The following is a 62139-nucleotide window of genomic DNA, read 5'->3' as shown; positions in this document are numbered from 1 at the left end:
CGGTCGGGACGATCGCTATTCCGGATAACTGATTTTTCCGGTTTTCTGAATCGCTACAAAAAGCCGTTTTTTTAATTGTTAAGCCCAACTAAAAAAAAAAAAAATTGGAAATAATCTTAAAAATATGAAAAAACGATGAAGTAATACACTAATGATTATTTCCAAAATGATGGTAAGGTAAACATCTTTAAAAAAAGAAAGAAAAATCGTAAAATCTTATGAGGAAAAAAAATTTTTTTTTTAAAAAGGGAGAGAAAATGTATTGAATTTCGTTCCGGTTTTCTGATTTCCGGATAACGGGTTCTGTACTGTATATCCATCCATTCCCCACCATTCATGAGATACTACTTCTGCAGTCACTGTATCAATCCTTTTGATGTGCAGAGATGATTGAGATCCGGAAATCCAAGAACCAGAAGTTTCAATAAAATCATCGATCACATTTATGTATGGAAATTCTTGTATATTTTATTTAAAAATATTAGAACTATAATTTATGCTCGGCATCTCTTTCATTCGTAAATATTTCTTCTGGTAGAATAGTAAATGTGATTAGAGATAAAAGTAACTTATACATTATTATTTATTTAAATTATGTTGCATATAATTTATTTAGAATTTCATGTTTTGAAAATATCAATGATTTAAATTTACAAAGACATAAATGTTTTGAAATGCATCCTTTTACTCAAGAAAGTTGAGTTGGGCTCACAATCACCCCTGAATATGCCCTATCTCTCCAGGTTCGCTATCAATTTTCTAAATCATTCTATTTATTGGGTGTATTTTTGTACTTTTAGAATGTTTCATTATATTCATATATGCATTGATATTTCACATGTTCCCTGTAGACTTATTATTATAACACATTGTAAAAGGGTTAAAACCTTGCTATTAAATCCCATCAATCAAAGTAAAATAGCAAAAAGGGGATATAAAGTTTGTCACATTTTATTTGAACAGCAGACAAGTAGATACATTTGTTCTTGTAAACAACATTAAATTTCTTTTTTTTTTCTTCGCAGTAAAATTTTAATAACAAACATGCTGCTCTTTTGATAACCTCTGTCAAAATTAAAAAGTTTACTTTCACCTTATTTTTTGCTTGAGGAAGGGTGCAGCAATTTGAAACGCTTACAAGTTTTTATTTATTTATTTGCTTGCATAAATCAGATACTTAAAACTATTTCTGCAATAATTTTGTTTATACCTTTTCTGTTTTGTATATATCTTTTTTGCCATTTAAATGACAGAATTGTAATTTATCGATTAATTAGAGCAACATAGTTATTGATGCATTCACAAATTATGTTGTGCACGCGCAGCATTCAATGCCATGATCTGCTCTAAACAGTAACATGGCCAATGACAATTGTAAATTATCAATTAATTATCGATAATTAGAGCAACATAATTATTCATGCATTCACAAATTATGTTGTCCACTCTCAGCATTCAATGCCATGATCTGCTCTAAACAGTAACATGGCAAATGACAGAATTGTAAATTATCGATAATTAGAGCAACATTGATGCATTCACAAATTATGTTGTCCACTCTCAGCATTCAATGCAATGATCTGCTCTAAACAGTAACATGGCAAATGACAGAATTGTAAATTATCGATAATTAGAGCAACATTGATGCATTCACAAATTATGTTGTCCACTCTCAGCATTCAATGCCATGATCTGCTCTAAACAGTAACATGGCAAATGACAGAATTGTAAATTATCGATAATTAGAGCAACATTGATGCATTCACAAATTATGTTGTCCACTCTCAGCATTCAATGGCATAATCTGCTCTAAACAGTAACATGACAGAAAGATATAATTAAAGCAAGAGTGTCAAATTTATGCAGCAACTGCTGTCAGTGGCGGATCCAACGGCGGGGGGGCTCATGACACCCCCCCCCCACAAATTGAAAAAGTAATAATAATAATTTTTTTAATAGTTTACAAAAGAAATAAAATATTTTAAAAATTATTTAAGGGAGCATATACACCTAGGTAGGTCGGAAAACTCGATTTTTTTTTCCTCCATCTAATTCTGTTCTTCACTTTCAAGAGTCCCTGGACTCCCCACTCCATTCCTGGACTTAAAAAGGGCCACAACCGCTTTGACTGATACTATTACTATTTTCGAGGATGAAACAAAAAAGGGCCGATACTGTTTTTCAACAAATGTTTTCTGAAGCTCGAGATGTTGCTGAACAATTAAATGTAGAGCTGTGACCAAAACGTTTAGTTTCTCGACAAACACAAAGAAATAATAATCAGCCAAACCAGACCCCCAGAAGAATATTTTCGGAAGGCTATTTATATTCCTTTATTAGATAATATTTTAACAGATTTAAAGGACAGACTTCCCCAGATGTGATGAAACTTTCGAATCTACGAGTTTTTTTACCTCGTCAAACTGTTACAGAAGAAGATCTTATAGCCGTTCGTGAAACTGCCGAGTTTTATAAGAATCTCTTAAATGCTTCTGTAAAAGTTGTCGAAACAGAATTTCGTCACAAAATGGCAGCGTGAACGATCTTTCCAAGATTATTAATGCCTGTGACATCGATTTGTACCCATCAATCAATATGTTGTTGAGAATTTGAATAACTCTGCCAGTTAGTGCAGCAACAGCAGAACGTTCCTTTTCAACTCTTCGACTTCTCGAAACTTGGCTTTAGAGAAGTGCTTCCCAAACTTATGACTTTTGTGTACACTTTCTAAATTTTTCGTAACGCTGTGTAACACTAATAAAAAAATGAATGTATTTTTTACTATAAAAAAATTGCATGTAAGTTAAAAATCTCAACTGGCTGTTGACACCTTTAATTATTAACTGTTAACTCAGCAAAAAATAGCCAATAGAAAAATACGTAATCGTAAATTTTCATGACTAGCTTTGTTTTTAAATAAAATTTTTTGAAATTTTCGTTTGTTGCGCGATATTTTGCATAAGAACGCGTACCACTCTTTGGGAAACACTGACTTAGAGCAACTCAAAATCAAGAATGATTAAATGGACTAGCATTATTAAACATTCATCGAGAAATTGATTTGTATGTTGAAAAAATCATTGACAGATTTGCCAAAGTTTCTAAAAAACGCATTACTTTTATTATTTAAATATTTTGAATACTTGAATTATTTATGTACTTATTGTTCATTATGAAAAAAATAAATGAGAAGACTAGCATTAAAAACCCCAGTTTTTTTTCTTTCAAAAAAAATATTAAAAATTTTTTTTCTTCTTTTTATAAAAAAAGCTGATTGGGGGGGGAGGGGTTAGAGTCTATCACCCTCCCCCTCCCCCCGAGGAAAAATTTCTGAATCCGCCCCTGACTGCTGTATTTTTTGTTACAACTGAAATTCGTATTATGCTACAAAATGGTTTTGATTTTTACACTGTTATAAGCCCTTTCAGGTGTCAAAAAACTCTTTAACATTTTGCTTATGGCTGTTACGACAGGTGAACCAATATGACAGATTTCATATACTAAAAGCTTTAAGCAAAGATTTAGTATTAAGGTCGAACGCCCTACCAAGTAAAATGACACTGTAAATAAAAACAGGATATCTGCGCAAATGGAAAATCATTTAAAGTCATGAATTTCGGTATTGAACAAAATTTGTCATGAAATGTCAAGATTTCAACTATTTTTTTAAAAAAAATCATGGAAAGTCATGGATTTAAGTCGCTGAAAAATTAAATTTTTAAAATGGAATCCCCCCCCCCATATTTCATGGTGTTCCGAATATCTGAATTTGTAACGAAATCCCCCACTCACAGTCATATTTTACTAAAATATAAAATGTTTTTAACCAGTAAAAATTATGGTGTTCTTTCAGAAATGAAAGACAATACATCACTCCTAGAGTGAATTATCTTTTAAACATCTGTGATTTCAGAATTTTTTTTATTATTTTTATTTTATCAATTTAAAATTCTAGCCGAAGCAAGCCAGTCATCGACGAATTTTTTTTATTCCGAAATGAGAACAGAAAAATCAGGAGTATTCCTTTCCGATGAAAAAGAAAAGTATTTTTAGAATATAATTTTGCAGAAAAAAAATTATTTTTTTTTTTTGCTTTTGTATTTTTCTTTTTCAGATATTTTATTGCTTCAACTCTTTCTTTGCTCTGTTTTTTTTTTTTTTTTTTTTTTTTAAAGTTTAAAATCTATAAATATGAAGATGCAGAGTATAACAGTTTTGGTTATGCCCATCATGTCAATAAATGTTATTATGATGCTTTTTTTAATTTATTGCTGTGTTTTTGTTGGAGAAAATAGTAACTTAGTTAAGTCATGAAAAATTCTTGGAATTAGTCATGGAAAGTCATGAATTTCAAAATCTAAACTGTGGCAGATACCCTGTAAAAATTATTATCTAAATAAAATACATTTCATATACAATTAAAACAATGTAAAAATAGAAAGGCTTGTTATCTAATGTGCTCAGTAAAAAAGCAAATATTGATTTATTTAGAGGTTTCTATAAATAAAATAACACTCTGGTGTCCAACTTGGTGATATATTCTAAGGGGCAATCCTCAAAATATAGTCTAGCCCACGAATTGTATAAAAATAGTGAATTGAAATGTCAAATTGTTAATATATAAAGATTTTAACATTTTCATATATCTTTTCTTAATACTGAATCTGTACTAAGCTTTGATTTAGCAGGGTTGCGATCCACGGGAAAACCTGGAAAATATACTGGAAATTTAAAAATCGCCTAAAATAACAGGGAAAATGCAGATAATTTTGTTTCTTATTTTTGTCTTTTAAAAAATGGTGACCACTCAAAGCGGGACATTTAAATATGTTCGGCCGTTCCTTTTTTTTCCCTCTAAGTTTTTCCAGCAATTATAACTAATAAATATAAATATAGCTGACACAAGAGCACAGTAATTGTGTTTCCTCTTGATATATTGTGTATAATATATTTACAGGGAATTTTTTTTCCTTCCAGATATAAATGGCAACCCTGTTTAGATGCAACAATATTTTCCTTTGTATTATGTAACAATTTTAATACCGTTATAATCGTTCTAAAAGATACGTGTATTCAATTTTTAACGAAGGATTAGTGATGCAACCGATGTCAATCAATCGATTTTTTTTTTGGATAGATCAGCTAATACTATTTCATACTTGATTTCCTTTTTTCTTTCTCCAATTCATTGTAGTTTTTTGTTTTGTTTTGTTTTTTTGACAATTTTAATTTTTAGTATGATAACGAAGATGATTACGGTATTTATAGTAAATATTATGGTCAAGTTATAAAAATTAACAGTCTCTTATGAATTTCGATAACAATCTATTTAAAATAAGTTATAAAATTTCGTAATATGCAACCTAATCTGCGAAAGTTTTTCTACTCTTTTTAAACAATTCTAAAAACAAGTAAACACAAAAATAATTCAAAAGAATAAATTAAAAAAAGCTAAAAAACAATTTAAAAATCACATGAAATAACAGATAAAATGCAGATAATTTTTTCTTTCTTTTTTTTACAAACTGGGAAAATACAGAAAATTTTGTTTCTTATTTTCGCCTTCCAAAAAATGGTGACCACTCAAAGCGTAATCTATGGGATATTTAACTATGATATTTCAGCTATACTAAACTATTTCATTTACTATAGCATTATTTAAGTATGTTCCTTTTTTCCTCTAAGTTTTTCCCTCAATTATAACTAGTATAGTTAGCTCAATATAGCTGACACAAGAGCACAGCTATTGTGTTTTCTCTTAATATATTGTGTATAATATATACAGGAAAAACATAGGGAATTTTTTTTCCAGATTTGAGTGGTAACCCTGATTGGTCAAATAGGCTCAATGCAATATGTTGACCAGTTATCCATTGCATCCCAGTTATCCATTTCCTGTTAAAACCGAAAAAAAAATGTGTTTTTAATTCTTGCTCTTCGTGTATAATATGTTATCTAAAGTAAAATCAGAATAGATAAAGCATTCGTATGCAACTAATTAAACAAATTTTTGTTAAGTATAGTCATTAGCAATATGCAGTGTAATCAGTTTTGTTTTCTAATTTCAATGTAATTTAATGAGAGAAAAAACTCTTCCATGGGTTCCTACGGGTCAGGGAGAACAGGGAAAAACCTGGAATTGTCAGGGAATTTTATTTTAACTCCAAAAATCAGGGAAATTGCAATTTTTTTTACAAAAACCTGGAATATTCCTATATTATACCGGGAAAATAACCAGTCTTAAAATTGTCAGTAACAGTAATCAGTTATTGATTCGAGTTAAATAATTCTAACATCCATTACAATTATTTGTTGTAAAAATTTCACATTTTAGTCAAACTGAAAAGTTTCCATCCTCTTTTTATAATACTTTTTTTTTTACACAGAAAATCTAATATTTCACATAACAAATAAAAGAATTAAAGTTTTCTGATGAAAATAGGGTCTCAATTATTATTGAAATTTACCTGGAAAATTCGAGGATTCTTTTTTCTTCTGAAATTTATTGGAAACCCTGAGTTATTTTTATTGTTACCATTACTTAAATTGTCTCTCTAAAAAATTTAGCCAGAAAAAAAACATTTTCTGAATACAACTATCCAAATGAATTTTTTTTCATACTCAATATTTGTTGTTCCAATATATAAAAACTTCATCACGCTTAAAATAGCACATTTTAATTTAAAAAATTTTGTTCGACAAATTCATTAATAATTTATTATGGAACAGTATAATGATTTTTTTTTATGAAATCGTACCTAGGGTACTACTTTAAAATGGGTCTTTTCATTTGATGATTTACTCTTTTTTTTTTCTTTCTTTCTTTCTTTATACTTTGATTGAAGTTAAAAGCAAAGCCAAAGATTGAACATTGATTCTAAGTGCTTCTCAAACTACTCAGTAAAATGTTCATGCACACACTTTTTTTTCCTCAAAGCATTATACTTTTTTAAGCAAAGAAAAATGGCTGAAATCGAAAAGCTGCTGTCATACAATTTTAAAACTGATGGTAGAGTCAGAGTTATTAAAAAGTAGAAAGATGTATCTTTTCTTTGTTCTTAAATCAAGATTCTTAAGTAGGAACATTCCGTTTTCTTCGTTTTTTGAATCGGAGTTCTGTTGTTTTTAAGTATAAAAACATGTCTAATCCTTTTTTTCAATATATATAATAATTGTTCTATAATTCTTCATTGGAAACTTGTGTCTTGTTCTTAATTCAGGGCTCTTTAAACCTAAACCTCGTTCTTGAAACAGGGTTTTTTAGTTGGACATATATGCCTCACCTTATGTCTTAAGTTAGGGTTCTTAAATATGAAAGAACTGTCTGTAAACAAAACAATATCATAATAAAATGTTAACATTGTAATATTGTTATTCAATTAATTGGAATTCCATAATGAAGGGTGGCAACCGTCCTTTTTATAGTGTAATAATTGTTCTATAATTCTTCAGTGGAAACTTGTGTCTTGTTCCTAATTCAGGGCTCTTTAATCCTTGTGTCTCTAAACCTCGTTCTTAAAATAGGGTTTTTAAGTTTGACATCTATTCCTCACCTTATTTCTTAAGTTAGGGTTCCTAAATATAAAAGAACAGTCTGTAAACAAAACAATATTATAATAAAATGTTAACATTGTAATATTGTTATCCAGTTAATTGGAATCCCATATGGAAGGGTGGCAACTGTAAAAAGAAAAAAACTTTTTTTCATATCCTTCATTCAATAAATATTTTTTCTATGATTTTCTTCTATGGTTCTCAATTTTTTCTTCTTCCAAGAATAGCTTTTACTAAAATATATGTTCCATGTTCTGGTAGTTAAAAATTTCTGTAGTAACACTTGATTTTGCTTAAAGTCTTGATTGCAGCACATAAGAGTATTCTTTAAATAAATTTTTTGGCCATCCAGACCTGTTTAATGCACAATTATAGGCAATGAGGTGAAATATATGGTGGAATTTGGATGTCTTCACCGAAAGACTTGTCTTTAATTTCACCAACATTTTGTCGCGGCAAAGCATTTTTCCTATTTTATTTACCTTAATTTTAAGTTAGGGTTTTATACAATTATAGGCAATGCGGTGAAATATCTGGTGGAATTCGAATGCCTTCACCAGAAGACTTGTCTTTAATTTTACCTTTTCACAACAAAGCATTTTCCCAATTTTATTTACCTTAATTTCCCTAATTCTCGTCAGTTGCTCTATGAATTGGACTTCAGTTAGATTTACCTGGATTTTTGAAGTTGCTTTTTGAATTCAGCCTCAGATTACAAAATAATGTGTGGTCAATCAAACAGAGTTATGAAGTTTGAGGAGCACAAACTACATTGTTTTAAGAGAGCAAAGATGTTTATTCATTTTTCTTCTGTTCCGGTTGTTGTCTTGTTAGGGGTTGCTGATCTTCCGGGGTGGGCTGACGATCTCTGAGGTCTTTGTTTGAAAGAGACCTGCGCAGACCGGCTCGACTGGAACCCATGGCCCAGAAAAAGTATGCACAACCCAAAAGAAGAAATGGTGACAGATACATATTAAGATTCTTCTCATCATCCCATCTGTTTTGGTAGAGGCATCTGATGAAATCTAAAAGGGGAAGAAAAAAAAACCCATTAAACTTTTGAAAGAAATAACATTGTACATGGAAATATAATTCCTATTTTTTTCATACAGGTGCACTTTCTCAATCTCCACTGATGAGTGTTAACTACGCTGGCAGATGCAAATGCTTTTGCAAAGTCAAGACTATTCATCCCCTTAACAATCAATGCGCACGCTCAAATAACTAATCTTGGGATCGACAGGAAGACAGCCACCACTCTCATCAGACTAAGAACAAAACATCATAAAGACATGAAAATCTCTGCAGATGGGACTAGAAAATATCAAAACTGTGGCAACTGTCTTAATGTGGAACTCACACCATATCATGTTTGTAACTGCCCTGCAGTCGCTGCAGGCCTTCACCTTTTAAACTACCCTACAGAAGAAGATTTATATTCATTTAATGCCATAGAGATAGTAAAGACTATTCAAGCACACCATGAGATATGATTCAATAGAGGATATGACACCAACCAAACTGATGAGTGCGTTTTTATCTCCCCTTCTTTTTTAAGAATTCGTTTTTTTTACTTGCTCAACCAGGTATGTGCGGTGAGTTGCTATGGGTATAGTTTGTCTAAGCTAAGAACTCCTTCAGCCACAAAGTCTGAGGCCGTTTGGTGGTGCTATAGTGTATTTTAGGGAGGGTAGCTTTACTCTAGGACTAACACAATAGACCGAAGAAATAGATTCACTTTCTCGCGCTGACCCGAGTCGAAGCCACTCCAAAACAGTGACCCCGCACCCCTAATTGAAATATTCATATCTCGTTACCATAGCGACCGGCACAGGTTCAGACGAATCTCTGGGGAAGCTCTTATTTTAGACAAACTATAATTAACTGAATGTAAACAATAACAAACTTCCTAAAACAGGTACTTCCGCTTATGGTATGCGTACGAGTCGATGCGCGAGTATAATAATATTGAATGGCGTGATTTTCCAGACTTAGGCGTAATAATCAATCGGAAGTAGTAACCAGAATGACTTACGATGAATTTTAACCCCTAGCGCATTCCGTGCTGAACTTTACATGGTCAACCATCCATAACAAGTTTTTCCTCACCTCTGTTGACCATATCTGGTTTGGGAAAATGACCTATAGTGCAGCTTTGAGGAGAACTCCTCCAGACTAAAAGTCTGGGGCTGTCTGCTGCTATGGTAACAAGCGAGAGCACATTTCTAATGGGAATGCAATGGAATAAGGAAGATGTCGATTGGTTTAACTGAAGCTGACCCATGCCAAGATCACGACAAAACTATTTATCTCACATCCCTATTCGAAGTGACTGTTTCTCGTAACCATGGTACCCGCCTCGACGCGAGACTGATGTCTGGAGAAGTTCTCCTGAAAGCCGCACTATATCTTTTCATTTAGCTTAGTATTGTCATGACAAGTGCCTGTTTTTCTTTTGTGTCGAAAGGAGTAAATGTTTACAAGCGTCATTTTTAGCAGGAAATAAGAAGTTAATATTATCTAATTATTCATTTATCCTAAATATTCATAATAAATGGGAAAGAAAAGTAAGATTGATAGGGAAAATTGAGCTTTGGGAAGGGGATTATTTAATTGTAAAAAAATAATGAACTGTTTCCATGTTAAGCTTACTGGCTGCGGTCAGCAAGCGGGTGGGTGACCACTTTGATCAGCCTGCGTAGAGACCGAGGGTATGCTGTAACGGTTTTCATTAAAATGTTCTACAGTAAAGTGCTCGACTTCGCGCGCAGGTTGTCGGGCTACCAAAGGAGGGGAGCTATCCCCTTTGCAGAGGATCAAAATTGCGATGGCTTGTCTTTGGATCATCCTCAGGGATGTTTCCCAGACCATCTCCAATAGCCCATTGTGCAGTTCTAGTGCGATATACATAGAGTAACTACCATGTTTAGTTAGTGATATGTTAGTTAGGACTATATACACCGAAGAGCCATTACATTATGACCACCCTCCATCAATAACAATGGGCTCGCCCAGGTTTTCATGGTTTCTCGCCCAGGAACAATGTTTTCATGGGGCACATTAGGACCCATAATCCTCATAGAACAATCACTGACGTCTGTAAGCTACTTGAACATAGTAGCAGACCAGGTTCACCCATTCATGGCAACAGTTTTTCCTGCGGTGGATGGTGTTTACCATCAGGATAATGCACCATGTCATAAGGGTCGAATCGTCGAGGAGCATTCCAGTGACTTTCAAGTCATGTCTTGGCCCCCAAATTCACCTGACCTTAATCCAATAGAGCATTTGTGGTCCTACTTGGAAAACCAAATTCGTACTACCACGCTACCCCCTCGCAATGTGAGGGAATTGCAGGACCAGTTGGTGAGCGCTTGGTACCAGATACCTCAGACTACCTATCAGCACCATGTGGAATCAATGCCACGGCGGGTGCTAGCAGTTTTGAGGGCTAAAGGTGGTCTTACATGTTATTAGCAAGGTGGTCATAATGTAATAGCTCTTCGGTGTATATTAGATATGTTAGTTATACAAATGATATCAGCGCCTAAACAATATAATATGAAAAGACATTGTAGAATGTTGCATGAAAAAAGGTGGAGGAGAATCCTAAAATATTTTAATCGCTGATTTAAAGAAGAAATCGAATTTTCTCATGGTCAGTCATCTGCCTGATTGCTTCAGATGCAGTTTCTCTGACGCTTGCTAAAGCAAAGAAACCATTTACTGATTGCAGTTTAGTAAAAAAATGCGCTTTGAATGGCTTTTGATGAGGAAAGATTGTTTCTTTCTCAGAGGCTCTGCTATGAGAGAGCAGGTAAGAAAATCGCGAATTAATTTAGTTAAAAAAAGAGCATATTTTTCGCTTTGAAGTATATTTACCAGGCAAGTATATTCCCACTTCTTACCTGAAACATATAGTTTGTCTAGGGTAAGAACTCCCCCCCACCACCACAAAGTTTGAGGCCGTCTGCTGCTATGGAAACAAGAATAGCCCATTTCAGGAAGGGTAGCTTCTCTTCACTCTAGAGCTAATACAATAGACCGAAGTAAAAAATTCCCTTTCTCTCGCTGACCAAAACCTCTCCTAAACAATGACCCCACACCCCTACTTGAAATAGTTATATCTCGTTACCATAGTCACCTCCACGGGTCCAGACGAATGGGTAGGGGAGTTCTTACTTTGGACAAACTATACTATGGTTTGTGGGAAGAAAAGTAAGATTTTCCGCAACCATGGTGACAGGAAGGGGAAAATTGTAGAGAGTGGGAAAATCCTAAGAGTATGGCAGGTGAAATTCTCGTTATAAGCAAACACACAGTGTTAAGATAGCAATAATTATATTTTAAAAAAAAATTAAGTACATATATTTACGTCTTTCATTTTAAACAATTACAATTTTGATTTAAAATTGCATATATAGAGCAGAGAGTTCTGTCTATAAATTGTAAACTGAATTATTTAGCTGTGTACTTTATGAAAGATAAATTTCTACAACACAATTTTTTAAACTACACTTTTTCTTATCACATTGACTGTATATCAGGTGAATCGTGCAATTTTATCTATGGTCTATATTGGCTGAGTAACGGCTATAAAATATCGGTACAATCGGACAATTTTAGATAGAGTCTATGTTGGCTATAAAAGAAGACATCGGTTGTGTTCTGACACTTCTATATCGAGCCAACATAGACTGAATAACGGCTATAAAATATCGGGTGAACTTAACAAATCTGTAGAGGGCCGATATTGGATAAATAAGGGCAATAAAATATCGGGTGAATTTAACATTTTTATTTTTTTATAACCGTCGTTGAACAGTCAACCAAATTTTACGAGTTTACGACCACTAATGTTCTACTCCGTAGTCCTGTCATTTTGAACCCAATACAGAAGACAAGGGACCTAGATCGAGTATAGGGAGAAATTTGACTTTCTGATGGAACTGACCCGCATTTGCGTTACATGGAGAGGAAGACAACGAGAATCCCCCACGGTTAGCCTGATGGCAAGGGGACTCTAACCCATGATCCGTCTACCATTGAGGATATTTCACGTCAGCACTGTGGTCGGTGCAAGCCGGATGCGGAATTCGTATCTACTGGGATTCGAACCCGGTTCGCCTCATTGGAAGGCGAACACTCTATCCCCTGAGCCATCGCGGCTCTAACAAATTTTATATAGGATAAACATCTGCTGAATAGTCGTTATAAAATATCCGGTGAATCGAACATTTCTTTATCGGTTTAATATTGGCCAAATAATGGCCCTTTAAAATCTTATTGAGCCAAGATTGGTGAATGTTGGCCCGATGAGTTTCCAAGTTGTTTTGCTGTTAGGGTAGCTTGATAAAAAAATAAGGTGTTATATTTGTAGGAAGTAAACAATATGTTTGTTTTTCACTTTTCTGTTCCATTGCATCACTCTTTGAAACCAATTAAATTTGTTTATTAGTAAAATCTACTCTTTTTATTTATTTGTTAATTTTTCATTGAATGTTTACAAATTCGTTGAAAGGAATTTTATGTTCAATCAGGGGTGTTTTTAAATCTGAACAGTAGCCATGCAACCAATTTTTGGATTGTCCCGTCGACCTGCCAACGCTCGCCAAATCCTTTGGCGCTAGTTTTGACAAAATAATTATTGTAAACACAATAAATTTATCAAAATCATAATAATAATCATATATATATATTATTATATCAATCATTTCCACGGCCAAAAATCCTTGATAGCTTTTAAAGCGCAAACAAACAAGTCCTTGTGCTCTTCTTAGAAGAAATAATTCCTATCTCTTGAAAATATGCCTCTGCACTCTCTTCGGTGCTAAGCAAATCTCAAATTCGAATCATTTTGCAGCAGAGCGGGAAAAAAGCAGTATATAAAAAAGTACAAGACAAAAAGTACAAAAGTATAAAAGTACAAGCTAAAGAAAACTAATTCGGTTAGTCAAGGTCGCATGATGTTGATTAGATACGTCACGATTATAGGCGCAGACGCTACCTTTTGGTGATAATATCGGGTTTGGCGAAAATGGTCGGCGGAATAATCCCAAGGTGTCTCATTCCTCTTTGGGATTATCCCGTCGACCTGCCAACTCTCGCCAAATCCTTCGGGGCTAGTTTTTAGGTTTGGCGAAAATAGACGACGAGATAGTCTCAAAGTGCCCAATTTTTCACTATTTTTTTAAAACTATATTCTTAGAAGGGAAAGCTGTAAAAAGATTTTGATGCCTGGTTTAACAATTAATGATAAAACAATTTAATCATCTTGATTATTTCAAATTAATAAAAACAAAATTACACATTATAACGTTCTTAAGTAAGATGTGTGGAACTTGTTGTCTGTGACCATTTATGCAGAGGGGGTACGATTGTTCTTGTTTTCCAGAGGCGCCATCTATGGTCAAGAGTACGCCTTCTGCCACACCCGTTAATTGAACGGACACATTCATACATCCATTCATTCACAGATCGTAATTTTGATCTGAATCAGAGAACGATCCATCTCCAAGCCAGTACCCCCAGAGGTATTGATTTGTTATGGGAACATGGAGGACTTCGCGACTTGACAGATTTAACGTGCATCAGTCCCTATTTACTACACGGGGAGTCTTCGGCCAGCGGGGTTCGAACCCACGAACTTTTGGACATAGGCCCAGCGCCCTACGAACCTGGCTATCCCGGCTGTGTGGAAATTGTGAATGATAATTATATTAAAGAACCCATCGAAATAGAATAATCTCTTTCCTTGAATATTTTAGTTAAGATATAATATTTTGCCTCTAGATAACAATATGTCATTTGTTAAGGAATCACGAAATGTTTGCCTGTATAGGATTATAAAATCTTTGCTAAGTAAGTTCTAGCACTAAAATGAATAAAGTGATGTATTAATAATATTTTTTTTATATAATCATTATTTTAGGGTGAAGTTGGTTTCTTGTTTATTTATATCCACAGTTTTAAAATATATAAATTTAGAATGAATGAAATGGAACAATCGGGATTGATATGATGTTTTTAGAAAAAGAAGCAAATGCTAAAAGTTCATAAAACACTTGCAATTCCAAAAATTAATTATAATAATAATAATTAATGAACAAAAATTTCTTTGCAACCATAGATAGTAGGGGAGAGTGGGGTCAATTGTAACAGGGTACGATTGTAACAGAGCAAAAATTTCGAGTGTCTGGTTCCAGATTTGGTTCCTAGGTGGCACACAAGGTGTATTTAATAAATCTACATGTACACCCCTGATGGCAACCATTTTTATATACTTTTGAAAGAGTTACATTACAAAAGATATTTTCACGCTACGTAATTACTTTTTTTGGTATTAGAATATTATATTGCAACAAAGTAATTTTGTTTAAACAAATAAAGATTATTAACCGAATATGTAAGTGGACACCTTAATTAACATTTAAAGAAAAAAAGATTAGTTTTGTTAATTAACTAGCACTGTTTTTAACAAATGAAGCTGAAATGGCGTCTTGGGGACGATTGTAACAATAAGTAAAGGGACGATTGTAACAGCTGAAAATAAATAATCTTATGTTTACAAACCATTACTTAACTCTTTAAGAACCACCTATAGTTTCCTATATCATTTATTATTTTATTAGTTTCCTATAGCATTATTTTATTTGTCACCTTTCACAGCATAAATTAAAGTTTTTAACCCCTTAAAGTTAAAAGTTTAACCCTTTAGGTCTCTGCTCATTATTATTTTTATTTCTAAAATATCACTACTATTTTTATTAATAAAAAAATATATCACAACTATGATAATATGTATAATTGACTATGTTTTAGTTGAATTTATGAACTGTTACAATTGACCCCGTAAGTGGGGACAATTGTAACAAGTGCACGACTGTCAAAAATTGTTAATAACTAATATAATAACATTTAAAATAAGGTTTTTTTTTCTAGTAGAGGATAGTCTGCTTTACTCGTCTGTCAATTAATACTAATAATATATTGGATTTTTTGTTAGTTAAATATAGTTAAGTAAAAAATGTTACAATTGACCCCACTCTCCCCTACAGTAAACGACTATATTTTAAGATATTTTCTTTAAAATTCGCGCATTCTTCTATGGAAATAACAACTAAGCACCGAAGGTAGAGAATAATTCAAATCGATCACCAGTAATATTATAATATACTAATATAGTGCCTGATATAATAAATATTCTATATTTATATTATACATCGTCTAATTTAACCCACATTTTTGATACACAAACGTAAACAAGTGCAAACCGGTTTCAGCCACATCAAAACAATAAAGCTGTATAGTATGACCTGATAATTAAGAATTTAAATAGAATATTATAAGTGCGTCTAATAATCTGGTGAGGCACTGTACACGGAGTGTTATAAAAAAAAAGATTACTTACTGTAGAATTGAGCTAACTGTGAGACCACTACAGACAACATGAGGGCTCTGGCGAGAGATTTGTCAGTTGTACCAAGTAATCGCCACAGCAACAGCGAAAAGCCTGCAAAACAGAAATAATGTTTTATTTCGTACTTTCTAAACATACAGAATATTTGATGATTCATACCAACAAGTCATGGTGACGTAATGTACAAGTGTGGAAGTATAGAGGTATAGTTTTCTTTCACCGCCAGAAGTGTTTGTTTAACCTTGGAGAAAACCTTCGTAGGTATTAAATTAATATTATTTCTTTTTCATATGTAAATAGTCATGGTTATTCTTTGCACCCAAGATTATAAAATTCATTTATCCAAAGATAATTCCATGGAAAAAAAATAATTTTTAATAAATATTTTTAAAAAAGGCGGCGTCATTTGACATTATTTTGAAGAATGTAATTCTACATTGCAAATTTGTGCGAAATCATGGCATTGCAATGCGAAATCAATCGTTCCTGAGAATTCTAGTTTAAAAGAAAGTTGTATTTTCGGTTGTATGTAAGTGAAGTTCAATTTATAATTGAATTAGCTGCAGTTTTAATATACGTAGCTGTTACTGTGAATATCTGAAATGGGCGGTTGCTGACCACCGGTGAATGTCGACCATCACAAAGTCACTTTGGTAAATGTCCGAAATATATATAAAGTCAAACCTCGATATCTCGAACTTGAAGGGAGAGGAGAAAAAATTCGAGATACCGAAAATTCGAATTATCGAAAATCGCATGCTATCGATGGTAGAATAAAGAAAAATGCTCTTAACATACCTTATTTGCTATTCCATATTTATTCCAAAAACACTTTTTACACTTAAAAAGATTCAATTGTTGTTTGCTTTAGAGATGTGTAAGAAAGTTTGTCTACAACACTTTCTAAGTGGACTATAGCTCTAAATGTCTCCTCTGACATATTTGGCTGCCTCTCAAATAAATCTCCTTACAGTGTCCACTGCAGAAAGGGCTTGTTTGTTAGTAACATTGGGTGGTAAATCTTCGATTTCCTCATCCTCTTCTTCTGATAGTTCGCAAGAAGCTTTCGTTTGAGCGATGATATCATTGTCATGCCACTGACCATACACTGTTACTGCATCATCTACGTTTACAAAGTTATGAAATTCCAAGTCATCAAGTTTCTTGAGTCCGGTCAATCTGTCCCAATCATTTTCGGTGTAGTTTTCAGCAGAATTAACGATATTGATTGTTTGACTACCTTCGTGATCTTTAATGAATTCAGCCTTCTTGAAGCCATTCATTATAGTAAAGAGAGACACATCATTCCATGACACTGACGTCTTTATGTCCATTTTTTAAAAAAAAAAAGATTATCAATATGAGAATTGGTTTTCTATTCTTAAAATTTTTTTATTTCTTTTGGAATAATTTTTTTATTTTCAGAAAAAAAAAATCTACACTATTTATGGAGAAAAAAATTCAAGTTATCTAGGGATTAGAAAACAAATTCGTGAAATAAAGTTTTTTTTAACATTGAGTGTATAGAAAATTTGTAGGGAATATTTTTTTCTTCGAGATATCGAAAAATTCGTGAAATCGAGGTTCGACTGTAGTTTGTCTAAACTAAGCACTCCTCCCGCCGCAAAGTCTGAGGCCGTCTGGTGCTATGGAAACAAGAATGGCGCATTTTAGGGAGGGTAGCTTCACTCTAGGACTAACACAATAGACCTAAGAGATTCCCTTTCTCTCACAGACCGGAGCCGAAACTACTCCAAAACAGTGATTCCGCATCCCCTATTGAAATAACCATATCTCGTTACCATAGTCACCGCCACAGGTCCAGAAGAATGTCTAGGGGATTTCTCGTTTTAGACAAACTATACTAGGCCTGCCATTGCCCGGTATGCCCTACTCTGATGTTTTCTGAAGGTTCAGTGCCACAGCCCGGTATGCGTTTAACCGGTACTCCGAGCACTGATGTCTCTCCTTTTCTATCCTCAGCAGATATTAAAAAATATCGAATAAATATAATAATATCAACGAATAATTTAATATCAAATCGGATACAACAAATATTTCGGACATTCATCAAAGTGACCATCTGACTGTTGGCATTCACCGGTGAAAGTCGACATTCTCTTGATTTCTATCATTCACGGTAACACCACCACAACGCAAAACCATGACTGAATGGAAATGACTCTATGAAAATAACTTTGCCAAAAATGTTGTAAATATTTTTCGAACGTGATTAGATCTGCATAGTGCGGCTTTGAAGAGAACTCCTCCAGACTAAAATTCTGGGGCTGTCTGCTGCTATGGTAACAAGCGAAAGCATATTTCTAATGGAGGTGAAATGGAGGAAAGAAGGGGTCGATTGGTTTACTCACGACGACCTACGCTAAGAGTGAGATAAAACTATTCACTTTAAACCCCTATTCCAAGTGATCTTTCCTTGTAACCATAGTACCCGCCACGACGCGAGACGGGTGTCTGGAGGAGTTCTCCTGAAAGCCGCACTATACATTAAATTTTGTTTGTTAGATTATTTTCAAAAAGATAAAACTCATTTCTATTGTAAGTTCTTCATGATTAACTGTATGAAATGTGTTATTTTTAACATTTTAATTTCCCTTTTCTTTTACGGTACTAGATGGCCATCTCACTTAGACATTGAGGAGAGACTTGTTAGTTTTATTTTAAACAATTTTTTTCTTTTCATATTTTGCTCTCCATATACCATCGATTTTTGTTCAAAATATATTGAGTACTTGTATAAGAATTTAAAATAGGCACAAACATTTCTTGTTTCCCCCATTCTTAGTATTTTTGTTTCGAGTTGGAAAAAAATACTATTGCTGTCTATACCCTAAACCAGTGTTTCCCAAACTTATGACTTTTGTGTACCCTTTCTAAATTTTTCGTAACGTTGTGTAACACTAATAAAAAAATGAATGTATTTTTTACTACAAAAAAATTGCATGAAAGTTAAAAATCTCAACTGGCTGTTGACACCACTAATTATTAACTGTTAACTCTGCAAAAAATAGCCAATACGTAATCGCAAATTTTTATGGCTAGCTTTGTTTTTAAATAAAAATTTTTGAAATTTTCGTTTGTTGCAAGTTATTTCGCATAAGAATGCGTACCCCCGCTAAATTTTTCCCGCACCCCTGGGGGTACGCATACCGCTCTTTGGGAAACACTGCCCTAAACTAAATGCTAAGAAAAGATATTTAAAAATAAATTATGTGTATTGCTTATGGTGTTTTGAATTCAATGTATAGATTCTAAAAATAAAAAAGTCCTCTTGACCCCTTAAATATTTCTTTCACGCTATGCCGATGCTTAAAATATTTAAGTCATGATTCTCATATTTAACATATTCTTAGTTTCCCGATCTCCTTATTTTTCTGATCTTAATTCCCCAAAACTTAGTTTCCCGATCTCCTTATTTTTCTGATCTCCTCTTAATTCCCCAAAACTTAGTTTCCCGATCTCCTTATTTTTCTGATCTCCTTAATTCCCCAAAACTTAGTTTCCCGATCTCCTTATTTTTCTGATCTCCTTAATTCCCCAAAACTTAGTTTCCCGATCCCCTTATTTTTCCACATTTTTAGTTTCCGAACCCCTCTTTCTCCCCAAACTCTTAAGGTCTGTTTACACGATCCGAGAAATTGGATGATTCGTCGACGCTATCCAAGTTCTTGAATGTCACTGATTGGTCGGAAGAGAAACTTGCGCATGCGCTTTGTTCAAATTCAACATTATAAAATCATAATTACATGAGTTTAAAATTACTAAATAAATTCAAATAAAATCATAATAACCCAAATAGACCGTAACAGAACAATATATTTGAACTAAAATATATGAAAACAGACAACAAAATGACATAATCTGATGCCTGCTTGTTGACGATACGAAATCTAAAGAAGCTGATGGGTTAAGGGAGAAAAAACTTGGATGGAAAGTAGAACATGTTCTACAATCGTCCAAGAACTTGGACCAAGTACTTGGATGATCGTTTACACAATCCAAGCTCAAAGCAAAACAAGTTTCCATCAATATCAATCAATCTTCTTCCAAGAACTTGGATCTTCTAAACAGACCTCTTTAGTTTCCAGATTTTCCTGATCTTTTTTTTTTGTTGATCCTCGCATTTCGTGATTTATATTTCTTGATTTGAATAATGTTTGAAGTTTCTTACCTAATATTATGTGCATCGCTTCTGTTACGTATTCTTTTGAAGAATGTTCCTCGGATTCGATCAAGAACAGAAAACACTTCTGAATAAAAGAAAGAACTGTTAGTGTTTATGTCGAATATTTTTAAAGTTATTCATTACAGAAGGTAAAAGAGTTTTTTTTATGTCATCAATGTATCAATAATAGTTTAATAATAGTGGCTAATTTTTAGAAATATGTGTACAGTGTGACAAAAAGTAGATTCATTAGAATACTAACTGTTGATAATAATTACTCAACAGGGCTAAATATTAATTATTCAGGCACAAAAACGCTCGACAGGGTTAGGATTTTTTCTAAAAGAAAGGAGACAGGGCCGAAAGGAAGAAACTGAAAATGACAAATACAATTGTTTAGTGACAAGTATTATAAGAATAGATACATATTGGGAGTACAAATTAGTTCGGTCCGTTTTCAAAAGATGACTCTGTCTGTTATGAATGTTTCATAGTGACAGCTGGTTTCGGTGGTTTCAGAGAGGTTAGACATCTGTCAATAATATTCAGCTTATATCGCTTTGAGTTTCATACAAAACCCCTGTTTTTTACTTTGTTGAATATGTCAAATTTTGCGGTAATTAAGCAGCATTTGTTTTTATGATTCTGCTTTAATTGGAATAAAAGTGCAGCGCGTCGAATGCTTGTAGAAGTTTATAGTGACAATGCTCCAACTGATAAATCATGTAGGGGATGGTTTCGAGGCTTCAAGAATGGTGAATGGCTGCTATAACCTGGCTATATACTATGAGCTGCTACAACCTGGCAATTCCATTACGGGCGATCGGTATAGGCTACAATTGATTCGTTTGAGCCGTGCATTACGAGAAAAACGGCCGGATTACGAACAAAGACGTGACAAAGTTATTCTGTAGCATGATAACGCTCGGCCTCATGTCGATAAAGGCGTAAAAAATTATTTGGAAACGTTCAAGTGGGATTATTTTACAGCACCCACCGTATTCGCCGAACATTGCCCCTTCTGATTACTAGTTGTTCCGACGGCTGCATCACGATTTGGTAGGTCACCGGTTCACTTCTTTCGCAGAAATCGAAAATTGGCTCCTAATTTGGATCACCTCAAAAGAAGAGACATTTTTTCGAATTGGAGTTCGAAAATTGCTTGAGAGGTGGGAAAAAGTTGTAGCCAGCGATGGACAATACTTTGATGAATCCGTTCGTTCATTTTGTTCTGAAATAAATGCATTTTTCATTAAATAAAACGGACCCAACTAATTTGCACTCCCAATATTATTATTATTATTATTTATTTATTTTTTTAATGGCAGGCGCTGAATTTGAATCTTTGCCTTTACTATGCCAGAATTGTTGCTCATTTCGCGTTACCCATTGGGCACCTGTGAACCAAAGTCACGGAGGCGAGCAACATTGCCCACGCCACACTGCCACAAACCCGTTTATAGGGTTGGCCACATTCACACATCATACACACAACAGAGGACAGCACAAAGAGAGAGAGAGAGAGAAACATCCATGCCCAGAGCGGGATTCGACCCCGCAGCCTATGGCTTCGCAGTCAGGCACGCTAACCGCTCGGCCACCTGGCCGGCGCACTCCCAATATAAAAAGTAAAGTTTTACATTGTATCAGAGAGCCATGGTGGCTCATGGGATGGAGCGTTTGCTTTCCAATGAGGTGAACCGGGTTCGAATCCCAGCAATGGCTGGTCGATACGAATTCCGTATCCGATTAGCACCGACCACACGGCTGAAGTAAAATACTCTCAGTGGTAGACGGATCGTGAGTTAAGAGTCCCCTTGCTCTCAGACTAACCATGGAGGGTTTTCCGTGGTTTTCCCCTCTGTGTAACGCAAATGCAGGATAGCTCCATCAAAAAGTCCTCCACGAAGATAAATTTCTACCAATACTTAATCCAGGAGTTTCCTTGTGTTTTGGATTGGGTTCAAAATTACGAGGCTACGGAGTTGAACATTAGAAGCCGTAAACCCTAAATTGGATCGGCTGATTAACGACGGTTATATAATATAATATCAGAAAGACTTCTTTTTTTCCCCGCCTTCTTATTTTTTCATTAAAAAAACCATTATAATGTTGTTATTTTTTCAGGTTTTAAAATCTATACATCAAATTATATAAGATGATTCATACTTTACAATATTTAATAGCTAAAATTATTAAGGTTGTTTTATAATTGGAAATTTAATATGTAATTAGTTACAGTAAATATATTAAGTAATTTTGTTGATTTAATTGTATCAGTGAAGTTTGATTTTGATATTTAACAATTCTTTACATAATTAGGTTTTGCTATATACTCCCTTACGTAAAGTGCTTGAAAAAAATACAGGTGTTTCAATTACTTCAGAAATTCATTAAATGCATTTTATTTCCAATTAATCTTTATTTTTCATTCATTTAAAATAATGCATTGGAAATTATTTAAACTAGATCATAATTATAAACTGTTAAAAAATTAATTTAGTCTTCCATATTTCATTTTAAAATATTATATTAGTATCATAATATTCATTGATATTTCTTTTTTTTTTAAATTAAAAACATTTATTTATTTATATTTTTTTGAGAAACAAAAATTTAAAAATTACAGCTTACTAACTAACAGACTGATTTCGTTCAATTTTTTTTATTTCGTTACTTAAAATTAGATAGTTTAGAGTGATGTAATAGTTTTTCAGATATTAATATTTTTTGACCATTATTAAGAAATATATATATATATATATATATATATATATATATATATATAGTGGAGCATCGTTTATACGACGATCACTTATACGACGTTTACATTTATACGACGTTTTAGCGTGGTCCCAAATCATTCCTATTCATTTTAATGTAAAAATATATCGTTTATACGACGCGCAGAATCGGTTATACGTCGGTTTTTAGATTTTGTTCACGTTTATTTAATTTTTTATTTTTTCTTGTGTATTTTAAAAAAGGGCGGCATTTGCCTACATGAATGATACAGAAAAGGGTGTCAACAAGAATGCTTGGACGACGACCGTAATTTTTACTAGATGACTGAAAAAACTAGACAATGTTATGAAGAGGCAAAAACGAAAAATTTTGCTATTCATCGACCAATGTCCAGCGCACCCATCGATACTAATTATTTTGAAAAAATGTAAAAGCTCTCTTTTTTCCTGCAAATTGCACAAGTGCGCTTCAGCCATTAGATTTGGCAGTGATTAGAAATTTAAAATTGCATCATAGAAAGCAGTAAGTTCAACTCGCTATTCAAAGCCTTGTAGAGACTAATAGCAAGAAAATATAATTAAAGGTAACATACATTCAAATTGCTCACTGCAATTTTTCTTCTTTGGTTATTTGTTTGTCTTGCTTTGTCTAATTTAGAAATTTATGTAAATCAACACGTTAAACATTAAAATTAACTGAAAACAGAGTTAGTTTCAGTTTTAGAAGTAAAAATCGATTATACGACGTTATCGTTTATACGACGTTTTTCGGTGGTCCCTTCGGCGTCGTATAAACGATGCTCCACTGTATATATATATATAAGAGTTCAAAATGAAGAATAAAACAAAGAAAAATTATAGACATATGAAAAAAGGGGGGTGGGAAATAATAAGTAAAAAAATAACAAACAACATTCTATTAAAAAAAAAAAAAAAAAATGAAATGTTAATTAAAAAACCGGAAAAAAAGAAGATATAATCTTTTCTTCAGCCCACACGATTATATCCGCAAAACAGAGTGCTTTCTGATATTGTATCAATAAAGCCAAAGCAAAATATATTAATACAATAGTGTGAGGAGCACTCAAAAATTTTTTTTATAAAATAACTACAAATAAAATAAATCATAAAAAGTAAAAATAACATGTAAAAACAGATAATAAAATAAAATAAAAAGAAAAAACATTAAAAAGGGGGGACTATGAAGCGAGTAGCAAAATCATAACAACTTACATGGACGGATATTTTTCAAGAATGATTTAAAAATGTTTTTGCAGAAAGATTGCCAGATTATAAAATATGAAAACAAAAGCGCAAATTGAGTGTAACAAGAGGGTTTTAAAGTGTCGTTCTTACTGCACTGCTGAAGTGATTTGTTATTCTGAGTTTTGATTTGTTAGTTACCAAGGATGGGCCCGAAATGGATGTGCGCAAGGTAATATTATACTGGATAATTTTAATAATTGATCATAAATAGTTTTAGAAGATAGATGTTTATTTAAGAAAAAATATAAAATAGAAAAGAGAAACATAAATTGCCTGCTTTGCAAATCCGCGGCTAAAATTATTTGCATTATTAAAATTATCCAGTATAATATTACCTTGCGCACGTCCATTTCAGGCCCATCCTTGGTAACTAACAAATCAAAACTCAGAATAATAAATCACTTCAGCAGTGCAGTAAGAACGACACTTTAAAACCCTCTTGTTACACTCAATTCGCGCTTTTGTTTTCATCTTTTGTTTTCATATTTTGTAATCTGGCAATCTTTCTGCGAAAACATTTTTAAATCATTCTTGAAAAATATCCGTCCATGTAAGTTGTTATGATTTTGCTACTCGCTTTATAGTCCCCCCTTTTTAATGTTTTTTATTTTTATTTCATTTTATTATCTGTTTTTACATGTTATTTTTACTTTTTATGATCTATTTTATTTGTAGTTATTTTATAAAAAATTTTTTTGAGTGCTCCTCACACTATTGTATTAATATATTTTGCTTTGGCTTTATTGATACAATATCAGAAAGCACTCTGTTCTGCGGATATAATCGTGTGGGCTGAAGAAAAGATTATATCTTCTTTTTTTTCCGGATTTTTTTCTGGTTTTTTAATTGACATTACATTTTTTTTTAATAGAATATTGCTTGTTATTTTTTTACTTATTATTTCCCATCCCCCTTTTTTTCATATGTCTATAATTTTTCTTTGTTTTATTCTTCATTTTGAACTTATCTAATGAGTGCTGTTTATTCGCAACTTAAGCGCAATAAATGAAACTTATTGCTTTTCTTAACTTTCTTAGTGTTTTCTTGTATTTATATATATATATATATATATATATATATATATATATATATATATATATATATATATATATATATATATATATATATATATATATATATATATCCTCGTATAGAAACAAAATTCTTATCACGTACAAATAGTTTTAGATTTTCTTAACATGTTCCCGAGATCTGTGAAAAAAGTGAAATTAACTTTAAGGGACCCCCAAAAAACTTTGGATTAAACCATGCAAGTTTCATAAATGATTTTTAAAATAATTAAAGAAAATAACACAACATATTAGAGTTTTGCGAAGTTATAAAAATAAATTAATGACGTGACATGTTGAAAGAATCTTTCTTTAAATTTCGTTAAGTTGTCTAAAACTTAAAACGCTCCAATCGCAATTTTATAAAATATTTTGATTTTTTAACAATTCTTTTTTTAAATTCAACAATTATGTACTTTGGAAATTCATTTTTATTTTTATTTATTTATTATATTTAACCTGGCATTATTTGAATAACTTAGAGAATGAATGTTCGAAATATTATTTAAAATTTTTCGGAATATGGAGCTTCAAGACGCATGCTTAGATTTGATAACAACGAATAAATACTAAGCACTGTTTTACTTCTATGCAATCTTCCAATTGGCTAAATCTAAAAATCACCCACAAATTATTTTCTGTTGTATTGGCGATCGAAATGGGCTACAGTTGGCGTAGAGTAGAACTCTCTGCCTATGGCAATGTTTCGTATGCTTTCACTAGTATCGTGTGGAGAGTCATAGGAGAAGAAAGTACGATAGTTTCTGTCTTGATTTTCAAATAGATTAAAAAATTTTAATTTAGGAAACTATATGGAACTGAAAACTACGTTAAACATAAATCCAAAAGAAAACGTCGTAATATACGAAAACGTCGAGTAAATACGAAAAATAATAAGAAAGGTGAAACTATCGTAGTAGATTCCTATACAACTCAGAAGAGGGTCAAGATATGGAATCGGTTTTCTCCCCAGATGGCGTACTCGAGCGTTGCGATTGCTAAATGTAGGTAGAAAACTCTCAAAGCTGTCGCTTAGTTCCGTCATTCTCTGAGATCAGCGAAATTTAAAGTCTTGGCAAAATAAATTACTGCCGTTTAGTTAATCAGATCTTTCCCCGAGAAGTCACAATTTTTATTGTCCCGCAGTGGACTAATCGTAAAGACACGGTGCCCAGTAGAAAGCCGAAGTCAAGTCACTGTCTGCTGTCAGTAAGCGGTTGGGTGACCACTTTGATCAGCCTGAGTAGGGAAAGAGAGTGAACGGTATGCGTATTGACAAAACATACCGTAGATTGTAAACGTGGCGATTGCAGGTGGAGTTGGCGATGGATTACGCGTAAATGTGGTGGGAGAACGAAATTACATTAACCTAAGCAGTGTAATTCGATATTTTCTTCTTCTCCTCGACTAGCCATTATGAATAAAAATAACTCATTAATTCCTTCTAGTAGAGAAAATAAAAAAGAAAATAACACCTTTTTATTGTCAGGATCACTTTACAAATACACTGTATTCATATTTTATTAAGCGCTATAATTTATATTTTATAAAACGATCTAGTTTTTTGATAAAACAGATTCAATTTTTTAATGTTTTTTACAAGAATTGTGTTTGCGAAGAAATAAAAATAATTTATTAACGAACCAATCACAAAAAATAACGTAACATTTTAATACTATGTTTTATTGAAACGCTATTTTGAGGAATTAATTCTATTTAACTTTTATTGTAAGAAAACATAACCTGTTTTATTTTAGTGATATTTTCTATGAAATCAATATTCTCTATAAAAGAATAATGTAAGCTTTTTTATAAAGATTATTTTTTTAGAAATTAACAAAGACATATTATTTACTAGAAAAAAAATAGAGTATTCAAAAATGCTATCACGCTTTAAAGTAATAGTTTCTTGTAAACGAAATAATCAATATTTTTAAAATAAAGTTTGAAAGCGTTTGTTTCATTACTAGAAGCATTCATTATAAAAAAAAATATATATTAAATTACTTTTTTGCATAATTTTATGAAATAACTTTTTTTTGGAATGAGATGAAATTTTAAATTTTGTGAAAAATTGATTCAATTCCTTAATATATATAAAAGTCGGTAAATACTTCATTCATTATGGAGGTCATAGATAACTTGATACCTTTTCAATATAAGAATAATAAATGCAATTAATAGAAAATGCACAATTTTAAAAATATATTTTATTTACACATATTGCGTACAGGTTATAATGCAACTATCATACGTAACATAAATTTATAGATTCCTAAATACTGTTATATGAGTTTGGTAATTAAAAATATAATTAAAAAATAACATAATTAAAAAAAATTTCAACCTTCAATTAAAAACTTTCTGTTGTCATATATTAATAATAGTTATAATTTTTAGCAACTTTTTTGGGCACAAATTTTTAATTCTCGAACTTAATACCATCCTTCATATGAAAATATCAGAAAATTTATAAAAGAAAAACTATATTTTAAAATTGAGACATTGGCGACAACAGAGGTTAGATCTATGTGCTGAGTTTAAATAAATTATATGTTATAAAACTCACATTTAAGATTTAGATCAATTTATTATCAGGTCATAAGAGTGTTTTTTAATAAATAAATGTAGTGATTGTTTGATTTACAATTGTAAGGTCCTGGGTGTTTAATGTTAAGTTATACATTTCTTTAGAAATAATATTTGAAATATGCAAAGCAGGGCGGCATTCATTTCAACTTAAAAATCATCAACTTAACTTTCAATAACTATAGATAAATAAAAAAACAAAACTTTAAAAGAAAAATTCTTTCTATTCTTTCTAAAAGAAAAATTCTTTCTTTTTAGAAAAATTCTTTCTAAATAATATTTAAATAAAACACAATCACTTTGCCTGAGTGATTCTGTAAGAAATTCTAAACTTTACAATTTTACAAGTTAGGTGAAAAGTAAATATATACAATAGTGGTAGGGAATTAAGGAAATTCTAAATCTAAAGTTTGAGTCCTAGAACGTAAACATCTGATCATTAGATCAAAAGTTAGTTTTAGATTTTTTGTTTAATGCTCACTGTACACTAAAAGGTGATTTTTTTCTTCTTTTGAAATTTTGATTTTAATGCCCTTACTTCAACCTCCTTCGAGTTATGCTTACTTTATAAACTTAATCTCAACTTTATTTTTCTTTTCACTTTTAAACTGTAAAAGACTTTTTCTCCATTTGTAAATTATGAAAAAAGTTATTAATCTGATTGCGTAAACAGCTAATTTATTAAAATTGAACATTCTCAATTAATTCCTTTTAATAGTCATTTATATTATTAATAATAATTATTTGCACAAAATTATAATAGAGGAAAGTTTGATTAGAAATTTAAAAGTTCTTGCTACAATAATTAGGGAATTTCTATTGACAAATTCAAGTAATTTTTTTCCGGAGCAAAATGCATTTTTATTTAAAATGGAACAGTACTGACTTAACATTTATACGATAAAACACTCTCTAATCGCTAACACCGATGACAGGAAAAAAATTTCGTTTTTTTTTTCTTTTCCACAAAAAGTTTAGAACTTAAAATGTTGTTCTTTCATTATAAAGCAATAGCATAATATTCTCGTATCATGTAAAACATTATAACGAAGTTACTTATCTACCGCTTTACAGTTATAAAATGAAATGATTATTGAATTCTACTTACACTTTAAAATGTCAATGTCTCCATCGTTCAATGAATTTTACGATTATTTTTATAAAACTGTGTAAAATGAACATTTCAACTAAAATAATTAGTACAAAATAGCTGCTAATAATTCTCTTAACATTTATAAATATTATACATTTATAAATTTCAGCTTTTCGCATTATTGCTAAATAATCTCTACATCGAAAAATATTTAAGTAATTCCATAATAACTGAAAATTAAATAAAATTAAAAAAAATTGTAAATGGTTATCGAGCAGAACCATTAAGTTTAATTAATGAATATAGAATTAGTAACAAAGTCACTGCTGAACAATAATTTTTTTTAATCTTTTAAGTAAACGAACTTTATTGTAATAATCATTTCATTATTAAGGATTAGAGGTTATTGTGAAATTATTAATTTTAATTAGTGGATGAGTAGGTAAAGAAGTGCACTACTCGAAATACGCGTATACATTTAATGAAAGTTATGAAAATACAGAAGGTAATAATATATAATTAATGGAGGTAATAATATATAATTTTTTTTTATCTTAGTTTTATTACGACCTTCTAAAAAACGCTAATAAACACAATTAAGTTAACAAATACAAACGATTATGTCGGAGCTATAACAAAAAAATACGCTTTATATTTCATTTAATGCAGAAGAATCTAATGAAGATCAGCTTATTTGAAACTCTGAAATGTCACACCCATATGTAACTTGGTGAATGATAGATACGTGATACCGAAAAAAAAAAAAACATAAGCACACAGCTGTTTGGCGATTTGCGAGACGCTCCTTCAACGCCGATAGATATTTTCGCCAACCCCTTTACAATCTACGGTATGTTTTGTCAATTCGCGAACGGTATCGGTCTTCGTTAAACTGTTCTACCGTAAAGTGCTCGACTTCGCCTGCAGGTCGTCGGGCTACCAAAGCAGGGGAGCTATCCCCTCTACAGAGGATCAAAATTGCAATGGCATGTCTTCGGATCATCCTCAGGGATGATTTCCAGATTTTTTTTTAAATAAAAAGTTTCCATTACAAAAAAAAAACTATTATTTCCATTCCACTCAAATACGAACATTTGCCTGACAAATCACTGAGGGACCATTCTCAATGGATGCGATTTCTTCACATATGAATGTGAACCCGATTGGTAGAAGATATAAACCCACGAAAAACTGGCGAATCAGATTTTCTTTCCGAAGAAAAAAAAAATCGCACCTAATGAGATTGGCCCGCAATTCACGCACCTCCGATAGTCATCGCGAGAGAATGAGTTCCTGATTGGTGAAATATATTCACCAGGAAAAAAAAATCACCAATTATATTCATAATCGTATTTCCTAAAAAAAATTAGAGATGAAAAATGGACTTACATGTAAGCCATTGGCGGTGAATATTGCAGCGATGAGGAAATGCCACCACCAGTAGCATCGGGGAAATCGAACGAACAGATGCTCATTGTGTCCAAGAACTTGACTGATCTGTTATGGAAAATATCATTATGTAGATCGTCCAAAAATGATTTATTATTTAAAAAACATATTGTTTACATAGATCACTTCATCAATGTACTTTTTTTACTCCAGGTTCAATAGCTAGATAAATAATAAATTTAGATAATAATGGATGGTTGATCGTGTAAAGCTAAGCTCAGATGGTGCTAGGGCAGTGGTCGGCAAAGTGCGGCTCCAGAGCCGCATGTGGCTCTTTGGCTCCTTAAGTGCGGCTCTGGCACAAATATCCACGGAAGGCGCATTAATATTTCCATTAAAAAAAAAAAACTTAGTAAGAAAAAAATTACATCTTATTTTGATAAATTAAAATTCTTCTATAAATCGAGAACATGTATAATTTTTTGTTTAAGTTAAAAGATAGATAGGTAATTAGAATTTTATATTGTTGTGAAAATACGTAACGAACATCGAGTTTAATTTTTTTAGTTTTCGTAAACGTTAACACAAACCATGTACAAGCTACCGGCTTAAATTGTTCGTATGTTTGCGGCGTACTCCGGTGTGATACAAAGGTACCACAAGCATGAGCGCATACTTTTTCTAAAGTAGTGGGGGTACAAATTGGCCTAAAATTAAAAACAACATACAGACCTGACTTACTCAAACTTTCCAAGGAGATGCAAGCACATTGTTCGCATTAATAAATATTTATTAAGTATGAAATTTAGTTTTATTTAGTGTACTACTTATTTAATGTAATAAAAGTTTATTAAACAAGCAGATTTGGCTCCTAACTTTTTTAAAAATTGTTGTAATGTTCATATTTGGCTCTTTGGCTAATAAGTTTGCCGACCACTGTGCTAGGGGGTTAAAAATCGTCGTAAGACTTCCGGGTTCCGACCGAGTTTTACGCCTTAGCTTGAAAAAACGCACCATTTAATATTAAACTTGTAGTGTTTTCAACAGGATGCGTAGCCAAATTTTTCAACAAAAAATAAGCACCTTTTAAGTACTTTTTAAGCATTTAAAATATATTTTTAATCACTTTCCAAAAAAAAAAAATTATAATTCGGATCTGTGCAGCAATAAAAACTATTTTTTTTATGGTTGAAAGTTCTTAAATTATGAACATAAAATCAATAAAATTCAAAAACATTTTCAAAAATTTTACATAATCGTGACATAAGTAGTTTCTGATAAATATTGCAGAGAAAATTGTGAACCATGCATTTTTTGTAACTTAGAACGATACAAAAAATGCACTAAGAACTAAGTTACACTAAGAACTAAGAACTAAGATATGAACTAAGTTACAAAAAATGCAAAACCATGCATTTTTTGTAACTTAGAACGATAATCGGCAAAAAAAATCTTTTTAAGAGATAGAAAAATAAGCACTTTTTACAAACCCCGAATAAAAAAAATACCCTTAAGAGCTTTTAAAAAAACGTAAATCAAAAATAAGCACCTTTAAGTACTTTTTAAAAACGCTACTCAGCCTGTTCAATATAATGCGTTATTTCTATCTAACTTTTAACGAAACAAACAGCAAATGAATTCGGAAGACTCAGCAAGACTTGCCATTGTTGCTAACCAAAAAATAACAATATTCACTATTTGACACATACATAGCCAAATCAGGGATAACACTCAAAACATGGCTAATCTTACACTTTCTTTATGTTATGATATTAATTTTGTTAAATTTATTTTAGGCTGACGACCTGTTAGAACTTATAAATCTCAGTAAACTCATATGAATGGTAAAATTACGCGTACATTAAAACAAAAATCACAGTAATATTAAGCCTGTTCACACATCGCCTCATAAGCGGAGGGATACACCGAAAATTTTCGATATTTCTTTCAGTTTTAGGAAGACTTATTGTTTACATTTCTTCAACCATTCATTAATAAATTATTTACTTTATTAAAAATTCTCAAAATAAATAATAAACAACGATTAGTATGAAGTCATTGTTTTATAAAAAAAAAAGCCTTTTAAGTACTCGTTTGACTTATATTTTCTAATATTTTGACTAATATTTTCTGATGTTTATACTTCAGGGTAAGGGATGATTTGGTTTTTTCAAAAGGTGAAGAAATTTACCTTAGACCTGTGCACGTCTCCATTGTCCGTTTCTCCTACTCCAAGAATTTTCCTCGTTTTCAGACGACTTTGTAAATCACCACTACTGTGTTTCCTGGAAAATAACAGAATATCTTAACGCTGACATATATTTCAGAAAAATAGACCAAAAATGGAACATGTTTTTGACTGTTCAATTTTGATCTTTATATTATTATGAAAGTTAGAAAACGGTTTTTTATTTCTAAAATAAAATTTTAAATGCAATGACTACTGTATTTATAATTTTTACATACTACACATAAAATAATTAATGGATGACACACACATCTTATTCAATTAGAGCAAATTAAACAAACGATTGTTATTAACGTAGCTCGTATAACGTAGCTCGGGTTTCACAAAATAGAAAAGTTAATTTTGCCCGAAGTCAGTTCTGGCGACACTGGCAAGGGGTTAATATGTGATCTTATAAATGCTAATTCATTAGTGTAAGTGATATTTTAGGTATGAAATTAGACGAAACATAATTTCTCTGAAAGAACATACCTTTCTTTTCGACGAATTTGAACTCTAGAACCTCGACCCCCCCCCCCAAAAAAAGAGGGTCCCAATAGTTTAGGTAGGAGAGCAGTCGAAAGTTTGGTCCCTTAAACGTTAATTTTACTTTTGCTTATTTCGCTATATCTCATCTCGAAAATTTTTTACGCGATTAAAAAATATTTTCACACAAATATAAAATTCAATTTAAAAACAATATCCTAGTAAAAAAAATTTTTATTACTCATTATTTTCTAATAATTTATTTAATACGTTGGAAAAAATTTGATTTTTAAATTCATTTTAAAGAATTTAGGTTCAAATGACAAAAAAATACAAAATTCGAACGAAATCGGTCAAATAGTTCCTGAGTTATCAAATTTTATAAAATATCGTATTACTTAAAATTTGATTTCGGATGAAAAAGATACTATCTCTTTGATTCAATAGACTGATAATAAATATGTTTTTTTTAATATATTTTGAGTTAAAAAATCGGACTCAAGAACATGTTTTCTCTAACTAGACGTACCTTCCCAAGTCAAACTTTCTGATGGTTTTCCATTGATGGACCAACACAATCTTAAAGGTGAACATCAATAATTCCATCATGAACTATTATATTTTTGATGGTAACTAACATAAGTTACCGTAACCCCAAAATAGGAATTCGGACTGATTTATGATGGTAATAGAAACTTGTTATGACGATTTGTTCATGTTGAAATATCAGAAATTTCCATCATAGTTTCTTAGAAATCAAATGTTGCAACGATCATGAACCACCATCATCACAATGTAGGAATTCAGGCTGATTTATGATAGTCCAACATAAAAAAAATAAAAAAAATTTTTTTGGGTGTATATTCCTGAGAACCAACAAGAATTCCTATTAAACCATCATGGAAATGTATAGTTGGAACCATCATTGATTGTTGGTCCATGAGAACCAAACTTCTCTTGATGGTTAACCGTCATAGTAATAAAGTAGCATTTTCCATCATGGAATGATGGAAGTTTGTTGGCATAGCAAAAACCATGAATGCACAATGGAAAATGTTGGATGATGGTGACCATCATGAATCGCACTGAAACCAACAAAAACCATCAAACTGTTTTGATGGGACCATCAAGAATTTTGACTTGGGTTAATTTTCCACGGATTTGGACGGATTTTTCACGGAGCCGTAATACAGAAAATAGGGTTCCAGTAATTTAGTCTGAAAAGCGAGCGAAAGTTAGGGCCCTATAACTGTTACTCTCAATTTTTGAGTATTTTGCCATAGTTCTCGAACTATTCACGAGAATTTAAAATGTTGTGAACACAACTGCACAACTCGTTTATCCAAATATAATTCAATGTAAGAATTTTTTTTAAACTTTTATTTACTACTAGCCGCCTAAGGCGGCCAGCTGTCCGCCACGCTGAAGGTTTTCACAAATAAAGTTTTTTAAAACGTAGCAGGAAATCTGAAGATTAGTGGACAATTAAAGTGTTCCTGTCCTGCAATTTTGTCTTCATATCCAGTTCTGCTGCAGATGTGTTATAGCTCTTGAGGATGTTAGAAATTATATAGCTACAACGCTTAAGAAAAAAAAACTAAAATGCTAAATACATGAAAAGAACACGAAAACGAATAAATTTTTTATGGTATCAATTTCTATTTCTATATAATTTTTTATGGTATCAAATTCTATTTCTATATCTGTTACGTCAAGCACTCAGGTATTATAATTTGATCTAGTTGTGCTTGTATAATTTTGATCTAGTTGCGCTTTCTACGTCATTTTGTTAACATCGTTTGGTTTGTTATTTAACATCGTTTGGTTTGTTATTTCTAAGTTAACTTTCAAAAAATTGGCTGGCATCAGCATTTTTATTCTTTAAGTTGCTTATTTTTTCTTTTGGAATTCGTTCCTTTTTAGCAAAATGTTTTTCAACCTAATCGAATTCTTTGCCGACTGTTCTCTGTATATATAAAGAAAATAAAGTAAATATTTTTAAAGTGTTGTGAAAAGAATTTTTAGTTGTACAAAGTACTACAATATCGCTACAAAAATTATCGTCTTCGCTTAAGAAAAAAAAAAATAGAGCGTGGAAAGAAGAAGAAAAACTTATTATAACAATTATGAACAGCAACAAATATATCAAAGCGAAGCGTTCTATTTACGTATCGAATATGTTGCCACATTTTTAATACAAAAGTTAAACTTTTCTCCACTTTAATAAATGTAAACTAATGCGAACTTTACAATTAAATTATTAATTCCTTCGTATATCATTGGTTTAAGTTGTCGAAAATTAATATTTCAATTGTAAGGTTCGCATTAGCATACATTTATAAGAGTGGGGAAAAGTATATGCATTTTTTAATAGTTTTTTGAATATGGCTCTTTGAAGACGAAAAAGCAGACGAAAAGCATAGACTTACAAAATGACTGATAACTAAATAACTAATCCAAATTTTTAAAAAAGAAAAAAAATACTTCTTCATTATGTCAAAATACAATTATGTGCCGAGTTTCGTGCCTGGGCGAGGCTTCTGGGGTGATATATTGGGATTACAGACACACACACACACACAGCCGCTTTTATTATTATGTATAGATGTATAGATTATTTTATTTAATAATGCTCCGTCATTTTTTTGAATGGGATGCCTGCAAGTGACGTAGTGTGGTTATCTCGATCCTGATTGGTTATGGAAACGCGGCATTCTGTTCTTGCAACTATTCTTTCCATTCTATTTCGAGTAAGCCAAGCCCGCAAAGTATCAACTCTCTTAAGTGACACATTCTAAATTCTTTCACAAAGATTCTTTCTCGAAAATTTTAATTCATTCATTAAATATTTATACAGAGACTTAACACCAAGCAACGTGGAACATAAAACAAATTAATTATGTACTCTAAACAAAAACATATCACGGTTACAATAAAATACATAAACAAATAATAAATCTAAGTTACAGTAAAATAAGTAGACGAGAAAAAATTCTATTTCAACTAATTCGATGTGAGATACGGTTCACTATTTAATTAACTTAGCGTTAATTAACATTCTAACTTATGTAGAGAAACTTATCTCAACTTAAATAAGTCATTTTGATGATAAAGATTAGCTGACGTCATAGGTCAGATGGTCTGACGTCATAGGTCCTCTTCTTAAAGTGCAATTGTCAAATTACATAATATTTAAATGTGTAATTTTAATTGACAAAATATGAACTGAATAGTTCGATATTAAAAACGATTTTTTTTATATTTTATTGCTCGGGAACTATTTTGATTCATTTTTTTCCATCTAAAATTACTTAGCTTGGAATAAAGTAAATATTTGTATACCAAACAATAACCGTAATTAAAAAAAAATTATCTTATTTTTAAAAATTATATTTTGCATAAAATTATTTTTGTATAAACAAATTTTGCCTCAACAACTCTTTTCTCTCTTTCGTGTGCCTGTTTAGGCAGAGGAGTGCGATTGTTCTTGTTTTCCAGTGGCGCCATCTATGGCCAGGAATTCGACTTCTGCCACACCCACACGTCACACCCGTTTAAAGGGCGGACCCTTTCATTCTTCCACAGATGGTAATTTTGACCTGAATTAGAGAACGAGCAATAACTGACGATCAATAACTCTTGATTCTTTTAAATAGTGCCAGAGTAAGTCAAACTATTAAAAAAGGTGAAATTATCATTAATGGGACCCAAACTTTCTATTAGACCTATTACAACCGAATTTTCCATATTGGGGTTGTTCTCCCCTCCCCCAATATATTGAGGACCCATAGAATAGAAGAATAGATTATTTATGAGTATTAATTTATAAATAACTAATAGTTGAACTATATACCAAGAAATCTGTTTCTAAGCTATATTTAATATTTTATAAATGAAATAGATTTTGAATTTTATTTTATAAAATAGTATGAGAAATAAATTTTTAAATGTCAGAGATATTTTTAGAATTGTGAACATTTTTACAATTGTTATCAAAATAACAATAGACTCGCAACTTTTTGTGGAAAAAAAACTGAAGTTGCATTTGTGCATTTTTTTTTCAGTGTACACCAATAAATCTATTTTGGTAAATAAAATCCTATATGTCGATTGTAAAAAAACTCACTACTTTTATAAAAATTAATCTAATTTACTAAATAAATACCCCCAAATATAAAGTATAGATTGGTACCACCCAAGTATGCATTAGGAATAAAAAAATTATCACAGACAGCAATGAAATGCCCATACAAGTTAATGAAAACCGAGATAAATCTAAATTTGAAAATAAAATGTATAACAGGCATAACATTTATTATTTATAAGAATGAATAAAAATGGTGTGATTAAAAAACTAATTAAGAATTTATTTAAAAACCTTGTTTCTTAATTTGCTACTTTAAACAAGCAAGTGTGTGGTCATAAGAGAACTTGCCTAAATAGTATTTGTCATTCAATAGAATGTCTAGGTCTTAAATAGGATGCCTAGACATTCTATTGAATGCCGGCATTTTATACTTTGTCGGTAACATATGCATTGGAAAGGGTGAAAAGAACTAATTATAAAAACCGGAAGTTCGGAATGCGCGTAAGTCAGATAACACATTCTTGTTGCGAGGAATTAAAATGACCTCCAACTAATATAAGCAGACATTTCCAAAAATATATTTCGAGTGTTTAATTCTTAGTTGTAAACTGTGAGGTAAGAAATAAATAAATAAATGAAATCTTAACATATGTATACAGTCCCTGGCAAAATTATAAGATTCTGCGTTAAATCTTAATTAACAGGTGATTAAATTAAAAGAATTTGTATGGGATCTTATAGTGCACCTAATCATTTGGCAAGGGACTATATATATATATATATATATATATATATATATATATATATATATATATATATATATATATATATATATATATATATATATATATACACTGGTTATCATAAATTAAGGAAAAATCACAAAAATAGCGATAACTCTTTCAAAAGTAAGCCAAACCGTGCAAAATTTGCATATGTTGTCCACTAAGAGTAGCTGAGTAAAATTGCAATATGCAAATTAGTGGCGCTGCACTCGGCTTACGTCATCTGCCTGGAGCATAAAAGTCCAAGTTTGAGAGAAAGCACACAAATTTTACTGTGATTGCGACATTGAAAATCTGAGATAGCCAATTCGTAATAATGACCTCTAGGCATCATTTGCCTGAAGAACTACGATGGAGAGCCATCGGGAGACTAGAGGCAGGGCAGAGTCAATCAGAAGTGGCCAGATGGCTAAATGTGAGTCCATCTGTGGTTCATAGACTTTGGAGGCAATTTCAAACCACAGATTCGGCATCTAGGAGGTTCAGTCAAGGACGGCCAACTGTTACGACCAGTGCCGATGACCGATATTTGACATTAAGTGCACGCAGGAATAGAACCGCTACTCCGACACATCTTAGATCCTCTCTTGCTGCAGCCACCGGAAGGTTGGTGTCAACGTCAACTGTGCGCAGAAGGCTCCACGAAGGTGGTCTGTATGCGAGACGACCAGCCATTTGCGTGCCGCTCACATCACGCCATAGGAGAGACCGTTTGCAGTGGGCCCGACAACATGTCCACTGGACGTCAGATCAATGGAGGCCTGTTCTCTTTACGGATGAGTCCAGGTTTAGTCTAGAAAGTGACAGTAGACGTTATTTGATATGGAGAGAACCTGGGACCCGTTATCATCCATCAAACATCCGTGAAAGAGATGCATACGGAAGAGGCAGTGTCTGTGTTTGGGGAGGCATATCCTTAGGAGGGCGCACATACCTCCATGTCTTTCCAAGGGGAACCGTGAATGCTCAGGTTTATCGAGACAACATCCTTGATGCTTATGTGCGCCCATATGCCGGGGCAATTGGTGATTGCTTCCTGTTACAGGACGATAATGCAAGACCACACAGAGCTCGCATTGTTGATGATTATCTTCAACAGGAAACAATTACTCGCATGGAGTGGCCAGCTCGATCCCCGGACTTGAATCCTATCGAGCACGTTTGGGATGCTCTAGGGAGGCGTGTATCTGCCATCAATCCGCCCCCTCAGACCCTTGCCACGCTTGCAACTGCTTTACAAGAGCAATGGCTCTCACTTCCTATTGAACTGATAGACCGCATAATTGAAAGCATCACACATCGCTGTTTGTGCTGTATTGCTTCTAGAGGCAATCATATTCCATATTAAAGGTACTTTTTCTATTGCAAACCGATACTTCCAATTTGTTTATTTTATACATGTGCTAATTTCTATACTACTATTAATGTCTGATAATTTCTTTTTATGTTGTTTAATACCTTACTATGTGTTGTATATTGTGGGTAAGTTTCATAAAATTCCATGTGTAATTTCTTGAGTTATCGCGATTTTTGTGAATTTTCCTTAATTTATGATAACCAGTGTATATATATATATATATATATATATATATATATATATATATATATATATATATATATATATATATATATATATATATATATATATATATATATATATATATTTATATATATATATTTATATATATATATATATTTATATATATATATTTATATATATATATATATATATATATATATATATATATATATATATATATATATATATATATATATATATATATATATATATATATATATATATATATATATATATATATATATATATATATATATATATATATATATATATATATTTATATATATATATATATATTTATATATATATATATAATGGCCTCCTACAAAACAAGCCGTAAAATTGTATTTCGTTCAGTACATAATAATATTATTTATTTCCCACAACGAAGAATAACATTTCTATATTTACGTTCAACACATTTAACGTCATTGAAATAAAATTTTATGAGCTATTCTGACCTGATTCCGAAGTGTTAAAAACGCGTCATGGCGTTAAGTGTTTATTTGCAAGAAAGTAGCCATCTTTTTCTCAGTTTTCATTTGTTTAATTTTTAAATTGTGCGTTTGCACGGCAGAATTAAATGTAACACTTGCATATCAGGAATAAATTTCTGCATCTGATCACGCCATTTGCTAACACCAAGGTGCCGAAGGTATTTTAAAATTGTAAAAATTACAAAAATAAACAAACAAAAAAAGAATAATGTAGAGGTTGACTACGAGTTAAACCGTTCGAGTTGGCCCCCTTATATGATTTTTTTTCTACGTTTCTCGTTAATTTGTCAAAACTTGGCGATTATTTAGCGTAGCTGCTGATCTTAAAAATTAAAATCAATTGGTTGTTACAATTCTTTTTTTTTTTTTTTTTTTTTTTAATTTTATTTCATAACCGTCGTTGAACAGCCGACCCAATTGTTGGGTTGACAACTGCTAATGTTCAACTCCGTAGCCTTGTAATTTTGAACCAATACAGAAGACAAATGAGCTCCTGGATCAGTAGCCCCAGAGGTATTGATTTGTTATGGTAACATGGAGGACTTTGCGACCAGATAGATTTAACGTGCATCAGTCACCACTTACTGAACGGAGAGTCTTCAGCCGGCGGGGATCGAACCCACGAACACTTAGACATGGGTCCAATGCCTTACCAACGATGCTATCCCGGGGACCGAACCCACGATCTCTTGGACATAGGCCCAGTGCCCTTCCAACCAGGCTATCCCGGTCCTCCCCATCCGGTTTTGCATAAGACTTTACATTTGGTTTTTCATAAGTAAAGTCTAATATCAAAACCAAATTGAGAGGGTCGGGATAGCCTGGTCTCTGGGCCCATGTCGAAGAGATCGTGGGCTCGATTCCCGTCGGCCGAAGACTCCCCGTGTAGTAAATGGTGACTTATGCACGTTAAATCTGTCGGGTCACAAAGTCTTCCATGTTCCCATAACAAATCAATATCTCCGGGGGTACTGATCCAGGAGCTCCCTTATCTTCTGGATTGGGATCAAAAATACAAGGATACTACAAGGATACTTTGGTAAATGTAAACCCAGAATTGGGTCGGCGGTTCAACGACGGTTACAAAATAATATAATATTTATTTAAAGAGAGCAGAGATGGCTTAGAGGATAGAGCGTTCACCGTCCAATGCGATGAGCCGGGTCCAAATCCCAGCAATGACTGTTCGATGCGAATTACGCATCTGATTCGCACCGACCATAGTGCTGAAGCAAAATATCCTCAGTGGTAGAAGACGGATCATGGGTTAGAGTCCCCTTGCCGTTAGACTAAACGTGGGTGGTTTTCCTCTCCATGTAAAGCAAATGCGGGTTAATTCCCTCGAAAATTCCTCCAATAAGGCAAATTTCTCCCAATAGCTGATCCAGGAGTTTCCTTGTCTTCTGGATGGGGTTCAAATGGCAAGGCTACGGAGTTGAACATTAGTAGTCGTAATCCCAAAAAATTGAGTCTGCTGTTCAACGACGATTATAAAATAAAATAAAATATAGATTTAAAGAAGTCTATGAAAAAGTTTTAGACAAATATTTGAAAGTGTGTGAATGAAAAAAAATACTCAAATAATTATTACATTTAGTTATTCATATTATAAATTTTAAGCTCAAAATAATTTCTTACACATAATATAACGGATTAACTTAGAAATGTTTAATTGCTCGAAAGCTTGATTCATGTTCTAATACAAAATGTAATTTTACATGAACTTCATACTTCAATTCTAATCGTAAAAAAAATCGATATAATTTAACGTTATTATAACGCATATTTCAAATTAACAATTGCTTAGTTAGTCATAAATATTTATAATGAAATAATACCGCGGAATAGTTAAATAAGTACACAAACAGAAATAATACCACGTTAGAAATGCTTGCTTCGTCTTATTTTCAATTATTCTTTGTATTACTATTTAATTTAACGTCACCAATTATAAACATAACACACGAACTTCCATCGGAATATATATATATATATATATATATATATATATATATATATATATATATATATATATATATATATATATATATATATATATATATATATATATATATATATATATATATCCTATTATCCTGATATTTCCTATATCATTTATATTATGTTGCATGTGCATTATCTTATTTGTCACCTTTCACAGCATAAATGAAAATTTTAGACCCCTTAAAGTTAAAAGTTTAACCATTTAGGTCTCTGCTCATTATTATTTTAACTCCTAAAATATCACTACTATTTTGATCAATAAAAAAATATATCACAACTATGATAATATGTATAATTAACTATGTTTTAGTTGAATTTATGAACTGTTACAATTGACCCCGTAAGTGGGGACAATTGTAACAAGTGCACGACTGTCAAAAATTGTTAATAACTAATATAATAACATTTAAAATAAGGTTTTTTTTTTCTAGTAGAGGATAGTCTACTTTACTCGTCTGTCAATTAATATTAATAATATATTGGATTTTTTGTTAGTTAAAAATAGTTAAGTAAAAAATTTTACAATTGAACCCACTCTCCCCTATTTTAAGACCCTATGAAACCTTTCTGAACAACCGTGCAAAGTTGACAGCTATGCGTATCAATGCTCTGTAAATAGCTGTGTATGATTGCGTTGATCTTAATTTAAAATTAATAATGCACTGAGTGAAGAAAAAGAAGAAAGCGTTAAAAAAATTCTTTTAATAATGTTTTAAACTATCTATTATCATTGTTACTAATTGCTTGAAAAATTAAATATTTCATTTTTTTATTTCTTATAAATTCTTTTTATTTCTTTCAATATTTTGATTTTGATAGTTGATATAAATTAAATAATAACAAAGGTATTTTTAAAATGAGACTGTTTAGTTGTTATGGTGAATGACCGAAATGTTTGGTTACTATCCTCCACCGGTGAATGTTGACAATCACATAGTCGCCTTGGTAAATGTCCGAAATATGTTCTAGGACTCGTTAAGTGCCACTGCCCGGTATATAATACATTTATTCGCCATACCCTACACTGATATTTTTTTAAGTTCAGTGCCACCACCCTGTATACTTTTGCCCAGTACTCCGCACGCTGATGTTTTTGTCGTAATGATGAACCTTAGCAGATAATAAAATATATCGAATAAATATAATAATATCAAAGAATAAATTAATATCAAATCGAATTGAAATCAATTTCAACAACCAGAGAACTTCAACTCAGTACCCCCCAGAGGTATAATTTGTTATGGGAACATGGAGGACTTTGTGACCTGACAGATTTAACGTGTACCTGTCACCAATTACTACACGGGAGGTCTTCGACCTGCAGGGATTGAACCCACGACCCTTTAAAGTAAATAATGTTCAACAGACAAACATAATTCTATATTCATGAATTTGGTTACATTTATTTTCAATTGACAATTTTAATGAGAAATACTGATCGATTTTTTTTTCATTTCCTTTTCATAATTTATTCATTATTTATTGTTATGGATATTGTTTTTTTTTCTTTTTTAATTTTTGCTTATTACTTTTTCGCTGGCATTATATTTCAAAAATTTCTTAGAAATAACCGAATTGTTAAATAAATTATGAATTATTTATAAATATAATTATAGGTTTCATAAATCATAACTTGTTAGTAAAAAGAGAAAAAAAAACATAATTCTAAGAATCCTTTTAAACCTTCTTTTGACTCCAGTCAGGTAATCATACACTCTAAGTACAGTCAAACAGCGCTACAGTGAACACTGTTTATAGTGAACTCCCGGATATAGTGAACGAAATGATCCCTCCCGTGCCTTGCTACACACAATAATGTAATTTATTGTGGTTGTAGTGAACCAGAACAAGAGAGGAAGTTAGATATTATGAACATTTTTTCTGTCTTCGACTGATTTATTTTCTTTATTTTTTGTAATAATTTTGAAATTTCTACTTCAAAATAAATACATATACCGATTTTTATTACCATCTACAATATGGAATGTAGCAATAAGCATTTTTCTTGTTTGCTTCTTTACTGAATAGCATTATTGAATTGATTCAGCATTCAAAGAAACCGCAATGTTCCAGTATCTGGACAAATGCTTCAAGTCAAAGCCGATGAATTTGCTAAGCGACTGGGTGAGATTACTTTTATGTACTCAAATGAATGGTTAACCAGGTTTGAAAACTGGAAAAAACATACATTCAGGAAAAATTTTCGGAGAGTGGTGAAGTGTTTCCATATCTGATGTGGAGGATTGCACATCAGCTTAAGATTGCTATTTTTTTTGTACGCAAGGCGAAGAATAATTAAAAATAAAAGTTAACACATTTTTGTTGCTACGCATTATTTTTCAGTCATTTTTGTATTTCATTTTATGGGTCATTTATTTAAATAATGTGTAGTAAAAGTTTGGAAAGATTAATTAAAATTGCTTGCGGAACGGATATAGTGAAGTCCCGGTTATAGTGAACAAAAATTTCGGTCCCTTAAAGGGTCACTATAGCGGGGTTTGACTGTATTAGAGATAAAAGAGAGAGACATTAAAGCAAAATATACTTACCTCTCTAAAGAAGCCATGCTGCAAATCCGCGCTGCAGCATTAAAATCTGGTTGCGGTGGTGTTTTTCCCGGTTTCATTTCAGACATTGCTTACAATGATATTTCAATGGTACATAAAAAAAGCTTCTTTTTTATTGATTGAACACCATGCAATCTGAAGAATGATTTGCTCCTAATGACATATTTTCGTTCGAGTCTTAAATCATTTTGCACTTCAAAGAAAAACGATCCGAAAAGGTTTTTTTCTTCGCTAATTCAGAAACTATCAGCCGAAAGCAGAAAAATGCGCGATGTCCATATGTTCTCAAAAGTGAATTAGAAGAAACGGCCGCTCAGTCGAAACAAACAACGGAAACTTGAAATAGATCGCAAGAGGCAATAATGTCTTGTTGTTATGGTAACCGAACGCCTACACCTTATCGTCTGTTTGGGTTTCTTAAACAACGGATGCGAGACAAATAAAGTGCTTCTATTCAATTTCTATTTAGGAAGGAGTTTTATCTGTTTCGTTTACATCAATCCCCTATTCTATTTTTCATTCTGATTTTAGTATGTCTTCGCTAAAGTTCGAAGGACGTTAATATGCACATTTTCTAGTTAATCTAAAAAGATAATCTTTTGAAGTGCAGAATCAAATCGCATTTCCGCAATTTACCTTGGTGATAGCGGATTTGCGTATCATAACTGTTCAACAGTTCGTTTCTCTCATTCTATGAACACTCTTTTAATACTATAGATACCGAAAAATAAAAAAATAAAATTATGTAAATTTCCTTTATTGTAATCTACGCATTTGATTCTTAGTTTTTTAAAGTAATTGATTCTAATGTGTTGTTTATGTTGTTGTTTAAACACTTGATTCATAATTAGACCAAATTATTAGTAGCACTGTAGTGCTTTAATAATTAAATGTTTTGCACGAGTTTATAGGCAATATTTTTTTTTACATAAACATACATGTAGTGGGTTTCAATTCAGGAGACTTTTTATATACTTCCCATTTGTATTTATGTCTAACGTATTGCATTACAATGTTAAGCGTAAACAGAAGCGTAAACAAATGCAAACCGGTTTCATCCGAGCAAAAACAATAAAGCTGTATAGTATCACCTAATAATTATAATTTTACATAGAATCTTATAGTGCGTTTAATAATTTGGCCAGGGCTCTAATAATTTGATTCTCATATCACCAAAATTAAACAAATCACAAAACCGCTGTATGCTTACGTAAGAAAGTTTACTATCTCTCGATTTTTGCTTTAACTTAGTTTTATTTACTGTCGTAATCTACTTTTAAAATTAAACTCTTAAGTATAGGCAAATTTAACGATCTAACACATTTTAAAACTTGTTAAGTAATGCTAAGTATTCCTTTGTGTTCTCTTTCTGTCGATCTAACCCGTAACCTATGAAACTCATACAGAAATTTTTTCCAACATTTTTCTTTCTCCAGATTTAGCTTTTATTTCAAGCTATAAAATTTCCCAAGCTTAAAGTTTGGTTTCCTAAGCAGAACGCGTCCTCTGTATACGACACCTAGTATACATAAATTCATACTGTAGTAAATAATTTATTTGCAGTTGTTATCAAGCATTAATGTTTGATTACTACTGTAATTTCCTGAAATCATCTTAGCAAATATGAATTTATTTTTATTTTTTATTGATGTTCTTGAAGATCTTGTTTTTGATTTTTAACTTTAATATCGGCGTGCAGAATGAAAAGGAAATGTTTCTTCTATTTGGTAGATCGGGGGGCGAACTTATTGCTCTATTCTGTTTCTGAAAACGGGGGTTGAACATTTCAATAACCGTTTGTTCTTCCTTCAGTGAATTTTCAAGAAATCAATCCTTTTTAAACACGCTGTAGTAATTTTTTTAAAAAAAAAATTTCTTAAAGTTTCAGTAAGAAAATCAATTTTGAAAAGATCAATAGTAATGAATTAACGATGGTACATAATATTGCTTGCATATATTGCAAAATATTATTATTGGGAAACAATCAGCATATGTTGCAAAATATTTGAGAAATAATATGCAGTGCAAAATGTTGCCCAGAAAAATGGGAATCACCCTATAGGAAACTCAGGTGGCAGAGAACCATACGTACCATACGTCAAAAATACGGCAGAGAACCATACGTCAAAAATACGTACATTTGACCATTAAATTTTACTAAGGATTCATAAAATGTACGTAAAACTGAAACGGCGAGTTATATCAATAAATAGTTTAGAACAATAAATAGTTATCTAAAAAAACGTAACATTTTGCGTAAACAAATTTGTTCCTATTACGAATATTTTACCGACCTCTTTTTACTAGATCAGAATGAGTACGTTATTTTTACATATTTACGTCAAGTGTACGTCAAAATGTACGTAAATTGAAATGTCAAATTTTAGAAAATCCAAAAAAAAAAAAACAGAAAATTTGCGTCAATAAATTAGAACCGGAATTTAAATGGTAAATTTTCTTCGTCAATAACAGTAGAATACACAAAATCATTTTTACTAAATCTAAATACTAGATATTCTTTCGTCAATATTTCTTAAAATATACGAAAACAATCTTACTGAAGGGTAGTTGGATAAATCCATTCCGCAAAGAGGTCACAGTACCCAAAAAATTACAAAAATATCGACATTTTTTTTTAATGCTGATAATAAAACTTCAAACTATTTCAAATGCACTGAATAAAAATCATCTGTCTATCTAAATTTTTAAAAAAGTAATAAATGATTTTAGATTGCCTTAATACAGAAACTTGCTCAGCAGACATATTTTAAAGTGCGTTTACTCATAGATGATAATTTCGTGTTTTAATCTTAATTAAATCCCTAAGGAATTTTTTCTGTTTAATATAAAGTTTTGAAGTAAACTTTTTTATCTCAAGTATAATACACTTATTTAAACTGTGCATGGAATAAGCATTTTTTGAGGTAATACAATTTTTACAGCATGTTATATATACCGAACAGGAATTTTAACATTTTTGTTTTCTACTTTTTTACAAAATAATCTATAAAAAATATTCTAATTGATAGATCAACAAATGAATGCACAAAATTGTTAAGATGAATATTGTAAGAACTAAGAAGAAAAAATTTTTTTTGAAAAAATGTTCAAATAAAAAAGCTTTAAGGATTTAAAAATTTTGAATTTTGTCAATTTTTTTAAAAATTTAAAAAAAATTAAACAGTTTAATTATTTTTTGAAGATAAATTATTGATTATGAATTAAATGAGCATGTAAAGCATCCACAAAATAAATGATTATACCTTTATTTAAAAAAAATTATACCAAATATTACGCAAAATATACCAAAGCTTTTTTAGCCAAATATCTCAATGGTAACAATCATTACGGTAATATAACGTAAAATTTACGTATAAAGCGTTTTGACTTTACCAATTTTCCAAAATTTTAGGTTTAATTTAAGCATTATTTTACGTGGGTAGTGCTTACGTAAAGTAGAGATTTCACAATTTATATCCTCATTGTCTGATAGCAAATACGTAAGAATGCTAGGTTTGGAAATAAACTTAATAGATTTTAACATCCCTCCGAGATGAAGTCCTTAAAAGCTAAAGAAAGAGAGAGGACCTCCATTAGTGAGTTGCCATAGCAACAGCATCTGTAATGTCACAGTCGAGAAAGTGATTGAATAAACTTTGGGGATTCAAGAGAAATCAAGATTCTTATTTTTTATTTTTTTTAAATATTTATTTACTTATTTTTGCAGAAATTTTGAATGTTTATGTTACTGTGAATGACCGAAATTGTTGGTTGTTGACTGTTACCAGTGAATGCTGACAATTACAGAGTCGCTTTGGTAAATGCTCGAAATACAGTTAAACTCCGCTATAGTGAACTTTCAAGGGACCGAAATTTCTGTTCACTATAACAGGGAGTTCGCTATATCCGTACTGAAAATAACTTTTAACTAGTTTTTTTCCAAACTGCTCCCTTTTATTACGCATTTTTTTAAATAAATGACCCATAAAAGGAAATGTAAAAATGATTAAAAAAACAATATATTGCAACAAAAAATGTGTTAACCTTTATTTTTTATGACTCTTCGCCTTGCGTGCAAAAAATTTAGGGATGGCCTTTGTTTATGGATGGGAAACTGAGATAAAAGAAGCAAACAAGAAAAAAATACTTATGGCTGCATTCCCCTCAATCGATGGTTTTAAAAATCGGTATATGTATTTTATGTAGAAATTTCAAAATTACCAAAAAATGAAGAAAAAAATTAATCGAAGACAGAAAAAAGTTCATACTATCCAATTTCTTCTCTTGTTCTGGTTCACTAAATCCACACAAAAAAATATTATACGTGTGTAGCAAGGCACGGGAGCGAACATTTCGTTCACTATATCCGGGAGTTCACTATAAACAGTGTTCACTATAACGGGGTTTGACTGTATATACAAGATCTAGTTAAGTGTCTTTGCCCGGTATACACTTGCCAGTATTTTCTACTCTTAAGTTTTAAGTTTCAGTGCCACTACCCGGTATGCCCTACATCAATGTCTTTTTAAGGTTCAGTGCCACTACCCGGTATGCCCTACATCAATGTCTTTTTAAGGTTCAGTGCCACTGCCCAGTATGCATTTAACCGGTACTCCGAACCGGTTTCTCCTACTCTACCCTCAGCGGATATTAAAATATCGAATAAAATATAATAATATCAACGAATAAATTAATATAAAATCGGATATAACAAATATTTCGGACATTCATCAAAGCGACTCTAAGATTGTTGACGTTCACCAGTGAAAGTCGACATTCTCTCGATTTCGGCTAATCACGGTAACATTTACATATTATAAAACTGAATTTCATTCAAAAAAAAAATTTTTTTATTTATGATTATTTATTTTAAAAATGATCAAGCATTTTTCAAACTGTGAAGAATAAAACTTTTTTTTTTGAATTTTATGGAGTACAATTTTAAGATTTTATCGTTTAAAGTTGTTTTTAATTGAAAAAATATAAAAAATTTAATCATCATTTGAGCCATTGGCTGGTCAAATGCAACTCGAGAAGTGGAAAATTTATTGCTCAAAAACTATTTCTGTCCAATTATGACCAATTTTTTTTAATCATGCTTTTTAAAATTACACATTTTAAAATTCAGAAAAATTTATAAATTTTACTGTCCAAAAATATTTTTTCGATCCTTATTAAATTAAATTTTGACAAATAATGAACAATCATAAAAAAAAATTCGGTGGTGAGAATGGGAGTTCGAATCCACTCGGCCGAAGACTCCTCGTGTAGTAAATGGTGACTGGTGCACGTTAAAATCTACCAGGGCACAAAGTCCTCCATGTTCCAATCACAAATAATACCTCAGTGGATACTGAATTAGAGGTTGATCATTCTCCGGTTCAGATTAAAATTACAATCTGTGGATGAATGAATGCGTGTATGAATGGGTCCACCCTATAAACGGGCGCGACGTATGGGTGTGGCAGAAGTCAAATTCTTGGCCATAGATGGCGCCACTATAAAGCAAGAACAATCGCACCCCTTGCTTTAAATGGCCAAAAATAGACAAATACAGTCTCTGACCAAATTATTAGACGCACTATAAGATTCTATGTAAAATCTTAATTATCAGGTGATACTCTATACAGCTTTATTGTTTTTACGTGACTGAAACCGGTTTGTACTTGTTTACGTTCGTGTATCAATGGGTTAAATTAGACTATATATAATGTAAATTAGAAGATTAGATACATTAGACGATATATTATATAAATATACAATATTTATTATATCAGGTATTATAATAGTATATTATAATAATTAGATCAAATTATTTGACGCACTGTAGTGTTTTAATAATGACATGTTTTGCACGAGTTTATAGGCAATACTTTTATATTTAAACATACATGTAATGGGTTTTTATTGGGGAGATTTTTTATATACTTCCTATTTGTATTTATTTTTAACGTATCGCATTACAATGTTAACCCATTCATACACGAACGTAAACAAGTGCAAACCGGTTTCAGTCGCGTAAAAACAATAAAGCTGTATAGTATCAGCTGATAATTAAGATTTTACATAGAATCCTATAGCGCGTCTAATAATCAGTAATCTGATTTCATTAAAGCCTTGTCAGCAATAATTAATTCGCATATTTAGGATTAAATTATTAAAGCCGGTAAGTGGAAATCCTATCATTAGATCAAAAGGTATTCACGTGCTCCTCCTTTCTTTGTTTACCACGCACTTATTAGAATTGATTTTTCTGTCGAAAGGAAAATCTAATGCTTTAATAAATAAATGAAAAATCACCTGTAGGGTACGTAAACTTCAGGTTCACAAAGGGCTTCCATTGAGTTGAAGTTCGGCATTGGTCCGGCAGGTTACGTCGGCAGTTTACGTCTGAAAAGTGTGATTGTTTTCCACACCGAAATCTGCAAAACAAAACAAAAGCATTTTTTTTTTAAATTTGTATATAGGGATAAGGAAATTTATTTATAAAGGGGAAGAAATTAAGGAAATTTTGTTACTGGATTGAACAGTATCAATATCATCTTTTCAAAAAATATCGTTTACAGTTTTCAATGACAATAGCACGTTCAGCAGGAGTTGGCACTTGTCTCCGCCTTCATCACGTGGTATGCGATGCTGCTATTTCGCTTTTTTTTGGGGGGGGGGGGAAAGGTTGTGAGCAATCCTGAACAAGGTTGCTATTTGGCAATGGTATGGCAAAAATATTTATTTCGCAAATTTTATGTGTATTTTTTTTAACATTAAATATTTCATAAATTTGATGATATTTCGCTCCATTTTTTATGATATTTCTCTGTTTTGAGGGAATAGTTTGTTCTTTTTTAAACATTTTGCTGGGAAAACAGTAGTTTTTGAAGTTAAAATATATTTAATTAGCTAGAGAAACGAAAGGTATAATAGCAGATGATAAAGCGAAGTATATGACTGAAAAAGAAGTAACTGTTGTGTTTTGCGCACACTAAGGGTTGTCTCAATTTCAAGCGCGGAGTTGCTTCTCTTCTTACTCCCGAGCTGAAATGATCTATGCGTCCGAGGAGGTGGATCCAAGTGCCAACACCTATGAACACCTGTGAACGAGCTATATACTTGTGTTGTATTTGGAAAAAGGTTTAAAAACACTCAAATATCACTGCCAAACTAGAGTTCTCAAACACGATTTGAAACATTGCTTTTTATTTATTTTTATTTGTTTTATTTATTTATTTCTATTTATTTTGGTTATCATTACTCATTTGCGTTGTTCTTGAATTTTATTTTATAACCGTCGTTGAACAGTCGACCCAATTTTTGGGGTTTATGACTACTAATATTCAACTCCGTAGTCTTTTAATTTTTAACCCAATCCAGAAGACAAAGGAATTCCTGAATCAAGTATTGGGAGAAATTTGCCTTCCTGAAGGACTTCTTGAAGGATCTAACCCGCATTTGTGTTACATGGAGAGGCAAACCGCGAAAACCACCCACGGTTAGTCTGACGGCAAGGAGACTCTAACCCTTGATCCGTCAATCACTGAGGATATTTTACGTTAGCATTGTGGTCGGTGCAAACCGCATGCAGAATTCGTATCGACAAGCTATTCGACAGATTTCGTATATTTCGTATCGACAAGCTGGGATTCGAACCCGGTTCACCACACGTCAGGCGAACGCTCTATCCCCTGAGCCACCACGACTCCATTTGCGTTGTATATTAGAAATATAATTCTATCTAATAAAGCTGTTGAGGAAGGAAGAAGATGTTTTTAATATTTTAAACTTTTCTCTGTTTCCTCTGGCAAACAAACATATTTTAGTATTTTTGAACCCGCCTCTCTCACTTCTAAGTCATTAAGTTTCGATTTCGTTTTTGTTTCATTATAATATATAAAATGGCATATACTGTGCAAAATATAAAAAATGCAAGAGGCTCAATAACTATTGCTCTAATACTCGGATCTTCAAGTTCTAGGACTCATTCTGAATGATTCGAAGGGTTAACCTAAAATATGCTAATTAGTAAGTGCAGACGATATTTTAAGTTACGAAATCAGACACAAAAATATACTTTCTCTGACTAAACTTACCTTTTTTTCCTGACGGATTCGTATTTCTGACCCCGGAAAAATAAGGGGTAGCCACTATCTGGGGAACATGGTCCTAATGGTTTGGTCAGGAGAGCGATAGGACCCCTTAATGTTAATTTTACTTTTTGCGTATTTCCCCACATCCCGAGAATTACTTAGAGTATGCAAAAAAAACTGTGCACGTAATTATAAAATTCGTTTATCCAAAGATAATTCCATGAAAGTAATAAAAGTTGTTTCCTAATTGCACATTTTTTTCCAATTGTTATATATATATATATATATATATATATATATATATATATATATATATATATATATATATATATATATATATATATATATATATAAAGTAATTAAATTAAATTAAAACAAAATCCCTCTATTTACGCTTTTACCTCAATTTGCGCTTCTGTTTTCATATTTTGTAATCTGGCAATCTTGTTACGAAAATATTTAAAATCATTCTTGAAAAATTTCCCGTTCATGTGAGTTCATTTGAATTCGCTCCTCGCTTTATAGATTTCGTTTTATGTTTTATACTGTTTTTTCGTTACATCTTATTTTCTGTTTTACGTGATATTTTTACTAAATATGTTCCATTTTATTTTTTGTAAATTCTTGTAAATGTTTTTTGAGTGCTCCTCACACTATTGTATTGATATATTTTGCTTTGGCTATATTGAACACATATTATAAAGCACTCCTTTTTGCAGATATAATCGTGTGAGCTGATGAAAAGATTATATATTCTATTTCCCGGATTTTTATTAATTGCCCCTCTTTTATTTCAGATTTTTTTTCTTCATTATTTTACTTTTTCCCTTTTTTCATTGTTCTGTTGTAATTTTTCTCCATGTTTCCTCTACATTTTGAACTATATATATATATATATATAATATATATATATATATATATATATATATATATATATATATATATATATATATATATATATATATATATATATATATATATATATATATATATATATATATATATATATATATATATATATATACTCGCAATAAAAAAAGTAATTTTACTATATGATTCTGATAATTAACACTATAATAATTTTTACTAAATCATTTCTAAAATTTGGTAGCACACTTAAAGAATTTCGGAGCACACAAAAATGCCACGGCCCATTGGTTGAGAATCACTGGTCTAATACATGTGTGACCCTCGTGATTTGCTGAATTATTGTGAACCTTGGTTTGTAAAAGGTTGAAGAACTCTTAGATTAATGTACTTATATGTCGATTTTATACTGCACTAATCATACTTTTTTTCTAAACTGTCATCTTAAATTTCTTTAGCACCACTTTATTGATTGTCAGATAGTTTATATATAAGGTTAAACTGATTAGGTATATACTGATTAGGTACATTTAAAAAAAATGTATATGGGGGAGCATTTTCGAGTGGTGACTGGAACACAATTTTTTAATCGCCATTCCTTTTATATGCTAGTAACATTATATTAACTCGTATATTTACTTAAAATATGGTAAACATTATAAGATTCATTTCCTAAATGAAGAAAAATTTTGATGAAACAAGCGAGAAATAATGTCATTTTCAAAATATTTTTTAAATATTCATTATAATTCCATATTTATTAAAAAAAATGTATATGGGGGTGCATTTTCGAATGGCGACTGGAGCACAAATTTTTTAATCGCCATTCCTTTTATATGCTAGTAACATTATATTAACTCGTATATTTACTTAAAATATGGTAAACATTATAAGATTCATTTCTTAAATGAAGACAAATTTTGATGAAACAAAAGAGAAGTAATGTCATTTTCAAAATAGTTTTAGATATTCATAATAATTCCATATTTATTAAAAAAAAATGTATATGGGGGTGCATTTTCGAATGGCGACTGGAACACAGTTTTTTAATCGCCAGTCCTTTTATATGCTAGTAACATTATATTAACTCGTATATTTACTTAAAATATGGTAAACATTATAAGATTCATTTCCTAAATGAAGACAAATTTTGATGAAACAAAAGAGAAGTAATGTCATTTTCAAAATATTTTTAGATATTCATAATAATTCCATATTTATTTTAAAAAATGTACATGGGGTGCATTTTAGAGGGCGACTGGAAGACATTTTTTAAAATTGCCATTCGTTATATTTACTCGTCCTACGGCATGTGGTGACCATTAATTTTGATGTAAATAATTAAATAATTTTCTTTGCTATAATAAAAGATTGTAGTCATACGAGGGCTTATATATTTATTAAAAACAATGAGAGGTAGTATACATTAAGTAAATAAATAAATATGTTTGAATGAAATTCATATTCAAGTAACTCTCAAATTATTTATTTTACGTTAAATTTGCTGTTTGTTTTCTACGCCAGAGCAAAGCACATGCAATAAACTGGCAGCAGTTTGTTTATATTTTATTTATAATTTACATTACAGAACAGTTTTCATAATTTCATTAAACATTTTGCTGATTTTGTAAATAGCGTCGCTTTTATTTATTTTCTTATCTTGCTAGCATTTCGTCAGCATAAACAGAGTGGTAATTCTTATTTATGATTGCTCCTGCTCAGGCAGCTATGTATAGAAACGAATCGAACACAAAATAATTGTAGATGGAGATGAACGATAATTCTAGATGTTAAAAAAGATGGGTGTAAACATACCTAGTTATCTTTGCCCACGGTTTATCATGTCCTCATCATCTTGGACGCCATGATATCGAAAGGGGTCAAAAAATCTATTTCCTGAGCAATAAAATTGTTCGATCGGGGAAACATCTCCACCCCTCCGATTCTCCTCTGAAATTCCTAAAGAGGTGAGGCGCAAGCGCACACACCCAGGATGCGCCCTCTTTCCCTTTTCTGGAAGAAAACAGATTTCACTCTCCTGATCGAAGATTTCAAAAAGATTCTTTTTTCCCCCAAAAAATACATCGAGGAGGCGGTTTCTAAACTTTTTGACGGCCTTTAATTCCCCTCTTTCTCTTTTTTTTTCTTCTTTTAATCTAATGCCAAGTTTTACAAGTCAATTATGTATATAATATTTATGGGACAATAATTCGAAAGTGGCAATTTGGACAACTTATAAATGGGTTTTTGCCTGTTTAAGAATTCTATGGTTTATCTGAGCTCTCTTTTTGACAATTTGGACAGCTTATAAATGGGTTTTTGCCTGTTTAAGAATTCTATGGTTTATCTGAGCTCTCTTTTTGACAATTTGGACAGCTTATAAATGGGTTTTTGCCTGTTTAACAATTCTATGGTTTATCTGAGCTCTCTTTTTGACAATTTGGACAGCTTATAAAAGGGTTTTTGCCTGTTTAAGAATTCTATGGTTTATCTGAGCTCTCTTTTTCACAACTTGGACAGCTTATAAATGGGCTTTTGCTGGTTTAAGAACTTTAATGTTTACCTGGATTCTCTTTTTGACAATTTGGACAGCTTATAAATGGGTTTTTGCCTGTTTAAGAATTCTATGGTTTATCTGAGCTCTCTTTTTGACAATTTGGACAGCTTATAAATGGGTTTTTGCCTGTTTAAGAATTCTATGGTTTATCTGAGCTCTCTTTTTGACAATTTGGACAGCTTATAAATGGGTTTTTGCCTGTTTAACAATTCTATGGTTTATCTGAGCTCTCTTTTTGACAATTTGGACAGCTTATAAAAGGGTTTTTGCCTGTTTAAGAATTCTATGGTTTATCTGAGCTCTCTTTTTCACAACTTGGACAGCTTATAAATGGGCTTTTGCTGGTTTAAGAACTTTAATGTTTACCTGGATTCTCTTTTTGACAATTTGGACAGCTTATAAATGGGTTTTTGCCTGTTTAAGAATTCTATGGTTTATCTGAGCTCTCTTTTTTGACAATTTGGACAGCTTATAAATGGGTTTTTGCCTGTTTAAGAATTCTATGGTTTATCTGAGCTCTCTTTTTGACAATTTGGACAGCTTATAAATGGGTTTTTGCCTGTTTAAGAATTCTATGGTTTATCTGAGCTCTCTTTTTGACAATTTGGACAGCTTATAAATGGGTTTTTGCCTGTTTAACAATTCTATGGTTTATCTGAGCTCTCTTTTTGACAATTTGGACAGCTTATAAAAGGGTTTTTGCCTGTTTAAGAATTCTATGGTTTATCTGAGCTCTCTTTTTCACAACTTGGACAGCTTATAAATGGGCTTTTGCTGGTTTAAGAACTTTAATGTTTACCTGGATTCTCTTTTTGACAATTTGGACAGCTTATAAATGGGTTTTTGCCTGTTTAAGAATTCTATGGTTTATCTGAGCTCTCTTTTTTGACAATTTGGACAGCTTATAAATGGGTTTTTGCCTGTTTAAGAATTCTATGGTTTATCTGAGCTCTCTTTTTGACAATTTGGACAGCTTATAAATGGGTTTTTGCCTGTTTAAGAATTCTATGGTTTATCTGAGCTCTCTTTTTGACAATTTGGACAGCTTATAAATGGGTTTTTGCCTGTTTAACAATTCCATGGTTTATCTGAGCTCTCTTTTTGACAATTTGGACAGCTTATAAAAGGGTTTTTGCCTGTTTAAGAATTCTATGGTTTATCTGAGCTCTCTTTTTCACAACTTGGACAGCTTATAAATGGGCTTTTGCTGGTTTAAGAACTTTAATGTTTACCTGGATTCTCTTTTTGACAATTTGGACAGCTTATAAATGGGTTTTTGCCTGTTTAAGAATTCTATGGTTTATCTGAGCTCTCTTTTTTGACAATTTGGACAGCTTATAAATGGGTTTTTGCCTGTTTAAGAATTCTATGGTTTATCTGAGCTCTCTTTTTGACAATTTGGACAGCTTATAAATGGGTTTTTGCCTGTTTAAGAATTCTATGGTTTATCTGAACTCTCTTTTTGACAATTTGGACAGCTTATAAATCGGTTTTTGCCTGTTTAAGAATTCTAAGGTTTATCTGAACTCTCTTTATGACAATTTGGACGACTTATAAATGGGCTTTTGCTGGTTTAAGAACTTTAATGTTTACCTGGATTCCCCTTTTTTGCAATTTGGCCAACTTATACACGGGCTTTCGATGGTTTAAGAATTCCAAGGTTTGTTTGAACTCTCTCTTTCCTATACTCTAAATTACCTCTATAGATGGAAAAGAATTTACCCCAAAGAGATTTACCCTGAGGTTTTAACAGGTTAAACTGTCATGTCTTAAAAACGAAAAAATTATAAATGTTTAAAGCCCTTACATAACTTTGATGCATCGTCTCACTAATCCACTAATTTATTTTTTTCTCGTTAATTCAGCTTATAATATCTTCAATGACATTACATTTTACTCTCATCCATATTTTAATAAAAAATGTTTCTGCGCAACGTTGTTTGATGGTGAAAGGGTAGATCAAATGTTACGTAAGCATGTTTTTGGCGATTTGTTTACTCCCTTACCTCTTTTGTCAGCAAAAATAAACAAATCACAAATCTTCTCACATGCTTACGTCCCAACATCCCCATATTTTTTTTCATCGTTAACTTTTGTTGTTATTTAATTTTACGCTCAAATCAAATAAAAGATTTAGCTTTGCATAAAACAAAATTTAAGCTTTATTTTTGAGTAAATAATTTTTAACGAATCTTTTGTGATTTCCTCCTGTGGTCACTGTTAAAACACGAACTGGAATATAATTAAAACACAACTCAGTTTGAAAAAACTACCGATACCAACGTTGTAAACTTAACAACTTTTTAATAATCCTAAAAATAACAATTCTACCAAATAATAAACCTCATACTCAAGAACAAATCAAAAACTGAAAAACATCGGTGGCGTAACTAGGTCAATTAAAAAATACAACAATAACGAAGGCGCAACTAGATCACCCATCGTTTTGTAATTTATTATCGTTTTCAAATTCCAGAAAAATAAATGATCTAGTTCGTCACTTTTAACATCCCCAACTCTTTGATTAAATTATTTTTTTTCTTTCCTCGAATTTATCTTTGATTTCATATTGTAATTTCCTTAAGTTTATTTATTTTGTAACATTTGCCTCCATTTTTTTTTGTATTAAATTTGCCTAACTACAGTAATCTAGTTTTATGATTAACTTCAAATAAAACACATAGCTTTGCATGGAGCAAAGCTTACGTTTTAATTCATTTCCAGCTGTAATCAAAACTCAACCTCTGAAACTCTTAGAAAAATTCTTTTTAACTTATTCTTTCTCCAAACATAACTTTAATTTTAAACTTGCAATGTTTCCAAATGCTTGTTACAAGTTTTTTTGTTGTGTTTTTAGAAAAGTTTTTAAAATAACGTCCTACGTATGCATTGTGTACAATCCATCCACTTGCCAGTGAAATTAAGTAAATCACAAACCCGTCCCACCTTTAGGTACTTACATAATATTTCAATGGCTCCATATATAAACTCTCACTTAACTCTCACTCCATACGTTTAACTTTGAGTTTTTGAGTCCAATAGCAAAATGCAGTTTATTTATCCAGTGTTAAAAGTTCCATTGGGTTTTCTTTAAAGTTTTTATTCAACTTTTAAGCGGTATATTTCAAAAACCATAAAATACAAATACGGGACAGCTCTCAAATGTTTTTTTTTTTTTTTTTTTTTTTTAACGGCAGGCACTGATTTTTCGTTCTTCACCTCGGAAGATGCCGGAAGTGTTGCTCATTTATCGCTACCCAGTGGGCACCTGTGAACCTAAGTCACGGAGGCGAGTAACACTATCCACGGAACACTGAGACAGATACCCGTTTATAGGGTGGGCCACATTCACACAACAGAGAGAGACAGACAAACAACCATGCCCTGAGCGGGATTCGAGCCCGCAACTATTGGCTTCACAGTCAGGCACGTCGACCGCGTAGCCGACCACCTGGCGGCGTTCTCAAAAAGTAGCACAGAGCTAAACTTTAAACTCTGACAACTCATTAAGTTTATTTACAATTTTATCTATAATGAAAAAACACCGAATCTAAATATCGCAAAAGTTTTCTATTAAAAAAATCAACCAAAAGAGATAATTTTGGACACTCACAACCAGAACTATGTTTATGCATTTTTTTTTTAAATTGTACTTTTTGTTTAAACTGGAGGTCTACTGTATTTATATCCTAAACGAATAGCAACCCTACGTAATTTGTATTTAATAGTGTGAAAGTATTTTAGAAAAAGCAATTTAGTAATTTGATACACGTCCAACTGTAGCTGACAAAATTGAGCTGTCATTTTAACAGAAAATACATTAGTTTGAACTTTACATCTATAAAAATCATTTTTCAAGTGCTTTAACACGTTGAATGCCACGCTAATTTTACATGGCTTGCCCGTATGGCCAAACGGTAAATAACTACAAACTAAATTTAGAAATATTAAACAGATTCTGATAGACTTTAAAAGTTGCATGACATATCTTTAAAAAAAAATGGTGAATTATATAAGCTTACGAATTGTTTAGAATTAGTGGTTATAGTTAAAGACGTAAATATTTATAACGAGGAAAAAAAATTATCTATATACACAATTTGATTTTAATAAATGTCTTAAGCAGTTAAATTATTTTATTCCTTATTTTTCCGTTTTATACTCACTATTCAGTGAATTACATCTCTTTTTTCCTAATCTAGTTAATATTAAATACCATCTTCTTAACAACAAATATTTGCTAAACTGTTTATATTTCTTTTTTAAAATTTCTCATAGTGCTTATTTTTTTTATCTATTTTTCGTAACAGTTTTTTAAAATTTATTTTCTCCCGTTTCAAGACTAAAATTTTTTCAAAAAAAAATTAAAAAATATTAGAAATTCAAAATTTAATCATCTATACATAATAATAAATGCGGCTGTGTGTGTGTCTGTCTGTCTGTAATCACAATATATCGCCCCAGAAGCTTCGCCCAGGCACGAAACTCGGCACATAATTGTGTTTTGACATAATGAAGAAGTACTTTTTTTCTTTTTCAAAAATTTTGATTAGTTATTTAGTTATCAGTCATTTTGTAAGTCTATGCTTTTCGTCTGCTTTTTCGTCTTCAAAGAGCCATATTCAAAAAACTATTAAAAATGCATATACTTTTCCCCACTCTTATAAATGTATGCTAATGCGAACCTCACAATTGAAATATTAATTTTCGACAACTTAAACCAATAATATACGAAGGAATTAATAATTTAATTGTAAAGTTCGCATTAGTTTACATTTATTAAAGTGGAGAAAAGTTTAACTTCTGTATTAAAAATGTGGCAACATATTCGATACGTAAATAGAACGCTTCGCTTTGATATATTTGTCGCTGCTCATAATTGTTATAATAAGTTTTTCTTCTTCTTTCCACGCTCTATTTTTTTTTTCTTAAGCGAAGACGATAATTTTTATAGCGATATTGTAGTACTTTGTACAACTAAAAATTCTTTTCACAACACTTTAAAAATATTTACTTTATTTTCTTTATATATACAGAGAACAGTCGGCAAAGAATTCGATTAGGTTGAAAAACATTTCGCTAAAAAGGAACGAATTCCAAAAGAAAAAATAAACAACTTAAAGAATAAAAATGCTGATGCCAGCCAATTTTTTGAAAGTTAACTTAGAAATAACAAACCAAACGATGTTAAATAACAAACCAAACGATGTTAACAAAATGACGTAGAAAGCGCAACTAGATCAAAATTATACAAGCACAACTAGATCAAATTATAATACCTGAGTGCTTGACGTAACAGATATAGAAATAGAATTTGATACTATAAAAAATTATATAGAAATAGAAATTGATACCATAAAAAATTTATTCGTTTTCGTGTTCTTTTCATGTATTTAGCATTTTAGTTTTTTTTTCTTAAGCGTTGTAGCTATATAATTTCAAACATCCTCAAGAGCTATAACACATCTGCAGCAGAACTGGATATGAAGACAAAATTGCTGGACAGGAACACTTTAATTGTCCACTAATCTTCAGATTTCCGGCTATGTTTTAAAAAACTTTATTTGTGAAAACCTTTAGCTTGGCGAACAGCTGGGCGCCTTTGGCGGCTAGTTCTAAATAAAAACGAATTATATTTCAACTTTAATAAGAAGTATTTATTTTTTTTTTATAAATTAATTACGCAGGCAAAAACGAAGTGAATTAATTTCTTTTTTCAGAGGAATTCAGTCGCTAAAAAAATAATAATAATTTTGTTTTTCTTTTCAGATTCTAGCCACGATGATTTCTACACATTTGATTTCAATGAAAACTTTTCGACCAAAGAGGAAAAATGGAAAAAACCACGTGCTGCCATCACGTTGTCATTACAAAAAACAATTTAAAAAACATTAGATTTTTGAAAGAATAACTTATTTTTTCTTCTTTTTTTTCACTTTTAGTGAAATTATTGAAAGACGAGAAATTAAATAAAAATGTATGTTTCCTTTATTTTCACTTTGTTCTCACTTTATAGCATAAACTATATGAAAATGAAAAAATTGAATCTTTTGATTTTCTTTCCTATTCATTTGTTTCCATAAATTATTATT

General features: G+C 31.5%; 1 protein-coding gene across 2 annotated transcripts; it reads right to left on the bottom strand.

The window, feature by feature from the left end:
• Positions 1–6139: 6139 nt before the first annotated feature.
• On the bottom strand, positions 6140–55459 carry LOC107442641 (tumor protein p53-inducible protein 11). 2 transcript variants are annotated; one of them, XM_016056263.4, is made up of 7 exons: positions 55306–55459; positions 50843–50964; positions 32502–32595; positions 30311–30418; positions 20166–20244; positions 15965–16066; positions 6140–8579 (listed from the first exon to the last, which is right to left on the bottom strand). In XM_016056263.4, exons 2-7 carry the CDS (start codon positions 50899–50901, stop codon positions 8350–8352), a joined length of 672 nt encoding a protein of 223 aa, XP_015911749.1. In that variant the 5' UTR covers positions 50902–50964; positions 55306–55459; the 3' UTR covers positions 6140–8349. The 2 variants fall into 2 exon arrangements, with proteins under 2 accessions (XP_015911749.1, XP_015911748.2); XM_016056262.5 differs by lacking the exons at positions 50843–50964; positions 55306–55459 and adding an exon at positions 44525–45064 and having other exon boundaries at positions 6656–8579.
• Positions 55460–62139: the final 6680 nt, after the last annotated feature.

Source organism: Parasteatoda tepidariorum, chromosome 9 (assembly GCF_982258835.1).
Source record: "Parasteatoda tepidariorum strain Cologne lab strain chromosome 9, Ptep-v5.0, whole genome shotgun sequence".
NCBI lineage: Eukaryota > Metazoa > Arthropoda > Arachnida > Araneae > Theridiidae > Parasteatoda > Parasteatoda tepidariorum.
Note: the sequence above shows the minus strand (reverse complement) of the source record. Positions and strands in the feature narration are given on the sequence as shown.

Excerpts from the sequence above, each read along its gene's own strand:
- LOC107442641 (XM_016056262.5), bottom strand. The coding sequence starts at position 44,610 with ATGTCTGAAATGAAACCGGGAAAAACACCACCGCAACCAGATTTTAAT. Across the intron at positions 30,419-32,501 it reads GAGACGTGCACAGGTCTAAG|ATCAGTCAAGTTCTTGGACA; the intron begins GTAAATTTCTTC and ends TTTCCATAACAG. Across the intron at positions 20,245-30,310 it reads TCACCGCCAATGGCTTACAT|AAGTGTTTTCTGTTCTTGAT; the intron begins GTAAGTCCATTT and ends TCTTTTATTCAG.